This window comes from Drosophila bipectinata, chromosome 3R (genome assembly GCF_030179905.1).
Source record: "Drosophila bipectinata strain 14024-0381.07 chromosome 3R, DbipHiC1v2, whole genome shotgun sequence".
Classification (NCBI taxonomy): Eukaryota; Metazoa; Arthropoda; class Insecta; order Diptera; family Drosophilidae; genus Drosophila; species Drosophila bipectinata.
This window is the reverse complement of record NC_091739.1, coordinates 19,510,173-19,580,751: the sequence shown is the minus strand read 5'-3', so window position 1 is coordinate 19,580,751 and position 70,579 is coordinate 19,510,173. Positions and strand designations below refer to the sequence as shown.

At 41.3% G+C, this 70,579-nt stretch overlaps 7 protein-coding genes across 8 annotated transcripts; 4 read left to right on the top strand and 3 right to left on the bottom strand.

Annotated features, from left to right (window-relative positions):
* Nucleotides 1-8,254: 8,254 nt before the first annotated feature.
* sunz (sungrazer) lies at nt 8,255-9,213 on the bottom strand. The gene is made up of 3 exons (XM_017245161.3): nt 8,698-9,213; nt 8,528-8,635; nt 8,255-8,472 (listed from the first exon to the last, which is right to left on the bottom strand). Exons 1-3 carry the CDS (start codon nt 9,049-9,051, stop codon nt 8,278-8,280), a joined length of 657 nt encoding a protein of 218 aa, XP_017100650.1. The 5' UTR covers nt 9,052-9,213; the 3' UTR covers nt 8,255-8,277.
* Nucleotides 9,214-10,036: 823 nt separating this feature from the next.
* On the top strand, nt 10,037-11,040 carry LOC108127863 (calaxin-like). The gene is made up of 3 exons (XM_017245160.3): nt 10,037-10,526; nt 10,581-10,688; nt 10,756-11,040. The coding sequence occupies exons 1-3, from the start codon at nt 10,167-10,169 to the stop codon at nt 10,954-10,956; spliced, it is 669 nt and encodes a 222-aa protein (XP_017100649.1). The 5' UTR covers nt 10,037-10,166; the 3' UTR covers nt 10,957-11,040.
* An 8,768-nt stretch (nt 11,041-19,808) lies between these two features.
* Nucleotides 19,809-20,950, top strand: LOC108127861 (calaxin-like). Its single transcript, XM_017245158.3, has 3 exons — nt 19,809-20,481; nt 20,546-20,653; nt 20,707-20,950. The coding sequence occupies exons 1-3, from the start codon at nt 20,122-20,124 to the stop codon at nt 20,905-20,907; spliced, it is 669 nt and encodes a 222-aa protein (XP_017100647.2). The 5' UTR covers nt 19,809-20,121; the 3' UTR covers nt 20,908-20,950.
* Nucleotides 20,951-48,434: 27,484 nt separating this feature from the next.
* On the top strand, nt 48,435-49,583 carry LOC108127908 (uncharacterized). The gene has a single exon (XM_017245239.3). The coding sequence runs from the start codon at nt 48,549-48,551 to the stop codon at nt 49,473-49,475; it is 927 nt and encodes a 308-aa protein (XP_017100728.2). The 5' UTR covers nt 48,435-48,548; the 3' UTR covers nt 49,476-49,583.
* A 289-nt stretch (nt 49,584-49,872) lies between these two features.
* Nucleotides 49,873-50,823, top strand: LOC138926473 (uncharacterized). The gene has a single exon (XM_070280689.1). The coding sequence runs from the start codon at nt 49,873-49,875 to the stop codon at nt 50,821-50,823; it is 951 nt and encodes a 316-aa protein (XP_070136790.1).
* A 291-nt stretch (nt 50,824-51,114) lies between these two features.
* On the bottom strand, nt 51,115-52,129 carry LOC108127909 (Golgi-associated plant pathogenesis-related protein 1). The gene is made up of 3 exons (XM_070281253.1): nt 51,780-52,129; nt 51,430-51,722; nt 51,115-51,372 (listed from the first exon to the last, which is right to left on the bottom strand). Exons 1-3 carry the CDS (start codon nt 51,987-51,989, stop codon nt 51,297-51,299), a joined length of 579 nt encoding a protein of 192 aa, XP_070137354.1. The 5' UTR covers nt 51,990-52,129; the 3' UTR covers nt 51,115-51,296.
* Nucleotides 52,130-67,705: 15,576 nt separating this feature from the next.
* Nucleotides 67,706-69,223, bottom strand: LOC108127887 (uncharacterized). 2 transcript variants are annotated; one of them, XM_017245200.3, is made up of 2 exons: nt 69,074-69,223; nt 67,706-68,945 (listed from the first exon to the last, which is right to left on the bottom strand). In XM_017245200.3, the coding sequence occupies exons 1-2, from the start codon at nt 69,079-69,081 to the stop codon at nt 67,994-67,996; spliced, it is 960 nt and encodes a 319-aa protein (XP_017100689.2). In that variant the 5' UTR covers nt 69,082-69,223; the 3' UTR covers nt 67,706-67,993. The 2 variants fall into 2 exon arrangements, with proteins under 2 accessions (XP_017100689.2, XP_070137844.1); XM_070281743.1 differs by lacking the exon at nt 69,074-69,223 and adding an exon at nt 68,996-69,027.
* Nucleotides 69,224-70,579: the final 1,356 nt, after the last annotated feature.

Here is a 70,579-nt window from a genome sequence, read left to right as displayed (position 1 = left end):
ATTGTTTATCTATCGACAGAAATTGATGATGGAATCCAGTGCCGAGTAAATTCATGGGACTTTGGAGAATGGGGACACAGAAAGTGAAGTTTTTTTTGGGAACAAAAACATATTCCCTAGGAATGTCTTTCCTGCTTATTTAAGTTTCGATTAAAGGTGCCAATAATTTAATAATATTATTAAATGCCAATATTATGTTAAGTAAATGAAAAATGAAAAACTGTTATTTTATAAACTGGGATTATCTCATAAATCATAGTTATTCATATGGATAATTCCTCAATGACACACAAGCAAAACCTCAAAAGCCGCGGCAGGGGAAATCAACTTAGCCTAGTTAACTTGGCTGGTTGGCTTTTGCCCATCTATACATCCTTATAGCCATTCTGCCATCCATTCGTGCGGTGCATCTATCCATCCATCAGAAAGGACAATGTTGCCTTTGTTGCTGGTGGCACACGATCAGAATCAGACAGCGTTGACGTTTCAACTTTGTGCTAAACTACAGAAATTGCAAAAAAGGGCTTTGGCCAAAAAAATAAGCGAATGCAACCAGTTCCGAGCTCACCCCGTTCTGAAAAAGTTAAGCTCTCGGTTTTTGTGGGATTATTTTCGAGCGTTCAAAGGATGTCGTTAGTCCTTTGCGATTCGCAGGCGCAACTTTGCCCAAGTCTTCACCGCGCTCCCTTTTTATGTACTCTGGTTTTTGCGGTGTTTGTGTGTGAGTGTGTGTTGATTTTTTTGTCTCACTTTTTATTGAAGTTGATAAATTGAATCAAAGGTTAACTTTGTGAAAAGTGCGAAGTATGATTATCAAGGCAGCTGGGTAAAAGCCGCTTAAAGCCTGCATTAAATGGATGCTAATTTGAAAGTGCTTCTATATTCTGCCTGGGCAAATTGATTTAGTCGAAACAGCAAACAAAACTCGAAAGAGCTGCTACCAACACACAAGCTGCAGTGCCAGGATGATAAAATAGAATTCCTTGTAATTACAAAATACACATCCTTGCTCTGGGGCCTTCACGCCCCGTCGCCCGCTATCCTATCTGTAGACTTGGCTGAAAGCTGTCGGAGTGGGCAACAACAACCAGAAATTTATGGCCAACTGGAACTTGGAACTTGGCACCAGGAGCAAGGATCCAATGTTGCCCAGCACGCCCAATACACTTCGGCAAACATAAATTTATTTATGAGCATGTGTCCGTCGTCCTGGCACGCACACAACCACCCAGCCGTAGGGTCCTTCGCCAACGTTCACTTCCGCCAAAGCGTACAAATTGTTTGAGGGTGAATTTTAATTATTCCTCATTGTTTTGATACCAGCACCCTCCACTCCCAGGATTCAATCGTCCTGACCTATGACTCTTTAGAGTCGTGGATCTGGGTTTCAAGTTTTTCATTTTCGGGTTACAATAATGTTTGAAAACAAAGCGCTTATGGCTTCCCAGCTCCACCTTTGAATATTCAAGTTGCACCTCAGTTACCCTTTCTTATGCGTTTTTTTTTGTCTTGACTTCTTCGAATGGCTTTGATTTTAATTATCACGCAGTTTCATTCACACAGATGCGCTGTCTCTATGACTTCTGATTTCCGACACCCGACTTCTGACTCCTGACTCCTTGCACTGGAACTGCCCCCACGTTCCTTGGAGACACCCAAACTCTCCTGCAAACGGAATTTTATTATTAAAATTTGTTTGCGCGGACTTTGTTGGAGTTGTTGTAGCTGGCTCTGGCATTGGCACAGCCGTTGAATGCATTCTCATTTTGTAATTAAGTGCAGACAGAAGTTGGAATCAGGTCACTCATACGCCCCATTGGCCGACGGTGCGACGCGGCGTTGTCCGTGAGAAAACTTAATTTCTCAAATGAATTTTTCCGACCCAACAGCGACGCAATGGCTTCTCAAATTATTACACTTTGTCCGTAAAAAGGAGGGCATCTCTTCTGTTTTCGTTTTGTTTTTTGCTTGACAAAAACCAAAAACCTGCAAAAAAACAAAAATTTGCAGGTCAGAAGCGACAACAGCTGGAGTTTATGTCGAGTCAAGTCCCATGGACAAGCGAAACTAATTAATTTGTGAACATCGCAGCTGGATCTAAGGATTTTATTCACTCATTTTTTCCAGGTGCAACACTCCTGCGTGATATTGTTTTTTGCAGCTACCTTTTAGGTAAATATGCAAATCGCCCCACGAAACTTTTTCTGTGCAATTGAAATTGAGTTTTAAAGTTTCAAAATCCATTTTAATGCATTTCGCTCCCCACTTTTCCGCGCATGCAGTTCCCAAAGCGAGGGTAAGCCCAACGAGCACAAGGTAACTACAAAATACCAGATACAATTTTCCAACAGAATGTTTCCCTGCCAACGCCGCTTCGGCACGTGGAACGTGGCCAGATTATGCTGTATTATCACCTGTAAATCCTTATTGGCAATCAAAACTTTGCTAACACCACTGCCCATTCTGCCATTTCCCATTTTCCCTGCCCCCCAGCACCTTTGTCTATTTTTCGTTAGTATTTGTATTTGCTACTTTCAATGGATTCTGTAAAATCTGCGAAATCTGTGCATGGAGCCAAACTTTTAATTTTATTGGAAAACTTGTTCAGTTTTTTCCTTGTGTTTCGGCTTTGGGTTATATCCTGTTCCGTAAAATGCTGATGGTACTCACTATTAGGGATATCATAAAACAACAAAAACCTAATTCCATTTTACAATTTTTAATTTACAAGTTTGGCAATTTCATTGATGACTAGAACTAGTCTCGAAAGCAAAGCTGATAAAAATATATGTTAAAGCATTGCCTGAAATATGCATATTACTTTGAACCTTGTCTATGTCGAATATAAGCCTTTAAGGATTATTTAGTTCTACCCAATTAACCAAACCCTATGACAATGGCTGTGGTGAATGGCGGATAAAAACGTCAAACTGTTTTGAAGACAACCGCGCCTCTGATGGGCTCAGGAAAATGCCTCCACCTGGATTCTCACCTCTAAGCTAATCTGGTGCAGTGGGAAAGGGCGTCGGAGTTGGTGAAGCCGACAGGATGGCAACCGCATCACACGGGACCGCAGCATATTTCCGTCACCGATTGCCTGCCGATTGCAACGAGGCTTGCCAGGTTGCATTGGCATTAAACTGCAAATCCGCAGTCGAGCTATTCTCGCATGTAATGCTGATGTCGACATTTTACTGCCGTTGCTGCTGCTGTAGTGGCTTCTGTTGCTGCTGCAACTGCCATTGCCATTGCTGATGCGGGCTCGTGTTTTGCCACAACAGCGTGGCACTGCCAGGCAGCGACACCTTCTGTGGCAACAAGGAAGCCCTGCAGACATTTCACTTCCATTCCCATTCCCGATACCAATCCTAAAACCATTTCCACCCCACCCTCTGGAAGCTGCAGCACTTGAGCATTGCATCGGTTTCTGCTGTTGCCGTTGTTGCAGCTCCTGCGATCGGCAGCGGCTGTTGTGGATTTTTGCATCGTCCTGCCAGGCCAGAAGGCTAGTCTAGAGACAGGGTAGGATGTAGCAGTAGCAGCAGCCATAAAATCCCTTGCAATCAGTTGCATGCAACAAACACTTTGGTCCATGTCCCTGTAGCGCCTGCTTCGGTTTACGTGCAGTGAACAAAAATGTGACAATCCAATGACCAATATTTATTAATATTAATTATAAATTTTACTAAACAAAAACTTAAGAACTAACAAAAATTGTGAAAAAAAAATTAGATATGTTTCATAATTTAAACGTAAATATAAATTTATGATATGTAGCTTAAAATGCAAACTTAATAAAAACTAAAACTTAAATCTTTTAAAATTATTTTCTGTGTCCCCTTCCTAGAGAGACTCCAACCACGACTCAACATACATACTTGCTCCTTTCAGAAAAGATACATTTATGTTTGTTTGCTTGGGATTCCTTATCGAACACGCATGTGAGAGATACCAAACACAACCAGAGACTGAAGTGCAAAACAATTTCCTAATTCCGAGATTGGCTTTTGTGTAATTTATAGATTTTGAGTCCTTAATAATAATTCGAAAACCAAAGTGCTGCTGTAGTTAGTGTTGATAACTCCGAAGTGCCAAATAAATTTTTGCTAAAGAGTTGCTATTCAGAAAGAGTCTTTGCTGTGGGAGGTTATTACAAATATTGACAGGAATGTCCATTAACTAGTGAACTATTGAGTTTATAAACAAAAATATTTTGAATTTCACCTGAAATGTAGTTGGAAATTTGTACACTGGAGCCTTGGTCTTTTAATAAAAAATTCAGTACGAACACTCGGATTTTATTTCTATTTATTCATATAGAAATTAATGAAAAGAGGATTAAGAATGTGTGGGTCTAATGGGTTTTGAGGCTTTAAATGGCTGCTTTTCTAATAACCAATAGACACTTTTGAATGTTGGCCATTGCTTCCATTTGAGATTAAATTTCCATTCAAGGACTAAGCTTCGGGCTAACAAGGGTCGCATTGCCCTGGCAGCGTCGCTAAAAACTATCGAACGGGAAACAGAAAAGCCATCATCCTGATTTGTTCTCTCAAAAAGCACGGCGTGTTCGACAAACATTCGGATGTGGTATAAAAATGCACATGCTCGAAGAACTAAAAAACATTTTGGTCAGAAACCAGTGCGAGCCAAACTTTTTGAATATTTAGCAAAAATGTCAACGTACAAAAACAGAGTGTAACAACTGACCGGATCGGAACCCGAAACACGGAACAAAAAAATGAAATCTATCTGGGGCAGTGTGGCTGCCGTAGGGCCCGGGAGTTAGAGAAGGGTTTTATCCTTGTCCTGGGGTCTGTGGAAAAATGTGAAAATATTTTTGGCGCTGTCTGTATATCCGGCAGACACATGAACTCGTCCAGTGCCAGCCAACTAAAGCCGGTTAGGAGCTTAAGTTCTTTGGAGTTTCACCTAAAAGAGGTTGGAATTCTCAGCTCTTTGGGTGAACGCTCGAAAACCCCAACAATTATGAAAGCGAATTGTCTAGAGCTGCTCTGAAATGAATTGTTTGCGAGCAATTATTATTTGACAAGCATTTTAATGATTCCCGCCAGTTAGGGGCGTAATTAGAGCATCTTCGGTGGCAGACCGCAGCGGAGGAAGAGCCTTTTGCGAATCAGTTGCAGTGGCAATTATAATTTCAATTTTACGATTTTTCAAGTACGACTTTTCCACACAGACACAAGACACAGCCAGAGAAAAAGCGAGGCCGGGGTTTCGGTTTGCTTTTCCTGCCACAGACTTCGCTTTCCGATCCCCCTTTCGAGTTGCACTCCCAATTGTCTGACTTTTGTTTATGCGGGTTGTGTGCTTCGAAGTGCTTAGTTTTAATTCCGGACCTAGAACAAAGAAAACGAAACTGTATATACTCGACTATACACAGAGCACTATATATATTGTATGTCGGGAAGTGCACTAGTCATTTGAGAAAGTTGGTCATACTTAATTGGAACTTGTGTTGCGCCAAATGAGTTTTTCCTCTTGAGTGCCACGTGAGAGATTATGGAGTATATTTATACAATTTAGCTTAAGCAATACACAGGGTCCCTGTCTTGAAGAGTCTCAGATGAGTATTATTTGCACAAAAACCAGGATAATCAAACGACTTCACGTGCCTGAAATGGATTCCGTTTCCGTTCCTTTCTCAGCCAAAAACCCGATTTGATTTGATTTCTCTCCTTGTTGTGTCAAACGTGTTGAGATCCCATCCTAGGCAGCCAGCCATCCAGCCTCCCCTAGGTCTTCAGCACATTGGAAAACATTTACATTTGGCCCGATTCGTGCTCGTTAACAAAAGATACATATGTATCTGGTAGATGCTTGGCTTTTGTGTGCGCGTTTTTTATTCCCTCCTGCTTGGTTAGATTTAAATGCCGAATTTTCAATGCAGCACACATCTTCCCCGGGGAACGGGTGGGGGGTGCCAAGCCAAGGACATGTGCTCACCTGTATCTGTCCGTGAGCATCTTCCAAAAGCGAGAGTGTAATCACTTGTACTTAATATGCAGATGATGACAATGTGACAATCAAACCGATTCCAGGTCGCCAGATACCTCTGCCTTCTCCTTATTCCAGTGTCTCCCAATATGGCCCGATGTTATGCGAATCGGATTATTATTATCATTGTTATCGTTATCGTAAAAGGCAAAAGCAAAAGCAAAATGCGCATTTTCCCCCATGTCCTTTCCTCTGTTCCTTTCCCCATGCCGCAATGAAATCCGCTTCTCCCTTTGAGTGCGCTGATTCCCTTCAGGCATAAACGCATTAGACTCCGACTCTGTCGGCACTTTGAATCCTAAAAAGGCAATTTGTTTGCATTATGATTTTTATCTTTGTGTTCAAATTGTTTGTTTTCATCTCTAATGGCTAATGCAAAATCAAATACAAGCAACATTTAAAGATTTGGCACGATCTGGTGTCTTTAAAAGGACCCTTAAGTTTACAAGGAATAACATTTATACAGACTAAAATTGTTTGCCTGCCATAATATACCATAAAGAACTTTATTAAACTAAATGACTAACTACACACTCTAGACTTAATCATTTCAAGTAATGTTTAAAAAAAGAATTCCACTTTACCCATCAACATCCACAAATTCCCAGCGGTCATTTCATTTGGAAAATGCACATTTTCATTTGGCATGTGTGTTAATGCGATATGGGGCAAGAGGAATGTGGCATGCAGCTCCAGTTCAGGGTATAACTTCATAAAAATGCCAGTCGGTTGCACCGCAAGATTTACTGCAACCAGCAAAAGCAGAAAAAGAGAACCAGGAACCGTTGCCAGTCAAAAGTTGGGCTGCGATAAATGAACTGACGAACGCGAAAGGATAACAGCAGGATACATGTGTGGGCCAGCGTTCAGGAATACAAATGTGGGAAACATGTTTGTTTTTACTCAATTTGTTGCTGCCCTTTTGCGTTTTCGCTTTTTGGCTTTGTTTTTTTGGCGAGAACCCACTCGAGGCATACGGGCCAAGTAATAGGAGGTGAGGGGGAACCCCCGCTTTTTAACTGGAATGCAACAGGAGGCCGCGTGTTAATGCTGAAAAAAGGACAACAAACCAAGGACCCTTTGGAAGCAAAGTGGCAAAGTCGTGACGAACTCTGAACCCTACAAAAAGTGAAAAAACAAGGGGAATGGGCCAGAAGTGCCAGCTGGATGTCGCGGTCACTTTTCATGCTTTCTGCTGAGTCTTTTCAGATCCTTTTTCATTTTGCCGACTGGTGCTTGTTTGTGGCACTCGCTGGGCTGGGCCAGCAACAAATGTCTGGGGCTGAGAGTCACGCGCTGAATTTAATGCCCTGCCAATGCCCCCAAAAAGGGGCGTGTCAATGACTCTGGGTCACCAAATGGTTGTAGCAGGCAATCTGATTTCTGGCATTTCACTGATTGCTCAACAAAAGTCGATGGCCAAGTTTGAGATCTCATTCTCATTCGATTTCGTTACCCATACGCCCCGTTGAACGCAGAAGGGCTGATAGATAGATAGATAGATGGAAATCTGTGGCATCTCCAATGCCAAAACCAGGCAACCGCAGAATAAAACATGCCAAGGCTGTTCTTAAGCATTGCTGCCAACTGTCGGTGGAAAGTGAATTTCCACAAAATACCAGTTAACAAGAGAGAGCTTAGAAATATTCAAGGCCTAAAGGGGCAATAATCAATAATATTAAATTAAGTATTTATTAAACAATATAAAGCATGAGAAAGAGTATAGTTTGTAGTATTTTTTTGCGGTTCTTTCATTTAACCGATTAGACTTTAGTTATTAGGGCATGTAATCCATTTCCCTTTCATCTCCAGCCTCCATGAGCATAATTTTTGTGGGGACTTAATTAGAATTTAGCTGGGTCTGTATGTTTCCCCCAATTCTGGCAGCACAGCCCGCATGTGTTGCGCAAATTTAATTGCTGTACAAAGCCGCAAAATAGACAAACAAAAGATCCCGCACCGTCTGAAGGAGTTGAACATGAAGAGAAGACACAGATTTTGCCAAAAATAAAAATAACGAAACAATGCTAGAAGCCCGCAGTGGCAGTCGCAGTTTGGGAAGGCAATTTCAACTTTTCCCAGTGTGTACTTAATAGAAAATGACTTTATTGTAAGCCGGCTTGGATTTCTCCAAGCGCCAATTTTCAACACTTGTGCTATTATACGCAGTATCCTTAGGGGTGCCATAAAATATAATATGCAATGACAGAACTTAAAACACCCCGAATTTCTTCCACAAGAATATATTTTTATTCGACGTTAATCTTCTGACGGAAATAGAGACTCAATATTGTGACAGTAGGCAATCAATGCTTTATCTCGATTATCTGGATATATCTTTCCCAGAAACTCCAACAGGCCGGGCTGCCGCGAGACAACCGCAGCATACTCATCGAATGAAATTACGCCATCCTTGTCGTGGTCGAATTTACCGAATATAAACTCAACCATGTCCTAAAGACATTTATTTTTAAATTATACAATTAAAGTATTTGTTTTACAGACTCACTGCTCGCAATTCATTGACTTCGTCGTCATCGTCACCGTAAAAGAATTTTTCAATGGCAAAGCCAACCACCTCACGATTTAGAAACACAGTGCCAGCACTTGTATACACCTACCAGAGAAAGGATTTCAAATATATATTCATTAAGATCAAAAAGTAATTATTGGTCATACGTTAAAAGCGAATCGCATGCGTTCCTCCAGGTTTCCGTTGAGAAATACCCCAAAGACCTTCATCCATGCCTCTGGCGAGATGAACCGCCCATCCGAGGTGATGTTCATCGAGATGCGATCGATGATCTGCACGTCGAAGATGTCAAACATCACGAGGCATAGGTTGTACATCTGGCGAGTAGACATCTCCCGGGTACCGTTGTGGAGAGTAAACTTGTAGAAGACGGTCAGAAGGCTGACCACCTCGTTGTAGTTGAAGTCGGTCGAGGAGGCTAAGGTCTTGAAAAGGCTATTGTACAGCGTTAGGAACTTTGTATTGGCCATATCGTCCATGGTGAGGTCGATGCGATTCATTGTGGCTATCCTCTTTTGCACTGATTTAGCTATCTATTTTTTTTTGGTTTTTTTGGGTTTTTTTTGGGGTATGTGTGTTGTGGAGTGTGTGGGGAGTGTTTGTCTACATGCTGTGTTAATTTTGAGTAACCCAAAGTGTCGAAAGTGCCAAAAATGATTAACGTGTGTGCTACAGGCCTACTTAAAAAAGAATGCCTGAGCCAGCACCCGGCTCAGAACTGAGACAAATTACAAATAGATTGGGTAAGACTCTCTGTTCCGCCCAAGAATGTAACGAGCGCAATTTAAAAGCAATAAAAACAAGGCCGCGACATAAAAAATACATCAGCCACGCTACACGGACTACATCTGTCCCCCATTTCGGTCTGAGGATTTCGAATAAATATTTGAAACAATCCTCCGCATCCGAAAAAACTGGAGCGGGCGGAACAGAAGGGCTGGAACCGAAAGAATGAATGGCTCAAAGCTGTGCGCATGAGAAACGCGAATATAATAATCCAAACAAAAGCGCCGAGATGGGTGTAAAGCCTTCCATGTGGAAATTTGGCGGAAATGGCTGTGTAGCCATTTTGTTTGGGGTAACAAATGTTTGAGTGCCCCACCCTACTCCGCCCCATTCCGACCCCTGCCTGTGTTGTGTAATTGTATGCCACATACACGCATTCCACACCTACCCCCAAAAAAGACCGCTCAACATGGCATAATAACAATAAAACGAAAGGCAAGGAACCTCCGAAAAAAGAAGGCGAAAGGCCGCAAGGATTCACGCTCCTTAATGTCTCCGAAAGTTGACATTGCCAAGTGTTGGCGGATTTACAAGCGACCCGTGTAAAGGGAGCTGGGCTGGGTATTGTGTGGAGTTTTGATTGATACATTTTGTATTTGGTATTTGCAAGAGACTTAGGGAATAAATTAAGTTAAGCAAGACAAATTGTGAGGTCGAGGAATCCTCGGGAACAATTCAATTCCCATAAAGTAGGCAGTTGAAAGTATTTCAAAATTCTACAAGGTATTCATTTCAAAAACTCGGAGCGTAACAGAAATTTTTCCACAACTCTAACACTCAAGACAAATACGAACACTTCCGCCTTAGAAGACAATAGTAAACGGACATCATGGACAATCTAGACTCCACTATTGACACCATGGAGAACAGCCGTTTTGGAGCCATTTACGGCGGACTGATCAAGGATCTTGCCGCCTCTGTGAATATGACCCCGATGGAGGTCAACTGCTTGCTCATGATTTATTACAAGTTTGCGAAGGTCAACGGGCCCGGGGCCAAGCAGATGGTCAAAAAGCAGTTCTACCAGCTCTACTTGGTGCTCTTCAACGTGGCCAATGTCCAAATCATAGAACGCACTCTGTTGGCCATTACCAAGGACAATAAGTATGTGAGTCCTCAGGCCTGGATTTCGCTTTTCAATCTCTACATTACCAAGGATATTAATGTGCGCATGCGCTTTGCCTTCGAGGTAAGTCAGATTCTATTTCATCTGCTACATTTCTTATAATGCCGTTTGCTTCAGGTCTACGATACCAAGGGCACCGGCGTCATTGATAGGGAACAAGTTGGTATAGCCTGTGATAAGTTCTTTTATGGCGAAGACGAGGACGAACTCAACGAACTCAAAGCGGTGAGCCACATAACCCATATGATTAAAAAGGTACTGATATTATCAATGATACATATATTAATTTTAGGACATGACCGAGTTCATAATGAAGAAGTTCGATACCGACAAAGATGGTGTCATCTCCTATGAGGATTATTCTGGGGTGGTATCCCAGCAACCCATTCTAGTTGAATTCCTAGGATGGCTTTTCCCATCTAGAGACGATAAGGACCTTATGGCCCACTGCATCAACTTCGATACCATACTTAATGTTGTGGACAATAGTTAGATTGTCCAGATATGTTATACAGATTGTCTTATTGTAGGTAAAAAGTATAAGAGAATATATGTGAGCATTGGCTTAAAGGTTAAAGGTTTATGAATTTAATTTTGTTAAAAAAAAAATAATGTTGATTGGGTTTGTGGGGGTCGCTCGTTGGACCGAGGAATTGAACTAAATTAAATAAAAGATTAATAAAAATTTTTTTTAAAAATAGTAAACAAAAACAATAACATATGGTCTTGTTCACCTATTAGACCCCAATGCAGCTGATAATAGATATCGATAGGCTCAGCTGACCCCAACTGACATTCACCCCCCCCCTCAGCTGCACCCTTTTTGGAATTCACCCACCCGCGTATGCACCTGTCAAAAGGTGACAACCATAAAGTGGCATTTCCTGTCTGCCACCTGAGTTCACTTTTCCTCTAAATCTCGCTGCGGGCAGACCACTAAATTCGTGCAGAATAATACTAAGACCAGTGACCCAACCTCGTGGAAAAAAAAATATTTATTAGTGTGTGTTTTTTTTTTTAAATAGAGGTGAGAAAATATTAAGCTCCACGCCATTCCCTGCATTGGCTTAGTGTTTATTTTCCCGTTTAGCGGATTTTTTGCTGTTGGATGACCATCGATGCCAGTGGATTTGGAGGTACCACCTGACCTAACCCCGGCATCCATCCAACGGGAGCACCACAGTGCCACGGTAGGCTTTTCTACAGGAGATCTCCCCAAGCATCAGGGATCATATTTTTACGACCCGTCGCTAAAATCCCGCCGGTAGCATCAACCCCCTCCCCCCCTGCCTGTGGAGTCTTGGATTTTTTTATGTATTTTTTTTTATATAAAAATAAATACAAAACCACGTAAATACATTCTTAACTATTCCCAGCGAAGGGACAAAGAAACCATGAAATTCAAATACCCTAACGTAAAGTTTACCAAATGAAAAAGAAAAAAAAACTTAAAAATCCATAATTATCAATTTTTATATATATAATTTTTTTATAATTTCTGAATTATTATTTCTAAGCAAATTCAATTAAAATTAAAATTATCAATTCTTGAATCATTTAATACTGTCATTTAATATCATGTAGTTATTTAATTTTAATACTTCCTTAATTACTTCCTTAATTCTTAAGCGATTATTATTCTTATTCTTAAGCACCAAATTTGAATTATTATCTTTAAGCATCACCCTTGAATTATTATAATTTAGATACCTTTTTATTCTTATGGTTAATGAAAACCACCTTCTTGTAAAACATGAATACTTAATTATGTTAATTATTTTTATAAGAGATTTTCCAGAATTATAACGTTAACTAAAATGAGTTTGTAATAGATCTTTTGTTTGGGCACCGGAAGAATCTCGCCACCTATGTAGCCACAACATTTAGCCACCTCGAACAAATCTTTCAGCAAGGAACCTTTTTTTTGTTATCCCCCCCCTCACAATGCTATTTGGGTATCCTTCTCCCAGTCCCTTTTGCTTCGATTCGATCTACGACGATTCGCGTGACGACCATGTCCCTACTGAAGGTACAAGGACCACTCCCACTTTCCCTGAGCACGGCTGGAGCCTGTTAGTAGATCGAAGTACCTTCAGGACATGTGCCAAACCGTTACAGAATTATGGCGCCCAACGTGGGGCATGACGCGGCTTTAACTATCCTTTAAGGATATTCGAAAAATATAAAGTTGCAATGCCCGATTTCCTTTAACCTTTTCTTACCCCAAATAGTATTTTTTTTATTTCATCCAAAGTCAATTTTTTTTAATTTCTTTTGATTAGTTTTTTTTGAATAGAGATTGTTCATGCTCCTAAGCTGGGAGTGTGTCCCTCTTCAAGAAAGGTAATCAAACAAACTTCTATAGTATTTGTTTTTGGTATTTTGTTTTTTTTTAATTGAGATTGCTCAGGCTTCGCAAGTATGGAGTCTGTTCCTCTTAAAAAAAAAAAAACAAGCGAAACTCCAGTAGTAATTTTTCATTCCGGTTTTACATTTATATTTCTACTTGAATTGAGATTTTTTCTTGTTTTCGTAAGCTGGAAGCGGAGAACTCTTCAAGGAAGAACTTAATTTAAATTTTATTAGAATCTTTTGGTCATTTTTGGATTGAGATGGTACAGCTTTGGGCGAACGGAGCTTTGCCCTCTCCAAATAAGACATTTGAAATTAAATAAATAATTTTAGTTCCTTGGCTAGGAAAAATAAAATATGGCGAGAGTTCTGAAGGATAAGTCCCAATAAAAATTTATAAATAATAGTTTGATAACGAAAATTGATAATTTACCTTTACCGATCAACAATACCGATACATATATATAATTTAATTACGTAACAAAACATCCATTACCCCACTAAAATTATCAGGCAAACTTAAAGTAACAATTATAATATTCGATCAATATCATGGCGGTTAGACGAAGTCTTGAAAATATCCCCGCTTTGTCACAGCCCAGGGAATCTCTTACTTGCACCATTTGCAATGAAGCTAATGAGGAAGCAGAATGGACTATAACCACATGTAGGCATCAATTCCATTTGAGGTGTCTCACAACTTGGCTTGAAACCAACGCCACTTGTCCACTCTGCAGAAGAGCATGTAGTAGAAGCGAATTAGGGAATCCTGAAGCAGGTGAGGCCCGACAGTTGATCGATGTAGTGCCATCGACTGGCAATAGTCCTCGTACAGGCACCGTTCCGCGTACACGTCCTCAGACCAGGCAGGGCACTCGTAATAATCGAGTTGCCACCACAATTCCCAGGGTAAATCGGAATACCATGCAGAATCCCGAAAGGGCTAACCATACGCGAAGTTCTTCGGCTGGCAACGGCGTCTCAGAAGAGCGGGTACACCAAATAATAGCAGGGGCCTTAGAAAATCAGATGTCGAGCTTGGCAGCGTCGATATCTAATCAAATTAGTGCCACAATGGCAAATTTAAATTTGGGTCCAAGTCGTAGAGGATCACGGGGTGAAATTCCACTCGAATGGGATAATGAAGTACCCAGTTTTGTATCTAGGAGTAACCCACCTCGCGATAATTTCCGAGAAAATGCTCCGTCAAGAAATCGTTTAAGCAATCACTCAGCAGACAGACCAGATAGGGTATCTAGCGTAATTTCAAACTGGAACCTCAAATTTAGCGGTTCAAATGGGGAAATCCCTATCGAGGATTTTATATATCGAGTGAATATTTTAACCAATCAGTGTCTAGATGGAAATTATGATTTGTTGTTTCAATTTGCAAACTTATTATTTACGGGTCCGGCATTGAAGTTTTATTGGCGAGTACATCGGTCTCCCGATCTCACCAACTGGTTTTGTTTGTGTGACCGACTAAAGGAAAGATATCAAGATCAACGATCAGACCGCGATATCAAAGAATCTCTACGACGTCGGAAGCAGGGAAATACAGAAACCTTTGATGACTTCCTAGATTCGATGTTAGGGATTGCGGACGCATTAAGGGATCCGTTGTCTGACTCCGAAATAACGGAAGAGGTCCGACATAATCTTAGGGCGGAATTGAAACACGAGTTGTTGCATGTTCCAACACCAACCTTGGCTGCGTTACGCACTGAATGCCGCAGGCATGAAGAGTTTTTCAAAGGATTTCGTAATAGAGCCGTCCCACGAACAAATACTCGACCTTCTCTTAACGAAATTCAATTCATTAACCAGACGGAGGAGGATTTTGAAGGCGACCAGGAATCAAACGAAGTTTGTGCCATTCGTTCGATGGACAAAATCAAATGTTGGAACTGTGACGAATTAGGACATCGTTATCAAGATTGTCTTAAAACACGTCGCATATTTTGTTATGGGTGTGGGTCGATTAACACTTATAAGCCCAATTGTTCGAAATGTCATCCCGAGTCGGAAAACCGATCTCGGGATATTCGCCAAAACCATTAAGCGAATATCCTCTTCAAGTCTCGGAACCAATCAAATCAGAACTTGATGAAGACGAACTTAGCGTAAACCCTATCAAATTTACTCCCTATCATATACGTTTAGACAAGCTGCTAACTGACGGCGAAAGTAAGGACAGTTTAACAGCCTCAAGAGTTAAAAGTCGTAGCGCTGAGCGCATTCAAAATTATTTTAAAAACATTCGGGAGCTAAAGAAAGTCGTAATTTCATCACTCTTACACAAGCATAACGACATTCGACCCTTTTCACAAATACAAATATTAGGTCAACCATATTTAGCTCTGCTGGATAGCGGAGCCAACAAAAGTGTAATAGGTGGTGCTTTAGCAAAACGCATACTGGCGGAGAAAAATAATTTTAAGTCCCGAAAGGGGATGGTTAAAACCGCCGATGGGCAAATGCAGAATATCGCTGGAGTGATCACCGTATCATTGACGTTTAACACCAGGCATGACAACATAGAGTTTCTAATAGTACCGTCAATAAATCAGGATGTTATTTGCGGAATGGATTTCTGGAAGAAATTCGGAATTTCATTATCTTTAGTGGGAAATATAAGTGAGATAAACCAAACGGAAGGGGAAACAGAAAAAGACAAAATTCACCTTTCTCTTTCGGAGAAACGTCGTTTAGAATCAGTAATAAATTCGTTTCCGTCCTTTGAGGTAGACGGATTAGGGAAAACTTCTCTAGTAGAACACTCTATCGATACAGGGGAGGCCAAACCTATTAAACAGAGATTTTATCCGTTATCTCCTGCCAGGGAAAAACTTTTATGTGAAGAAATTGATAGAATGATCGCACAAGATGTAATTGAAGAAGCACCTTCATCAGCTTGGTCATCACCAGTAACGCTGCTAGTAAAACCAAACAAGGTTCGATTCTGTCTAGACGCAAGGAAACTAAATTCAGTCACCATTAAAGATGCATATCCGATGCCTATATTAGAAGGTTTGTTGAGTCGATTGCCACCCGTGCACTGTATTTCGAAAATTGATCTCAAAGATGCCTTTTGGCAAATCGAGTTAGATTCTCAATCAAAAGCGAAAACAGCATTCACAGTCCCCAATCGACCGTTGTATCAATTCAAACGTATGCCATTTGGATTGTCCAATGCGCCACAGACTCTTTGTCGACTAATGGATATAGTGATTCCATATAGTATGAAATCTCATGTTCTAGTTTATCTTGATGACTTATTAGTTCTATCTTCAACATTTGAGGATCATCTGAAACACTTGGCCGAAGTAGCTGTCCAACTTCGAAAGGCGGGGTTAACTATAAATGTTGCGAAAAGTCAATTTGGCTTGAAACAAGTACAGTACTTGGGTTTTATAGTAGGTGAAGGAACGTTGCAAACCAACTCTGAGAAGGTTAGAGCAGTAGCCGAATTTCCCGTTCCCAGTACTCAGAAACAGCTAAGGCGGTTTTTGGGAATGACTGGTTGGTACCAGCGGTTCTTATCCCAATACTCCACCGTAATATTTCCACTAACGGAGCTCTTAGGAAAGAAGGCTTTCAAATGGAATGAGCAAGCTCAATCCGCATTTGAAGAAATAAAAAAGAGACTATGTTCAGCACCTCTATTAATGCACCCCAATTATGAAAAGCCTTTCATTGTCCAATGTGATGCATCTTTTCATGGAGTGGGAGCTGTACTCGCTCAGACAGATGAGAACAACATAGAAAGACCAATTGCCTATATGTCGAAGAAATTAAACAAGGCTCAGCGTAATTATACCGTAACCGAAATAGAGTGTTTGGCTGTTGTTTTGGCAGTTTTGAAGTTTCGAATGTACATCGAAGGGCATCCTTTCAAAATTGTTACGGATCATGCCAGTTTACGGTGGTTAATGAACCAGACCGATCTTAGTGGTAGATTGGCCCGATGGGCACTCAAATTACAACGATACACCTTTCAAATTGAACATCGAAAGGGATCGCAGAATATAGTTCCCGATGCACTTTCTCGTTCTTTCGAAGAAGAGGATGTGGTAAATGCAATTGAGTTAGAGCTTTCACCAACAATTGATTTAACGTCAAGTGCCTTTCAATCCGAAGAATACACGGCACTAAAAGAAAAGTTTATCGAAGCCGGATTACCCGATTTCCAGGTTATCGACAATTTCCTTTACCATCGAAATTGCTTTTCCACAAATGGAAATAAAGATGAGGTTTGGAAATTGTACGTTCCAACCGCCCTGCGAGAGGATGTTATCCGCTCTAGTCATGATCAGCCTTCTTCGGCACATGGGGGCGTAGCCAAATGTTTGGAACGTATCCGACGAAATTTCTTTTGGCCAGGAATGGCTTCAGACGTTAGGCAATATATTGCAAAATGTGAATTGTGTAGGACGTCAAAGTATCCAAATCATAGCCAAAGACCACCTATGGGAAGCCAAATCATCAGTGAACGACCTTTTCAAAGATTTTATATAGATTTTATAGGGCCTTTTCCACGATCGAAAAAAGGCAATATAGGTATTTTCATCATTCTTGATCACTTCTCCAAGTTTACTTTTCTCAAGCCAGTTAGGAAGTTTTCGTCCCAGATTATTATCGACTTCTTAAGGGATGACATCTTTGCGTGTTTTGGAGTTCCCGAATCCATTGTAAGTGATAATGGATCGCAATTTAAAAGTCATGAGTTCGCAGCATTTCTTACTAAGTATGGTATTAAGCATATCTGCACTGCGGCGTACGCCCCGCAAGCTAATGCCGCCGAACGGGTTAATCGCTCCATTAACGCAGCGCTCCGAACCTATGTACGTCATAATCAAAGAGAGTGGGATATCATCCTGCCCAGTATAAACTGCGCGTTGAGAAACTCCATACATCAATCAGTCGGAGCTGATCCTTATCGTATTGTATTTGGTCAGTACATGATAACGCATGGAAAGGATTACACGTTGCTTAGGAAGTTAGATTTGTTAAATAGTGGAGCAGGACATATAGATAGGGAAGACGAATTTACAAACATTCGTGCTGATATCGGGAAATACTTAGAAAGGGCATTCTCGAAAAATAGAAGGACTTACGATCTGAGAGCAAGACCAAAATCGTTTGAAATAGGGGAAGAGGTTATTAAACGAAATTTTCAGCTTAGTAATTTGGCATCGAATTTTAATGCTAAATTAGGGCCAATCGGCATCAAAGCTAGGATAAAACAAAAAGTTGGCTCTGCCATTTATAGATTGGAAGATCTTAAGGGGAAGGATCTAGGCAATTTTCATGCTAAGGATATTTGGAAGGCCTAATTCCAACTCGCCGACCATTTTTCAGCTTTTATTTAGGCATGAATACCAAAATAAAACCTGTGATGTGGGGGTCGCTCGTTGGACCGAGGAATTGAACTAAATTAAATAAAAGATTAATAAAAATTTTTTTTAAAAATAGTAAACAAAAACAATAACATATGGTCTTGTTCACCTATTAGACCCCAATGCAGCTGATAATAGATATCGATAGGCTCAGCTGACCCCAACTGACATTCACCCCCCCCCTCAGCTGCACCCTTTTTGGAATTCACCCACCCGCGTATGCACCTGTCAAAAGGTGACAACCATAAAGTGGCATTTCCTGTCTGCCACCTGAGTTCACTTTTCCTCTAAATCTCGCTGCGGGCAGACCACTAAATTCGTGCAGAATAATACTAAGACCAGTGACCCAACCTCGTGGAAAAAAAAATATTTATTAGTGTGTGTTTTTTTTTTTAAATAGAGGTGAGAAAATATTAAGCTCCACGCCATTCCCTGCATTGGCTTAGTGTTTATTTTCCCGTTTAGCGGATTTTTTGCTGTTGGATGACCATCGATGCCAGTGGATTTGGAGGTACCACCTGACCTAACCCCGGCATCCATCCAACGGGAGCACCACAGTGCCACGGTAGGCTTTTCTACAGGAGATCTCCCCAAGCATCAGGGATCATATTTTTACGACCCGTCGCTAAAATCCCGCCGGTAGCATCAACCCCCTCCCCCCCTGCCTGTGGAGTCTTGGATTTTTTTATGTATTTTTTTTTATATAAAAATAAATACAAAACCACGTAAATACATTCTTAACTATTCCCAGCGAAGGGACAAAGAAACCATGAAATTCAAATACCCTAACGTAAAGTTTACCAAATGAAAAAGAAAAAAAAACTTAAAAATCCATAATTATCAATTTTTATATATATAATTTTTTTATAATTTCTGAATTATTATTTCTAAGCAAATTCAATTAAAATTAAAATTATCAATTCTTGAATCATTTAATACTGTCATTTAATATCATGTAGTTATTTAATTTTAATACTTCCTTAATTACTTCCTTAATTCTTAAGCGATTATTATTCTTATTCTTAAGCACCAAATTTGAATTATTATCTTTAAGCATCACCCTTGAATTATTATAATTTAGATACCTTTTTATTCTTATGGTTAATGAAAACCACCTTCTTGTAAAACATGAATACTTAATTATGTTAATTATTTTTATAAGAGATTTTCCAGAATTATAACGTTAACTAAAATGAGTTTGTAATAGATCTTTTGTTTGGGCACCGGAAGAATCTCGCCACCTATGTAGCCACAACATTTAGCCACCTCGAACAAATCTTTCAGCAAGGAACCTTTTTTTTGTTATCCCCCCCCTCACAATGCTATTTGGGTATCCTTCTCCCAGTCCCTTTTGCTTCGATTCGATCTACGACGATTCGCGTGACGACCATGTCCCTACTGAAGGTACAAGGACCACTCCCACTTTCCCTGAGCACGGCTGGAGCCTGTTAGTAGATCGAAGTACCTTCAGGACATGTGCCAAACCGTTACAGGTTTTGTTTTCTTAAATTTGGATAATAAAGTTTTATGCAATTTTACATATAACATAAAATGTTAAGATTTCTTTGTCAAGTAGGCCTTCAATATCATGTTTGTCATTCAAGGTTGAAACGTTCATTTATTCAGTTCAAAACTACAACTCCAGACAACCACAACCACTACACGAAACACTGTTATAAGTTACAAGTTAATATTTACAAGTTTCTAATATTTAATAAAATATACTTTACATCAAATATAAAACATAAAAACCACAAAAAAATAACAAGTCGAATCTCTAGATGATTGAAGAAGAAGCGCATATAAAAATTGCAAATAATCAAATCGAGTGACTTTCAATATAGTCCTGGAATAAAATAATTCAATATCCGTACCCGGGCCAAATCGAAGAATAAAAAAATATAAATATGTCATATTTAGATGCATCTATGGACCCTATGGAGCATAGTCGTTTCTCTGCCATCTATGGTCCGGTGATCAAGAGACTGACAGCCTCTACTGGTCTGAAAAGTTCGGAAGTTACTTGCCTGATCCTGATCTATTACAAGTTCGTTAAGGCGAACGGTCCTACGGCAAGGAAAATGACCAAGAAGCAGATGTACCAAATCTTCCTGGCGCTCTTCAACGTGGGCAATGTCAAGGTAGTTGACCGCACCATGGCGACAATGACCAAGGATATAAAATACATAAGTCCGGAGGCATGGATTTCGCTTTTTGAAATTTATACAACCAAGAATCTGGAAATGCGGATGCGTTTTGCCTTCGAGGTGAGTCTGATCACTCCGGGACCAGATCGTATTGGGCTGAGAACACAGAATCCTTTTCTTGCAGGTTTACAATACAAAGGGCACGGATGTCATTGATCGGGAACAAGTCGGCGTGGCTTGCGATGCATTCTTTCATGGAGATGACGAGGAAGAACTCAACGAGCTCAAATTGGTGAGCTATTTTATTTACTTTAAATCCTTTTTGTTTGATCTATTCTGTTAAAGGATATGACCGAGTTCCTAATGAAAAAGTTCGACCTGGACAAGGATGGTGTTATCTCGTATGAGGACTATTCGGCCGTTGTAACCCGTCAACCCGAATTGGTCGATTTCCTGGGATATTTGTTCCCAGCAAGAGACGTCAAGGACCTCATGGCCCATTGCATAAACTTTGATACAATACTATCTAGTCTTCTTGGTAGCTAGAATTCTGTCTATATATATCTATATGTATATATGTGTTTAATAAAGAGATTTTAGAAATGATATGAAATGTGGGTATTAAAAAGGACTTTAGGACATTCGCCTGGATACTATTGGTTTGCAGTTCAATATTAATTCTGTTTCCTCGACCTCATTCGTGAGGTCTTTCGATTCACCACATGTAATATCCTGGATGGGATTCCAGATGTCGGTTAAGTAGCTCATTAGCTTCAATACCCCTGATTGCATTACATTTGGTTTGATGCGGCCTTTATGGCAAATAATTTCTGAATTGTGGGTGCTGGCTGGCACATGCTTAGTCTGCTGGCACCTCATTCTGTTAATTTTACCGATTCAATTGCCATTTTCCTGTATTTGGGGTATGGCTAAGCCGATGAATACAAATACGTAATTTGCCATGATTTGGCATTTATGCAGTGGCATTATGTGAGGCGAATTGATTTACATTAGTGGTTGCCGACTACACTTTCAATAGGGCCATCCGAGAGAGCCTGCTTTAGACATCCGGGGGCCCGTTTTATGGCTTAATTTAAACTTGGCAAATAGATTGACTTTATCGGCCAGCTGCACTTGACAACCGTCGAGCTGGGAAGCCCCACATCAACAAACTCGGCCAGCATGTGGCCCAAGGACTTGGCCGGTCAGAACTAAATACGTACATAGTCCCGGCTATAATAGTTGGTCTTTTGTTGCGCTACCCGCCGGCAACTAACATGTTTGAGTCTCGCCGGCATCAACATTAATTATCCCTGATAGTAATCATGCAATTTGTACGTGAGCCCGATTCTGGGAGTCTCAGCCTTTGGAGCTCCAACTAGCGGCCCCCGGGCCATCGGAATCCATGCTGCGGTCTTTATTGTGGCATTAACAGCAGTATCCGCTTGGCCTGCAGCCCCGCCACCATCATTATGCTCATTATTGTCGTCAAAGGCATGCGAGGCAGCGAGCTAGTCCTGCTGGAAGGCAGGATCTGGGAGGCTCTGGATACCGGACCGTCCGGAGAGAATACGCGTTTGATGAATTGCATTAGGACATGTATGTAATTATAATCAATTAAACAGGGACCAGCCGAGGGGAGCTCAGCAATTTGGTCTGCATTTTAAAGGATGCCAGCGAGCGACTATGGACACAAGGATAATCCCTTTCAACGGGACATTCCACACACTTAATGAATCTGCTTGACGTTTTTTTGTATGAAAGTATTTAACCTGTCCCTTTAAATACTGGCTTTTAAATCAATGAAGTCTATTATTACTTACAGAAACAACTTGAAGTCCTTGCTTGATTTTTTATGTTCATTTAGCCGCAGGGCCGAAAAAGTGCCTGCGGAGAAAGCGGGAAGTGAATTTGAGCTATCAATGTCCCAAAGCCAGCTGAGGGGGCTAAGCAAACAGACCATTTAGCTCAGTGGACAATACAAACTTTGGACTCTAACAGGGCGGAAAAGTCGAGAACTAGCTCGGCCACCCACCAGCTGCAATTTCGATTAAAATTCCAGTTTGCAATTCAATTAAACACTAATTAAAAGACATTTTTCCGCCGAGCAGGGCGTTCCCTTTGACAACTTTCCTCAGTCTCCTACTGACGCATATCCTTCCTGCCCCTCGCTTACCCTTTTAGCTCTCAACGGACTCTTGGCAAATTTCTCTTTTTTGTCTCAGGACCTTTCCCTAGGGATCTCGGCTCGGCCTGTCAAAGTGGCAGCGGATGTTAGGCCACCCACTTGGGATAAGGCAGTCGACAAATGCGCACAAACTGTGATAAATGGAGGCGCATTGGGGAGCTTCCCAGGCCAAGTGGGAGTCGTGGCATAATGAATGAAAGGGAGTGAGGGAGGAGAGGAGATAAAACAAAACAAAAACGATAGAAAGGCAAAGGGCGTCCAAGGAATCAAAGCCAAGTATTTTTTGCTGCATTTCTGCACCGGCTTTCGGCTTTGACTTTCTCTGGGCCATCGTAAGCTAGTGAGTTAATTTCTGGCCAAGTCAAAAGCTTCACGGAATTTGAGTTCGTTAAAGTAAATTTCATCTCCTCTTCCTGGCCATTCCCAGCGTCCTCCTTTGGTGGCAACTACTTTGTGGCAAATTGAGAAGGGAAACACAAACAAAACCGTTTAAAAGCCAGAAACGTTTGTCAACTATGGCCCAGCTAGGATAAGGAGAATGTGTGTTTTGTATTTAAAGACTTGGTAGAACTAACTCTTAAATTTAGGTAGGTTCTAGAATCTAAATCCTTGAGCTTGGAATTTAAAAATTAAATACACCTTAATAACATGCAATATTAGTCATAATTTAAAATTCGCCAACCAACCATCAGCGACTTTTGCTATTAATTGTACAACTTTTCCTAATTACCAACTATTTTGGGGAAAACTTTGTAATTCCATAGAACATTTTCTGGGTAATTTGAAGCAGCTACTAAACAGTTCTGTGGGCAGCTCAAAGTCTGAGCTTTCCATTATCCGGTTGAGTGTGCTCGTCAAAGTACCCGGATCGGATGCACGGGCGGATGCATCCTGGCAGGATGAGAGACATTGAAGAAAGGGGAAGCAAAGGAGCAACTGGCCCTGTCCGGGCCAGAAAATATTTGACGGCAACTTGTCGGAAACTGCTTAATTGCATCGCAGCTCAATTATGCGCTTTTTACACAGTGCCTTTATCCTTCCATTCCTTTGGTGGCCAATTTCGGTCCATCTGACATTGGATCAGGATAAGTGTGCCCAGTATTGGTGGCCCCAAGTTGCATATCATTGTGACAAAAGCTCAAGTCATTGGAGCTGGCTTTTATTTTGTGTTGAATATTTGTGGGGCATCCCTCGACCTTCCTTTTGGTGAAAGTTTTATCATCTTTTGGTTGATGTTGCTATTACAGTTTCATACTCACTGCCTCGCAGCGAGCTAATGCCGTAATCCGATTTGGGATTGGAAATTCATAGAATTTTCATAAAAAAAATGTGTACAAGAGAAACAAGAGGGAAACCCATGGCAGCCAATAATTTTTACCAGGACGTGGTTGGAAGCGCAAACATAAAAAATAAAGCCCGGCGAGGACGTGATACTCGACGGGAAAAATGCGGAAACGGTTCCGCATAAATTGTGAACTAATTACGATTTCAGTGTCCGGCACATAGCCATGCACACTGGCACACATTTTCACAATCAATGCAAAAACCATAACAATTACGAATACAAATGCAAATATAAGCTTGAAAAAAAGTCAAAGGACCCCCTCGCACACACACTTGCACTTGCCATACATAAAGGCAAACAAGAACACCACCAGAGATTTTGGCCAAAACAAAGAAGGAATACTCTTTTTGGAATTGGCCTTGCACATCCGGTTTTGAATTAAATGATAGGTTTTAAATAATATAGGCTTATTATTTAATTTTCAGGGATATTTATGCGACCAAGGACAATGTTAAGCCTTAAACTCAAAGAGGAAATAAATGCTCAACTCCTTATTCCTTGAATTACCGCGGCTTAAACCATTGTAGCGTTGGTGCTTCCCCTTGGAGGAAGGGTATATCAGCACAGGGCGCACTGAACAGATTACAGTTTTGGGAAAGTCCGCTTAATGGTTGGGTCCCTTACCAGGCAACCCCAAATTGGGGTAGGTGGGTATGGGTATGTGGGTTTCGGCTTTGGCTTTCAGCTGTTAAACCCATTTGGAGGGCCGAATGCCGTCTGTTCGACCACAGTGAAAACTCATTAATTTATTCTTCGTTTCGTTTGTTGAACTTAAAATAACAGCGTTAATCCGCTTAGCGCTGCCTTTCAACTAAAAACAACGCGGCGGACAACAGCTGGAGGAGGCTTCTCATTCGCCTCCCCGTCACCCACTGTCTGGCTGCCTCCATCTCTTTCACGGCTTGTGGTTCTGTCTCTTTCGCTGACTGTGCCCCAACAATCAGCGAGCTGCGGTTGGGAATGACAATGACGATGACGACTACGACTGGGATGACGATGACAGTGACAATGTCGCGCCGCCTACAAACAAAATGAATTAAGGAAACCGCAATGACACAGTTACTGCGGCGAAGGCTCGCACACTCGTCCATAAATGTGTAAGCCAGTGAGTGTGTGTGTGTTTGAGCCAGTTTGTCAGACTGTGTGTGTTAGCCAGTGTCAAAGCTCTTAAGTTTTAAGCTGACTTCAAGTTGTTGGCAAACTCTGGGACAAGAAGTCAAGTAATGACCCGAAAGCCAATGGCGGAAGCACTTCGCCGAGGATCCAACTAGCTCAGGATGCAAGGATGCAAGCAAAACTTTAAGTCTGCGAAAATAAATTTCCGGAAATTCGTTAGCTTTCTAAATATTGATATGGAGTATGCCCGAAACCACAAACTACCAGTTGAGGGACTCAGTTCAAGGCTTTGTTTTTATGCCTAGCCATAAACAAATATGCCCCACCCACACTGCCCCCCACACCCAAACGTCCTTATTTATATCTGGAGGATGTGTGTATATCCGAGTGTCCCAACAGCTCAATGCGCATAATTTTGTTTTTTCATTCCCTTTTGGGAGATTTTTTCTTTGGCCGCCTAAGACAATCGAAATTCGATAATATTTGGAAGAGATCCACACAAACTCACACACACACAGTCGGTCAAAAGGAAAGCGATGGGGCTGTAACCGGAGAAAGTGCCGCAGGACACACAAATGGGTCAGCAAAAGGAGCAAGCCGGGTGCCGAGTGGAAACCCATCAAAATAAACTACAGCTCAGCTTTGAAATTTGATGACAGAAGGGGCAAGGACAAAGGGGGCGAGAGTGAAAGCCAAACCGGCAGGATAACGAGTATAAAAAACAATGAAAATGCCCCGAATGCATGCTAAATAGAGAATTTACGTAAATGGATTTCTAGGCATTTTCGCATTTTAGCCTGGGAATTGAATATAAACTTTGTCTGTCTCCGTGTCTGTGTCCCTTTTCTGTCTCTCGCAGGATAAGCCCATCCGGCATGTGGGTGCATGTGTGTTGTGGCGTGGTGTGGTGTGGTGGATCAACATTAATAGGCCAAGTTTAGGCAAAGATTTCGTTTTATTATGTGAAAATTTATGAAAGCCTTCAGGCAGAGCTAGGGCATTTTAATCGTTTCTCCCACTCGTCGGAGGCAGAGCCATTTGTGTACTTGTGCACTCGGCTTGTCCTCCTCTCGAGGGGTCAGGGGCTGTAGTAAAGGAATAATTGGATATCCTTGTTACTTATTTACAGTCCTTCTGCCACTGCTGCTACTGCCACTCGGCAGGCACTGCAACTCTCCAGTTTCACTCTCCTCTGAGAGCTCCGACTTGGACTTGGATTCTGGGGTTTGGCCTCCGACTTGGGGCTCCGAGAGCTGCGACTGACGTTGACGTTTGTTGGCTTTTGAAAATGCTTTAAGTAAGTTTAATGGGTTCCCTAAGCTGTCCCGAAAGAGCCGCAAAGTATCCATGGCAATGCCCCGGAGGGAAAAAATCGTAAATGTTTTACTAAATGGGGCTCTATATCTCGTGTAATGCAGCTATCAGATGCACTTTTGCCTTAAAACTTTAAGTGCTTAATAGCTTGCTAGTAGCTTATAAAAACGAAATTTAAAAGAAAACATTTTGTGAAGCACTATTTGGTTGTGTCTTAAAAATATAATCATAAATAAAGTATAGAATTTTCTAACAGTAATTGGTCTGGAATGTCCTATTTAATACGAAACCATGCCCTAAGCCAAACATTTTTCGACTCCATTAATTATCCAATGTTTCCTGCCTTGCCTCAGTGAAACGTGCTTCGGGCAGTTTTCACCTTTTCAATGCTCTGTGAAATTTAGTTGATTGCTTTCCATGTTTGTATCCGCATTTCCTCATCCTTCCACAGCCGTTCCAACAATCCAGAAGGACGACAAACAGAGATGGCTATTCAAGCTATTTTTTCTCCCACTCGCTTTGCTTCCTTGTTTAGCTGTTCTCGACTTCCGCTTTTGTTTCCCCATTCCCTCTAGGGAGTACCGATTCCCGATGCGCTTTTCCAGCAAAAAAAAGGGCAGGATGTGCAGGGGGTGTGGCAGCAAAGACACTGGCACTGACAGTGGCAGTGGCAATAGCAGTGGCGACAATCTCAAATGGGAATTAGCGCGGTCTGTAATAAGGATCGCCGACGCAATCGCCAGGCGCACAATCATTGGCCTGTGTAAACCTGCACTTAGCGTGGTCATCGGTCCGCCTGCACAGCAAGGTCCCTTGTCCTTCGTCCTGCAACCGTGCATCCAGCATCCAGCGTCCTGCGAATTCTCCAGTGGGCAGCCCAGCTGGGCGCAAATGGTGGCACGCTTTGTGCGGCTTCCGGCTCGTCGGCTAATACCCAAATGGATGTTTAGTGTAAGTCGTACTAGCCCGCCCTCTTCTTTATATCCGGCAATTGGGGAATTCGATTGGGGTGTACTGGGATCTTATCCAAGGATATTGGATATTTAGGATCGTAGCAGAAGCCCAAGGTATAGTTAACTCCATATACTGCGTATATTAGCGATTAGTCCCTTCTTTTGTTCTTGGTACCAGGTATACCAGGTATCTCCTAGTCGTGGCAGTTGGCCTTAGGTTCCTAGTTCGTCCTCTTCGCGCATCCTTGTCACCCAGCCCTATTGTTCGAGGCTTTGGCCGCATCCTCTTTACGGTTTGCTTAATTTCTCTTTCGTCCTGTGTGTCCAAGTGTTGGGCTTGTTTTTGTTTTTGCACCAGCTTTGGGTCCAGACTCGGGTCCAGTCCGCCGTAATTACGTTCCTTGTTATTGTTGACAAAGTCGCCATTGCCATCGCCATCGCCACAAGCCACCGACTTGGAGTCCTTCCTTCACTGAATTCCCAGTTCGAGTCTCGCATTGTTGCTTATTTCTGCTTAAAACTTAATGACACTTTTAGTTAATTATCGCGGTGGATTTGCAAAATTAAGCGATTTGGGTATAATTACAAGGGATTATGTGGCCGGCTATTTTTTCTCCTCTTTTTCTCTCTTTTATGGCCTTAACCGCACGGGGGCTGGTACTGACTGGCTGGACTGGCCCTGGGACAGGATCCTAGCTGGCAGGTTCCCTTTTTGATGGCGCATAAATTAATTCAACGTTTCCCGTTCAACACAATGCCCAATTCATTTGAGAGCTGGCGGTTTTTTAAGACTGCACTGGGCCCTAAATATTTTAGCACACCTTGGGCCTTTAACCTTTTCTTTTCTGTTGGGTTTTTTCTGTTAGCCAAAAGTGCAGCAGGGCCAACTTGGGCAAATAATTTGTGCGTTAAGCTTAACGCAAGACCCAACAAAAACACAAAACCGCAGGAGAAACTTTTTAGACAACAATTTCGCAAACTTTTCACAAGTGCTGCAAGTTGTAGCAAAAGGCAAAGGAGCAGCACGAGCCCTAGGAACAGGACCTGGAGAGGGGGCAAAAATACCAAATGTCGATGTGGATGTGGATGTGGCTGCAGATGCGGATGCGAATGGGAATGCCAAGCTGCAGTAACTTGTATTTGCCCACTTAGACAACGAACGAGTTAAAATTTATAGGTATTTCGGCTAAAATCTCGCCGAGTATAAACCACTTAGGCTGCGACCGCAAAAAAAGGAGGCGTGGCCAGCCACTTTAGCGAGCATACCTTGAAGCCAGAGCACTTTTGCCACACGCTGCACTCGCATCGCATAAATCAGCCATGAAGAGCAACCAAGTGCCAGGACCTTCCATTCGTATGAGTGTGTGTGCTTGTTAGTGTCCAAGTTCTAGCTAGTAGCTACCAGGGACAGGTGGAAAGAAGGCTCCTTAAAAAAGCAGGTATCTTTAAATCCATTCAACTCAGAGTTGAAACAGTTTTGTACCCTAAGCTTAAACTTAAATAAGTCTTACTAAATAAAAATCTCTATGATTTCTCTTTGAGGCTTAAATATTTGAAGAAATTGAAATTGACTCAATTTTCACATATGTATGTACATATTTTATGGGGTTTCTTATAAAATTCAATAGAATCTCCCAACTAGATTTTTATGAAAATATTTTTTAGGATAAATAAATATTTAGTTTTTATAAAACAAACCGTACGAAAAACTCAAATACCATTCCACTGAAATAAATACAATTAAAGGGAGTTACCCCTCCATCGGCATCGTAAACTTTTTGTTTTAAGCCGAACTTTGCTTATATTTCATTGTATTTTTCGCACCACATTGCCTTTTAAGCGGGAATATTGAAGGAAAACTATAAATAAAACAAATAACAATAAATTCAAAAATCCACAAATAAACAACCGAAACATACAAAGTACCGGGCCAGGAGAGCACTTATATGTAGGCTGGCCGGTAGCGAGAACAAAAAAGGGAAGATTCCATTTAATTTCTGTGGTCATCCACCTGGAGTGGTCTGGCTCGCCTTTTCGAGCAGACGAGTGGCGGGAAAAAATCAGCATAGAACTGCATCGAAGAGGGGTGGAGAGTGGGAGTGGCTGTAAGGACAGGAGGGTGTAGGGGCATTTGTAAGTGGATTCAGATCCAACATGAGTTGCATTTGCATACAAAGAGCTTTTACTGTTCTTCTGCTGTTGTCATTTCTTTATTGCAGCTTTGCCCCAATGAAAGGATGCCGCATATCCATACACCCACATATCCACACACGCATACACCCATCCATACACACCCACTCTCCGCCACTTATGCATACAGCTATGTCACGTGTAGCTGTGTGTGTGTGAGATGACAGGCTATTTAATAGTTACCTGTTCCCTTGGCCAGAATCCTTGCTGGCCCTTGTGTTTCGCCATAAAGTTTACATAACTTCCAAAGAATGGCTTCGAAATATGCTTGGGAAGATTTTCAGTTTGAGTGTTCTGCATGTTTGCCATCGTTACACAAGCGAAACATAAACTACATACTCGGCATTGCACTATCGATGAATTCACCCATTTTGGTAGCATACTTTTTGGGGAAACTTAATAAAAACAAAAATATATTGTGCAATATTTTGGGTGCAGTTTAAAATATTCAATCAATTGAAGAGGTAAGAAAGATTTAAGAAAAACATTAAATTTCACTTTTCCTTAAACAATTTTATAAACCTTTTCTTTAATTTGCGTACAAAAGGATAACCTGACAGTTGGCATATATGCTTAAGATGCCGCAGAAATATAATCCCGTTGCTGGTAATGGTGCCGCACCGTACAGGTGCCATCTGTGGGCAACGTAATCCGACGGAAACGATTGTCGGTCTGAGTCTTTCGCATCTGTGTTTTCTCAGCGACCTTCTCGATGAAGGATAAGGCATAAACGCATACATATATGTATATTCATCTGTGTGGGCCCTTGAGTTTCTTTGCGAAACTCTTTAGCCAGAGGTCTAAAAGCTATAAAAGAAAAGACATTTATATATTTATTAATGTTAAAGTTTTAATTTTCTTATAATTTTTAAATCATTTTTTAATTATATCCCAAGGATATGCTTAATTTTATGATATGGCCTTAATTCTTGTCTAATATTTAACAGTCATAGCATCAAAATCCGCACCGGATCTCTAGTTTATTGTTCGATCCTTATCTTTGAACCGGAAATTATGCTTGGTTTGCAATTTTGCAGCTTGTACGGATTTTCCAGCGCTTATGCTGACGAGTTGGCCACTTGAGAGGCCAGAGCTCCTCGGCCCCATCCGGCTGGACAACTTTGTTAGCAGCTGCGACAGATTCCTTTGAGATTTCTGCCTCTATACTCAATGGACATCCGGTGATGTTTTAATAATTTAATTTTTTCCACACTGTTTTTCTTTTTCTCGTTGCACGCAACTGGGAAGACTTCATGGGTCTCCCAATGGGAACAGTTGAAGAGGCAGCACTTGAAGAAATGTCTTGCTTATTGACAATAAAAACCTAATTACTTAGGAATAAAAAATTCCCAAATAAGAAATAGGCTTAAAAGGTGATACATACAACTTTAGATGAAAATAGGTTTTATTTAAAAGACTTTTTAAAAAGTTATCCAATGGCATAGTTTTGGGTCTTTTTTTCCAGTGAATAGGCTTGGCCAGCTTTTACCATTGGTGCAGCCTCTGTTTCGGATTCTGACCAAAAGCATTGAAACCCAACGAAGCAGAAACTTGGCAAACAAAACCGGATGCGCGGGTGGAGGATCTGGGAGACGTCTTCAAGTTTAAGTTGCCCGGAAATTGTCTGTTGTAGCGATATCCTGCAGCGTTTTTATATTCGCGTTATGAACTTCTGTCTTTCTTTCGCAGTGTGTGTATGGGTGTGTGTGTGTTCAGATGGATTAATGGCAGGAACGTCTGCCGCACGCGCTGACCCCAATGCCAAAGTCCCGAGTCCGGAACCCCAAGCTCCGTCTCCTCCTTATTTCCTCACCTTTAGCTTCATCATGGTCATCATAATTTTCTTCACTTTTTTCCCGTCTCTGCTCTTTTGGCTTTGTCTGTTTGTTTGTTTGTTTGCTTTGTGTTTTTTTTTCTCTTTTTCTACCGTGTGCGTGTCTTGCCAAAGTTTTAATTAATTTTCATATTTTGCGCAGAGGAAACGTCTGAGTGGGAGAGAATCGCTGTGGGGTGTTTTCCGAAAGGGAAATTTCCCTTTTGGCCAAAGGAAGAGACGGACAGGCAGGTTCATCTGAGCCCTGTTAGTTTTGCTACAAATTCCAGAAGGAACCGAACTGAATCCCGATGCTACCTCTTCTACGGACTATCTGAAAATTCAACACATTGCCAGCTACATCCAGCCATTCCAAGAGCTACCATATACATTTGGTTAGCCATTTTTATGCAACTATGTTCCCATTCAGAATTTGGTTAGCTGCCTCAGGAGCACGTGCTCGCCCCCAAAAAGCTGCTGAAATTGCTGCCAACAATGGCAAAAATCTAGCAGAGCAGAACGGATGTTCATTTGGCATTTGGCACTTGTACACACATTCGCAGGATACCACGGGCCAAGGAGCCAAGGCGTGTGCCCGAAATGTATTTATCGAAGCGTATGCAGCTGAGGTGCACATTAAGTGACAAAATTTACTAAGGAATTCCAGTCGAAATCCTGTTGTCGAGGTGTATTTTATGACGTCTAACTCACCGCATTTTGTGGAATTCCGACAGCCATGAGATGGCTTAATCCTTTGCAAGGAAATAGTTTATTTATTGAACCGAAAATTAAATTATTTATTAATCCTTAGAGCTACAGGTAAATTTGAGAGATTTAAACTAATATTTTGTTAAGATTATCCTTGATTTTAAACATCTTTTAGACCACTGTCTCTGCCTGTAATGCATTTTACAGAACAAGTTGCAAGTCGTGCTATTCAGGCTTCTCTGGCTGCGTTGATCGCAACGCTTTTGTCGTCATGAGAAGGCCACCATCATCCTTAGTCCCATCCTTGTACCCACAGCCATCGCCCCGGCCATTGTCATACGTCCTGCGTTCTTATCACTGAGACGCTCGCAAGCCGCCGCTGACTCTAAATAATCCTTTCCAAGCGACACAAAAAAATAAAGGAACACACAGAGAGAAAAGTGGCAGCCGCCGCAGATGAAACGAGTGCAAAGGGGAGGGAGAGGACCAAGGGGTAAGCTGTAAAATCCAAGTTAGTGCGCATAAATCAAGCCTTTAAAACGTGCCTCGCAACCGAAATGTCCGCCAAGGATGCACACGACCCACTCTTCCCCACACACTGGCCGCCCACTTGCCACCCACACTGCCATCACCTTCCACTCCGCAGATGCTCCACTCTTCCGCAGCCACAACGCCGTCGCAGCCATCGACGTTGGCCCAGAAGTTGCGGCGGTTCAGTTTTCCGTATGCAATTTTATGCAACTGTGGCACATCCGCCCCCGCCCATCCCTTCGCCTACGTAAATCCCCCATATCCTGCAATTGGAGCCGTGGGGAAGATTCCCACCCGGCCTGTGGTCGCATGTCTGAAATTGTTTACAACTGCATAAAATTTATAATCTTAAGAATTTATATATTTATTTATTCCATGCTCTTCATTACGGAGCAGCTGGGGAGAAGCCGCAAGGAAATCAGTGCAGAGCTAGGCGTTGGTTATCCCAGATTAAGGATGCCCTCGGGAGACGTCGATACCTCGAGAACCTGGACATACCAACACCCTGTTGATTGAATTCATTATTCGAGCAGAAATCATAAATCAAATAAAGATTTTTGATTTGATTCTTTGATGTGCTAGTAATTGTTAGTTAAGCGTTTGCCGTTTTCGGACAAAGGTCTTGTCCTCTCAGGGCTTAAAATTTAATTGAATTTCGAAGGACATCTCCATTTACAGCACAAACAATGCCGGGCAAGAGGGCATTTTGCCGAATCACAAAAATAATTACAATTATTAATGTAAAACAAATAAAATATCTAATAACACAAAGAACTCAATCACATCTTAGGTGCAAATCCAATAATAATTGCATTGCTCGGAGCAAGCTCAGGACATTTGCTAGCCTCCGCACGCACTTGAAAGTCAATTTCGTCATTCCAATTAGGAAAAACCGTATTCGATTGTTGCGTGGCTCAATGATATCAAATAGCAAATGGCAAATCACAAAACATCAATAGAGACTCAACGCCACTTCAATTTCCTAAGCTAACAGACAAACAAAGGACTCCCACTCGAGAGCTGTTTCAGCTCTGGAAGTGCAAGGAAATTGCACTAAAGTCCGGGAAAAGAAGGCGCAAATCCCTTGCAGTCCTGACCTGGAGCTTCTTGGGCTCTTCAGTCTGGATTTGAGGTGGGTGGCTGGAAATATTTTCCGCCCACTGGCAACACTTGCAACGAAAGTGAAAACAAATGAAAGTCGTGCCAGGGAATATATTAAAATGAGAGTTTCTTTGACAGGGTGTGAAGTAAAAGCTGTCTCACTGCTTTCTGTTTTATAAATATTCATGTCCCTTCCTAGTACACCCTGATAATGTTTACTGAATGTAGGTAAGTATATTACAGATGTTTGATATCCTCAGAGTGCATTTGTCATGGAATATTATTTGTTGATTCAATGCATTTTTTATTTTTAAACTCAATATATTCCCTTTAAATCGAAGCCCATTTTTTGTGCATCAAATATTAATTTCAGAATCGAATACAGCAGTGGTTTTCTTTTGCGTTTACATGCCAGAACTTTCACCTGGCTGACTTTTAACTTTTACGGATTTATCGAGCCACAATCCGTAGTACGGCTCGGCCAAATATTTGCATCTGTCATTACGGCGGCTGGGCCTGAGCTTGGGTGCTCTGTCCGACTCCGGCTCCTACTCTGACTCCGACTGGGTTTTATGGAATCATAAAAGTAATTAATTGATATATGCGTGGCGGCGTAATTGCCCGCCCCTCGGGAGGGCGGAAACAGCCGTGATGGCGAGTGCGAGCGAGACACAAAGGGCGCTGAACAAATATGCAATGGGATGCGTAATGAGAGCCATGCAATTTTTCATCTTTTTGCCGCCATATTCCTCCATAATCCGGCAAAGAGGCCAAGGCTACTGTCCGGGACATGGTCCCTGCTGCCTGGCCGGCTGCCGATCCGGGGCCCGTTACGGATATTACGTAATGAAAGTTAACAATTACGCCCCCGTGCGCGTGGGCTTCAATAAAATTTTGAGTTGTGGCCATTTTTATTGTAACTGATAATTGCATTGTAATGACACTGGGCACCACAGCCGCTTCAGCAGTCATCCAGGAGGTCTCCAGGTCGTCATACGAGGTTAAGCATACATACCCCTTTGTCCCTGTTGTTCCTTTTAACTCACTTCCCTCCCCCCTTCAATGCCACAGGCCAGCATTTTAATTATCCCATTGTGTGGCACGTGAATGTCGATGATGGGAGGCTTCTGGCCGGGCCATATTGAATCGTATGTGGCGTGAAATTGCCGAGAAATTGTGCAAACAAAAATCTCAGAATGGTTCGACGCCAGCGATAATCGGCAAAGGATTGCATTTCCGAAAAACATTCCATCCGACAATATGGGAGTTCCCTTAAAATTAGCAAAGAGGACGAAAGCACCTTAGCCACCAGGAGAGGATGGGTCGCCCAAGGGTCGACCGTCAACTCCTGGGACCATAGCCGTTATCAACAATTAATTAAATAAAAGCCCGATCATTAGGACACGATTTGTGGGGCGTATCCGCTTCCGCCTCAGGCCGCAACCAACACACTGGCACATTAGGCGTTACGTTCCATGGGGCAGGACAACAACAAGTGACAGTATTCCGCCAGACCCCGGGTCAGATAGCTTTCATAGTCCATACGCATTACACTTGGAGAAAGGACTATAGATAATTGCCATATAATATTTTATGTCTTTATGATTTTATGTCTTGGAGTGGCAACGTTTAAGGGTAAACATGTCCTGGCTGCAAATGCAAATATTTTTTCAGGGTGTACGACAATGTGTGGCAATCAGTACAGCCACACATGCATAGGGCCTCCAGTCTGCCATTGTTGCCGCTTGATGGCTGCCGGACACTCGACTGTTGTTGGTGTTGCCCTTTCTGCTGCCGCAGCTCCTCCGGCTGCAGCGCTCCTTGGTGGTCCAGCCATATCATCGTTATTGTTGTTGCCGCCGACTGTGATTTGTTGGCATCGTTACTGTTGTCGCTCTCAGCAAACTGTGCATAAATCGTGCACACCTACATTATGTTGCGATAAATCTGTAATGACCAGAACAGGCCAACCGGGCCAACCCTTCCAACCGACCAACCAACCAACCGGCCAACAAACCAGCCATCCAACCAACCGACAACAACTGAACACGCATACAGTTAGTTATACAAGTATGCGTCCGAGTTAATTTGCGTGTGTTTAAATGTGCGTAATTATTGTTTATCTACCATGCTTTACAATTTAACCGCACACAGGCTTTTTATATCAATTGCAATCTATTTAAATATATTTCAAATGGGCGCAAGTAAGGTTAAATTAAGGGATACACAGACAATAAAATCACAGGATAATCACAGATGATGGTGGAACTGCCTTGACTTTCCGTTTTAATTTCGTTCAGTAAATTAAATGCCAGCCAATGCTATTACATTGGAAGCCACAGAGAGATCCTTGCGCTTTAATCCTTGCACTCTCGAAACTTAAACTTTGCAACCAAAGCTCCAGAATTTGTTTGCAATAAAACTTGGCCATTTTCTAGAAATATTCTGCTTAAATCATTTGTATAATTTCATTCCATTTCCCCGGTGGCAAGTGCCATGTGAAACTTTTACCTTTGCGTGGGGGTGGTCTGTCTGGGGGCTGGAGGCCGTGGGAAAGGACATATTTGTCAGCCCCTCGCAGTCAGTTTGGAGTAATTAAGTTAATTTGTCTTGACTGCCGGGCCAGAGATTTCAACTTTTGCCTCGTGTTCTCGTTAGCAGGCGAGCATTGATTGCGCTTCACATTAATTTACCCATTTCAGTTTGTCATTTTATGGCGCGAGTGAGGGACACATCCCCCATCCTCTGTTCTCTATCAATTGCTACTTTAATAAACCCTCTTGCTCAAATTATATTTACGAGGGGTCACAAAAAACGGCACAGAGTGCAGAAAAATCGCCGGCAAGTGTTGCGGGTCGGGGTATGTAGGCAGCATATTTCGCGAATGTGCAAAGCAGATACCCGACCGAGTCTGTCATTGCAAGTGCGAGTGTCAGCCTGGTGGGGGCATCATTAAGCGCTTCATTTTGATACTTAAAACTTTGCGGCGCTGCAGCTTGTGGCAGCAACAGCAGCAGAAGCGGCAACTCCAACTCGCGCCCAACGAAAGGCGACGTAATTTTTAATAGTTTCGCAATTAAATCGTAAAATTTAACAACTTTGCGCACTTCTTAACGAAATTGCGCAGCCAACGAACGAAACTGACACTGATGCATTTCCGGTTAGCCAGCAGGGCCTTCCGCCCTAGATGGGTTGCAGTGGAGCGGGAGTTGGTGTGGCGGAGGCGGAGTGGCAGAGTGGCAAGCTGCATTGCGCTTAATGAGAAAATTTCACCCGAACAACTTTTTCCCCCCAAAGGCCTCCTCCACGCCCCACATTTTCGTGCTGTTTTGCGCTGATGCGTTGTTTGCCGGTTTGTTGGTGGCGCTGCTGATTCCGATGCTCAACTTTTAACTTTCTCTTTCATATCTTCATTTTTGGATTACTTTGCAACTTTACTTACATATTTTTAAACAAGCATCGCATTAATTATTGCCCTGGCATTTCCGAGAGGATGTGCATACGCGTTTCCCTGACGATGGTTGGGAAAGCAAATAAAGTTTCTGGAAAATAGTTTCCTTCTAGAACATAAGTTCCTTTCAAATTAATTCTCGAAAACATTTTTCAAGGAAGCAATATAAATAGTATGTTTTTGGTTTTAAATTAATAAAGATAAGGTTCTGCATTTTATCTTGTAAGCATCTTAAATAAAGCTATTAGCTTGTCTTTGATGCAGAAACCACATTGTGTAATCCTAATAATTCTCCCAACACGATTCTATTTCGAACCAAGCTGATGATTCTTTTTCGTTTTTACGGAAATAACCTTTTTGCCATTCATCACCCGGCAACTGAACCGAATTGGCAACTAATCTAATCTCGGCGAGGCTTCCACACGCGCTGGCATATAAATCCAGCAACCACAGACAGATTTCGCCACATTGCAGGCGGTGACCGGGCCGGCACCTCAAATTAAATTAAGCCATAATTTATTTCCCATGGAGACGGGTAGAGAGACAGCAGCCCACAGAAGCCCACAAAAGCTCAAAATTCAAATGCCCAACAAAAATATGGCACTAAGAGCTGCTGCTTCTGGTTTTGCTACTCCGATTGCCTGTGCTTTTGCTCCTTTGGCTCCTGCAGATCCTGCTGCACCACCACACACACGCACACTCTTGAGCACAAACTGGGAGCCAGCTGAGAGGAGAATTTATTGGAATTCCATCAATGGCAAGGCCCAGAGCTCCGACGTTCCCACTCCGGCATCCCACTGTGACCCGCACAAACTCCAACTGCAAGGTTCAAGTTAGGACTCAGTGCTGCCGACTAGTAGCTAAAAAAAAGGTAGCTAAATGGTAATCTGAAAATAAATTAAACAAAATATAGTATTGAGTATTGAGCCACACAGTAATCTATAGTAACTTGTGTGTGATTAAATAAATGTATCTTAAGTCAGTTCTTAAAAAGATAAGTAAACTAAGCATATAACTCGACAACACTATCGAGCATTACAAGCCAGCTCCCATCAGGACGAGATGGAGGAAACTCGGACACGACAGTGTGACCCGCAGGAGGCACGAGCTTGGCACAACGAGGACTTTGGCACGGATGGCTCATCATAAATACAAAGCAGGCCAGCGCTTTGTCAAGCAGCGTTCGACACTTTTATTGGCTCGCCCTGTCGCCCCGTGTCTTTTTGAGTCCTGCTCCTCTATTTTTGCCAAAGAAGAGGTAGCCGTCATCGATATGCCAGCAGCATCCTGCACTTGCCACAGCTCCTAGCCAGCCCATCCTGCTGCTGTTCTTTGTCCCAGGCAAATGAAATTGAAAATTTTTATGATGGCAACACCAGGAGAGTCGGACAACCTGATGGGCCCATAGAATGCTGAAAATTTAAGCTGCTGTATAAAGTTGGTTAATCTGCCAGCTGATTAAGATGAGATTGAGTGCAGCAAGTGCCGTCGACGGAAGACTTGTCTTAACCCATTAATAGACTCATCTTTAAAATTCTTTAAATTTCAAAAAATTTATCTTTTTTTTCACTTATCTAGAAATGTTACCAGAAATTATACTTTTAAAGCCTTGTCGAAAAAGCAGCAATTAAGATCTCTGTTTATTCAAGCGGCCAAAATGGGTTAAGACCAATGTTGGCCACTTTAAAACATTAATGGCCAGAGCCAAAGCCAAAGCCAAAGTCCGTATAATTTTTATGAGCGCCGATGGGCTACACGTGCTCTCCGAAAATGTTTATGACTCGCCTTAAATATTTTGTAGACCAGAACTCTTGAACTAAACGAGTTAGTTCGGAGTTGGGTTGTGGGCCAAAGTAGCTGGCAAGTAACAAGCTTAACCGCAAAAGTTTTAAATAAACTTTTGTTGCTGTTGTTCCTGTGTTCCTAGGAAAAATATATTTTCAGAATGCGTCCGCGCGAGCGGCATAACTATAACTTCCGATTCCGTTGGTTGGCTGACTGGATGGCTCTAAGTCCTGGAATGGGGTGTGGATAGGAAGGGCTGTGGGAGCTGCTGCCTTGTAATGCTGTTAAATATAAATTCAAAATATATACGAGTGTGCGGGCGAGTTGGGCGAAAGCAACTTTGTTTGTTACTATTTTCCTTGTTGGTTTTTACTTTCTGGGTTTTTAGCCTTTTTCTTCTTTTCATCTCTTGCAGCCAGGTTTTTTCTTTCGCTTTTGTTACTTATGCAATTTGCATGAGCGCCAAACACCCACGAACAACTAACAAGTCTGCAGCAGCCACAGCAACAATGCGAGCAGCCAGCAAACTTCCGCCTGATGAATAAGTGTCTACTGGCGCCCACAACATGGGGGGAGGTGTTTGCCCTCCCCAGTCCGTGTCCCTCTGTTTAGTTGGCTTGACTGTACGCAGCCAGCAGTTATTATAAAAACAACTTCCTAATTGAGAAAATAAAAATCAACAGCGAAGATAACTGCCCCAAGTGGCAACAATGGGTGCCAACTCTGGGCTTCAAGTACAGAACTTAAAGAATATTCTCCCCAGAAAACTATTAAGCTGACAAAATAAAATATTAAATTACGTTTAATTCAATGAACTTTTGTTTGAGTTTATTGCCCAGCATGCTAGACTTCACATTTTTGACATTTTTTTACATATCTCATGTATGAATTCGAAAGAATTCATAAACTTCATTATCTAGAAATTCAATTTTCAACAATTTGCGGTAACCCACTTTTCTGGCCTTAAGACTCTGTTAAAAGAAAAATACATAGATTGAGCTTTTTGACTTAAACGTGACTTTGGAGAGCGAAAGTTGAACTGGGCCTCGACTGAGTGTCCTGCCAGCTCATCTTCGTCTCCTTCGTCCGGCTCATTTAACCCATTGTACCGTTCCCAGCCAAGCAATTGCAAGTGCAGCTGCGAAACTGCAGTCTGGCATAAATTTAACGCAACACAAGTCGGACTTCCGGTCGGAGCGACCGCCATGTTGTTATGCATGCAGCCTGGAAACCAGCAGCCTGCAGGCTGAGCCTGTATGCGTGGGTAAAAATTCAACTTAACCGAAAGAATGGAAGAAGAGTTGTCCAAACAAACCAACAGCTAGCCAGCCAACCAGCAGCCAACGAGCCAGAGCCTGGTACAAATGAAGTTATGCCAATGCTGATAGGCAAACAAATATCGCGGCTTTAACAATTGCAGAGAAAACAATTTTTATTTTTTTTAAATGATAACTATATGGTAATTATGGATTTAAATTTTGAATCATGAATCAATACACTGTGTGACACTGTGAAGATTTATAATTAAAATTTTATTTATTAATATTTTTTCTGCATTCTACATGTAACTGCATTTGAACAAAGGGAGAGCCATATTAATTTTTGCTATCTGTGTGACGCGTTACATGCGTTCTGTTGTATGCGCTGTTCTGGCAATAAATTTGATTTGTTTAGCAATTTGTTGCATATCGCATTGCGCATACGCCCCGTACATTCATCTCGTCTCAGTACAGTCACGTCCTCTCTCGTCCCTTATCCTTTGCTCGCCGCCTGCCGCTGTCGTCAACGATCTAGCCTGCAGTTGCTTTAACGATGAATAACGTGTTTCGGTTGCTTTTGTTTTTGCCTCTGGCTCTTCCATTTGTTTTTTGTTTTGTTAGTGGCTGGTGTTTTCATGTTTCAGCTACATGCAACATTTTATGCACTCCCATTGACAATAATTTATATTGAAATGTGTCACTGCAAATGCTGAAGTGGAGGGGCTCAAACGGCTTCCCTGTCATCTCCGTGAGGGTGGAGCTGCATTAGTTTCTGGGACTGGTTGCCGCATTTAATTTCTGGCTGCAGCCATTAGTCATTGCGTGTAGCAAATCAACTTTTAGTAGCAGAGACCCATTTCACTTGATAGTCATATTATGCAATATGGAAAACTATAAAAATGCTTCTCTTTTACTGCTGGTGGCTATTTGTTAGTTTCGTTAATATTTAATGGAAAAAAGCTTAAAGTTGCCATTAGTTTTTAATTGATGTCTTGGCCGAAAATGAGCATTCTATAGTAATATGCATAAATTTTCCTTTGATTTCCATTCTTTGAATAGTTCACTCAGGGAAGCTCCATGTTTGAAAATGCGGATTTAATTCATGACAATGGTAGTAACTTTTTGTGACTCTTGCCATCAACTGGCTGCCCCGGAATGAACTCCTTTTTTAAGCATCTTCTTTTATGCAATCGATGGCAAGTCAGTGCCAGTGGGGTCCCCTTCGCGTACACTTTATAATTAATAACAATTTAGCATGTACTTAATTTTAATTATTACTCAATTAGGTCAGCATCGTTATAATTTAAGCACCCGGCACTGAGCAGATAATTAAGCGCGGGAAAATTTAAACAATTTTCAGAGCAACGAAATGGAGTCCTGCCAGCCAGCCATCTAGCCATACAGCCGTCCTGTCGCTCGTCTTGATTTCATCCTTTTGGTAAGTGAGCGCCTTCGCGTTGCCGTAATGTTTGTGGGCGAGGTCATTAGGGTCGGTTTGTGGAGGAATTTGATTTCAAAACATTTTGTCAGAGAGTGAGTCACCCCAACTTTCCGAGTTTACGATGCACATAAATTTTATGACCAAGTTTCGGTTATAAATATTGTAGTTGACGAACTTTACAACCCCAGCCTAATGAAGTGACGATGAAGAGGCGTGACTTCCAAAAATTTGGGCTAGAAAATAAAGCTGTTATTGGTCAGATTGGTTTTTTGTAAAGGGAAACTTTAAACTTCAAATTTTATTTATAATTTTAAAGTCATCAGTACATTAACCTCTCAGGAGTAGTATCCCTGGATGCCATGATCTATAATTCCATTAATTTTTGTTGAAGATGGTCCAATTCAAGCCAGCCGGAAGCAATTTGAATGCCATTAGGTGAGCGCCCACGCACGGCACCACCAGAAAACAAAAAACGAGCAACTCCATATCTGATTGAATAATAATGTGTGCTTAAGGATTTAATGTGCTCCCAGCTCCCAATGTCTCGCTCCCTGTCACTGGCTTCCACTGGGGAGCAGCCATGGAGCGAAGGACCCAAAAACACAACACATCGCGGTGAAATCACAGAATCTGAATCTGATGCTGGGTCTACCCCTCTACGCTGTTGACACCGGCATGGCCAATGGGGAATTTTTCTCCAATGCTGATTGCCAAAAAAAGATAAAGATAAAATAAATAGTGAAGTAAAAGCGATTGTTTCCCGAAAGGATGCCTGATATATATGGGCTTCTTTCAACATACTACTTATGTATGCATGTGTATTTGTTTTGTTGGATAGCGAGGTAAACTCTCATACCCTGTTATTGGATTTAAATACTTTTGCAAATTATAAACAAAACTTCCGATACAGATACCGAGTATAAGTAGTTCTCCAATTTATTTAAAATAAATAACATATAGCCCATACATATGTTCATATTGTTAATCCAAAATATCTTACAAGTTTAAAAGTCGATTCGGTTAATTTTTGCATACAAATCTTAACGTGTAAACAATTTTACTTGTCCATTTCCTATATAAATTTAAATTTAAGAAACCAAAAAATCCACTCTTTATATAACATTCTTAGAATCCATTTTCCATTCACCTCTTGCGCATCCGGCTCAGCCCACCATTAAAAGATTTTCATTTTTTAAGTTCACTTGGAATGGAGCAAGATTATTAATTGTGAAATGACAAGAATGTGGAAATTAACAAACAGACAAATTCCTTTGTTTCTTAGGATCCTGCAACGAAATTAATTGACTGCCAAAGATGAAAAATAAACAGGAGAAACTAACTTCTTGACTTTCCGAACATTTTCGCGAAAGTGTCCCTCCAGATTTCCGGCTGGAGTATACCTGGCAACTATATATGTTTTTCCATTACTATCATCCGCTTGTCCATACCCAAACCACTCTGAAGACTTCCAAATCATGGCTGTAAAATGGCTCGTGTGGTCACTGTAGCTTGGCATCCGAAAGTTGTAACGTTGTATTTCGTCATACCATTTCTGTATAGTTTTTAAAGGATTTCCCAAAACGGCGTCGATGTTTTCCGTGTAATTTCCATCTTCTGCCGAATGTTCCAAAGATTGGCTTTTTGCTATAACCTGGTGTTAGGATTAAATGAATACTCTACGTTTTGACCTAAAATTAACTCACGACAGCATGCGCTTGACATTCTTCGCAAAGGGACGATGACAGCTTAAGATCTGGGACACCATGCCGAGCTCTAAGCTGGTTGTGCAAGATCAGGCTGTCTTCCTCTATAGAGGCTTTCACATCGACGATCGCCTGCGATTATCGACACGGATTATTCGCAGTTCTTTTATCAAAGGGAACATTTTAAAATTATTACCAGACAAATAACAAGTAAGAAGACAAATAAGATCATCATAATTTTAGTAAATAATTGAAAATTCCGAAATTCCAAAAGAGTTCGAAGTATCTAAAATGTTTTTAAGTCATCGCCAACTATCAATTTGTGACTCGACAATTCGGTGTCTGGTACTGTTAGTTTTATAGATATGTTTATTTTAATAAGTATCTATGCAAATTAATGGAAAAAGGCTTCACAATAGTCCACAGTGTGCATAAGACCTCAAATAGTGAACGGGCCATATTTACTAAAAAGTGTCTTCAAATATTGCATTTGCATTGCAATGTTCTTACCTTGTTCAACGTTTTTCGTGATGGGATCCCTTGAAAATGGGGTTTTCCCTTATATGGCTCACAGAGATGGCTATATCTTCCCCAATATGATCCGATTCTAAAGCGGAGTACCTTAAACGATTTTTAGATCGATTTCCCACCATTCTGCATTAAAATCCTGAGACAAAATATTTTTTAGATTTTTCGTCCATTTTTCATGGTGGGATCCTTTGAAAATGGGGTTTTGCCCTATATGGACCACAGCGATGGCTATATCTTCCTCAATCCTGATCCTATTCTCAAGCGGAGTACCTTAAACGGTTTCTAGATCGATTTCCCACCATTCTGCATTAAAATCCTGAGACAAAATACTTTTTAGATTTTTTGTCCATTTTTCATGGTGGGATCCTTTGAAAATGGGGTTTTGCCCTATATGGACCACAGCGATGGCTATATCTTCCACAATACTGATCCGATTCTCAAGCGGAGTACCTTAAACGATTTCTAGATCGATTTCCCACCATTCTGCATTAAAATCCTGAGACGAAATATTTTTTAGATTTTTTGTCCATTTTTCATGGTGGGATCCTTTGAAAATGGGGTTTTGCCCTATAGGGACCACAGCGATGGCTATATCTTCCTCAATCCTGATCCGATTCTCAAGCGGAGTACCTTAAACGATTTCTAGATCGATTTCCCACCATTCTGCATTAAAATCCTGAGAAAAAATATTTTTTAGATTTTTTGTCCATTTTTCATGATGGGATCCCTTGAAAATGGGGTTTTCCCCAATATGGCCCACAGCGATGGCTATATCTTCCACAATACTGATCTGATTCTCAAGCGGAGTACCTTAAACGATTTCTAGATCGATTTCCCACCATTCTGCATTAAAATCCTGAGACAAAATATTTTTTAGATTTTTTGTCTATTTTTCGTGAAAATGGTCCTTTGAAAATGGGGTTTTCCCTATATGACCCACAGCGATGGCTATATCTTCCCCAATACTGATCCGATTCTCAAGCGGAGTACCTTAAACGGTTTCTAGATCGATTTCCCACCATTCTGCATTAAAATCCTGAGACAAAATATTTTTTAGATTTTTCGTCCATTTTTCATGGTGGGATCCTTTGAAAATGGGGTTTTGCCCTATATGACCCACAGCGATGGCTATATCTTCCACAATACTGATCTGATTCTCAAGCGGAGTACCTTAAACGATTTCTAGATCGATTTCCCACCATTCTGCATTAAAATCCTGAGACAAAATATTTTTTAGATTTTTTGTCTATTTTTCGTGAAAATGGTCCTTTGAAAATGGAGTTTTCCCTATATGACCCACAGCGATGGCTATATCTTCCCCAATACTGATCCGATTCTCAAGCGGAGTACCTTAAACGGTTTCTAGATCGATTTCCCACCATTCTGCATTAAAATCCTGAGACAAAATATTTTTTAGATTTTTCGTCCATTTTTCATGGTGGGATCCTTTGAAAATGGGGTTTTGCCCTATATGACCCACAGCGATGGCTATATCTTCCACAATATTGATCTGATTCTCAAGCGGAGTACCTTAAACGATTTCTAGATCGATTTCCCACCATTCTGCATTAAAATCCTGAGACAAAATATTTTTTAGATTTTTTGTCTATTTTTCGTGAAAATGGTCCTTTGAAAATGGGGTTTTGCCCTATATGGACCACAGCGATGGCTATATCTTCCACAATACTGATCTGATTTTCAAGCGGAGTACCTTAAACGATTTCTAGATCGATTTCCCACCATTCTGCATTAAAATCCTGAGACAAAATATTTTTTAGATTTTTTATCTATTTTTCGTGAAAATGGTCCTTTGAAAATGGGGTTTTCCCTATATGACCCACAGCGATGGCTATATCTTCCCCAATACTGATCCGATTCTCAAGCGGAGTACCTTAAACGATTTCTAGATCGATTTCCCACCATTCTGCATTAAAATCCTGAGACAAAATATTTTTTAGATTTTTTGTCTATTTTTCGTGAAAATGGTCCTTTGAAAATGGGGTTTTCCCTATATGACCCACAGCGATGGCTATATCTTCCCCAATACTGATCCGATTCTCAAGCGGAGTACCTTAAACGGTTTCTAGATCGATTTCCCACCATTCTGCATTAAAATCCTGAGACAAAATATTTTTTTGATTTTTTGTCCATTTTTCATGATGGGATCCTTTGAAAATGGGGTTTTGCCCTATATGAACCACAGCTATATCTTCCCTTCCCTTCACTGCGTTGCACACTTTTGACCAAAATATAGTACCCCCTGCGAGAGTATAAAAAGCTTTTATTTTACCCATTCTGGTCTAAACTGAGTCAAAAAGATTTAGACAAAAATCATTTATTTACTTATTTGATCGGCAAAAGTTAGAAGTTCCTGAGCTTCAATTATTACTATTTCTATCGGAGTTAGATTACCATTCGATCCCATCTCTTGAAAGATGCCTTTAAACGAGACCCCCGATTCAACTGAAATCTGGTGCTTATGGCTGGCAATTTGTGTCTAGTGTCGACAGCTGGTCGGAGCTTTAATGCTTTTGGCATTAGAAGGGAACTGGCTGACGAGTTTGGTTTTTGGAGGTGCCCATGTGCAATTATTTTGAGCGAGCAACCGCCACCAGGACAAAGGATAATGCGATGAGTTTAGATCGTCAGCGGCAGTGGGCTAACTCTATTACGGTCACGCCCCCAATCCACATGCCCTCCGACAGATATTAAATTTTTCCTACGGTCGCTCCATGGTGGTGCGGCAATAAACGTTCGGCTTCGTCGTTGGCTTTGGCATGCATGTGTCCTGGTTGCGGGTCCTGTGACGAAAGATGAGCTCCGGCCGCAACCCATGTGGCTGATGCTTTGGGCCATCATTGTTGACAACAATATCAGTGTTTGTGACAACAGCCCCAGCAACAAAAACAATAGTTCCAACAACCGCCCAGAAGCGGCGACAACTGCAAGTTACTTTGTCCTCCGTTTGGCTTCGGTTTCGGGTTTTTGGCTGTAAAATGTCAATTTGGGACCCTGACGAAGATTTATTGTGTGCGGGTGTCGGGGGCGTTTGAGTTTAATAGGCACTCTTAAATATCTCATTTACCTCACACATATTTCCTCTATCAATTTCGACCGCATGGCTTCGACAGCTTTGGTTCAGATTTGATTGCTAGATATTTTCCTTATTTTGATGTCACATTGGTTAGAGAGAAATATTTTATAAACTAGTCTTTCCTTTTGTGTTGTAATAACCAGTACAAAAAGTAATAATATCAAAAATTCCGGACATCAAGCAATTGTTCGAATATTTTTCAATAGGCTGCAATTAGAAATGCCAGTTTTTCATCAAAAAGGTGTTAACCGACATCAAAAAACTCATACGCAATAAAACTTAATTTAATGCTCGCATATGAAGCACCCAATATGGCAAGAGGAAATTATGGAAAAACTTGCATAATAAATGCAATTTATCCTTCCTTGTGGCGTCGTGACGACAGCCCCAAGGTATCCTCGTTCGCACAAGCCCAATAACTCAATTGTGAAACCGATGGGACTGTGGCATAACTAAACTAATTTCTTTTAATTCAGACAGAGCGTATTCGGTTTAGTTTTGTCTGTGGATGGAAGTCCCCATGGTGCCTCCGGACAATGCCGGCCAACTGTCCGGGTGCGAAACTTTGACGATACCCACTCCTCCCTCGACCAACCGAATGATTCGGGCCACTGCCCCCCTCGGTCTGCTTCTTTCCCGGTGGCTGCCCTGACCGACATTCGACGAATTGACCCACGCAGCTTGTTATTTTTCGTGTGCAACAGCGCGTTTCTCTCGTCCTGGAGGCTATGGGGCTCCACCCCATTCGTACCAATGCAACCCGCCCCCTTTAAATAGTGATGCCAAATATTCTAACTTGCAGATAGCCGGTACATTGCTTCAGATACTTGTAGAATATTCAAAAGACATTTTATTTATACTCAATATTGATTATTTCTTAAAATTATGCTCAGCAATTTTTTTTTTTATTCTCATATTTTAGTTTTCTAAATATTTCGATAATCTTAGTAGGTTCCATTTATTAGAATCCCAACTTAACATCACTGAATTGGATGCTCTTTCCTTGTTTCTAACCAGGGAACTAAAGCACTCTGCCGTGACAGTTCACCTTGCTTTTTTGTCTGGCCAAAGTTTGGCTCTATTTTCGCCAGATTCCGCATTCGGCGATTCGGACAGCCGACGTCTGTTTTTCACCTGCCAAGCTTTGCGTTCACCGCCACTCTCCTCCGGATTTGGATTTGGGTTCGGATTCAGGTGCTGTTTGTTTGCGTATGGGAAATCGGTTCTGTGTGTCCATCTGAGGAAGTGTGTGCCTGTGTCTGGGTTGGGCGAGCAGGTGTGCGTTTATTTTACGCTGACAATTGTAATTTTCCCAGAGGGCAAAGGTTTTTAATTAGATTCTACTTTATTTTCCGCTGTCATTCAATGCAATGCACAGCGGGTGCTCTATGTTTTCCATTTCGACCAGCAAAGCGGATAAATGATTTTAATGAGTTTTTTTTTAGCTTTTTGCATCTTGAGCCATTTTTAAAATAATACCGATGACCAAATGTTTAGTTAAATGGAAAGTAACATGGAATAAAATCATCAAGTAGTTTTTCAAAATATTTGGTATCATTTGTGGAATATTTATTAGTACATTATTTGACACAGGTATTTGTGTGTATTTCACTCTTAATTCTCATACAATTTAGTTATTAATAAACTGAGCGTGTTTATGAAGTATGAACCAGTGTGATATTCGGACTTTTGAAAATTCCCGAGTATGTTTCACACAACATGACAAAAATTATAGTTGCAAAGCGCCAGGATTATCCAAAGACATCAAAGAAACAGTCACAAGACCACAAGAAGAAATAATACCAAGCAAAAACAACTATAAACCATTTCAGCGTCTCAAGATAGTGGAGTGCAAGTCCTCTGATGTTGAGGAAACATTCCCCGAGGAAGAAGAATGTGGAAAGCCGTCCTCAGAAATGAGGATACCGTTAAAAAACATAGTAGAAGAGTTTAATAGGATAAAACGACGAGTGAGCCGATTGAATCACCTTTTGCAAACTGATGCACCAGAGTGCCCTTCTGTAAAATCATGTTTTGACGATATAGATTCAAAACTCTACGAAACTTGTCCACTCATCCTAGACCTTCAGATCAGTGGCCATAAGTTGGATATCCAACTTTGCCAGTTGCTATCTGCACATAAATCTACTGTCATGAGCATAAAAATGAGGAACAATGAACTTTGCAGTAATAAGGAAAAAGCTGACGCTTTGTCGAAACAAGTGGGACAGCTGGACTTCTTCCAAAAGGGGCTTGAAAAGGAGCAGACGCTTTGCCTCGAGCGCTATCGGCACATAGACAGTATAAAGCTGAATTGGTGTGAATTCGACAGGGATTCTGAAAAATTGGCCAGACTTGCCGCTTACCAGATGTCAAAACTAATTAAGAAAAGTAAATACCCGGATATAAAACGATACGTCTTTAAACTGATTAAACACCTCTATAAAAGCTCCAGAGAAGCTCGTGTTATGTTGATAAAAGAGCTGAATCATGTACGAGATGAATTTACTAGGCTTAGTGGAAGTTCCTATGGATCCGATGAGGGTAGAGACGTCGAAAACGAATCTCATGTAGCTAGCTTTAAGACTTAATGAGAAAAAGGCTGGAAGGTTGTCTGATAGGATGCTTTAGAGAAACTTTGAGCCTTGTTCTTGTTAAGTTTCTTAATTCGCTAATAAAACTTAAAATAATATATAATAGATACTCTTTGTATTATTATGGTAAAAGGGTTTTTCTTGAAGGTAAAGTGGCTTCAACACATGGAGCGGATACATGGTTGTTACGTCATATTACGTATACGTCACGAATACAAAATATACTAAACACTAAATAAACTACTTAAAAAAGAGTCATCTTTGACTTACCAGTTAAAACAAAATAGGACTGACTCCAAAACACAAACACAATAATTTTTGAATTTCTATAATTTTCCTATACATTTTTAAAATTTTTTCATACCTACTCAATTGGATTTACAGTTATTGAACTATGGATGCAGACTTTCCCGAGGGTTCACCACCTTGCAGAGCAGCAGGACTGCCGCCACAAGAAAACCCGGTTCCCGTCATCGAGGTAAAGGTGTCGAAATTCCTTGCAAAGAAAAAGGAAAAGCAAAAGATAAGGGTAAACAATGAAGTGTTCCACTGCGACGTAGACGAACATTCTGTTCTTGAAGAGATGACGCCGGATAAAGAAGAATCCTCAGATCGGGGAACGCCTAGATGGGTTAAGTTGGACGAAATACAGAATGAGTTGAGCGGCTTGAAGCTCCGAGTAAGCCACCTGAACGAGAAATTCCGCCTGTACGTGCCCAAATGTCCTGATATCGATCCCTGTAGTGATATTGGGTTGGAGACGATGAAACTAGATACCCATCCCGAAATCCAGGACCTGCAGCGCAACAACCAAAAGTTGATTCATCAGCAGGCCCAACTAGGACAGGTTGCAGGGGCTAGCAATCTTGGCATTACGCATCTAAAGAACGCTCTCGGCCAGAGTATGTGCTCTGCCAATAGCATACAGGGTGTGTTTGGGAAGCTCGACTGCTTCCAACGCAACTTAGAAAAGGAGCAGACTCTGTGCCTCCAACGCTTTCGGGCTATAAACCATCGGAAACTCAATAGCGACCTCAAGAATGTGAACTATTCCATCACCTTCGACATGGAGGAGCACTGCGGATTGAAATATAACATGGAAAGGCTGATCACCTTTAAACAGTTCAAGGAAAGCAAGAAGCTGGCCTGTCAGGTGGTCTTTAATCTGAAAAATGGCGCCATGAACCTTATTGATGTCATGCATACGAGAATTCATAGCCTTGACGACCGTCTCTATTATCCCGATCGGCACCAGACGCTAATGTCCTTCATAGAGCGAAATTCATCCATGGTCGAAAAAAGGAAGTCAAGCTTAATAGATAATGCGGAGCTCGACATATCATAGACAATAGTTTATAGATAATCGTCCGGGTTCCTGAATGGCAAAATTATTGTAGATAGTTGGCACATCTTTTGTTTGAATGAACGTGTTACAATTACCGAAAAAAAGAAGCTCCAAATCTAAACATCACTTATGAAATCCCATGTTGTTTAGTCAGACTACCGATTTTCATTAGAAATAAATTTACCTGGCAGCTAAATAAAACCCATAATCCTTGGTATTTATGACTTATACAAGATTTTCGTAAACTCTATGCCCACCACTTAGTTATAAAAAACTTTAATTATATATATATTAATATATATGTATTTTAATTTGCTTATAAAATAATGGGCTTAGTACAAACTCAGATAGTTTTGGATTTGGATTCAATTTTAACAAATTGTTTTTTTTTTTTACATTGCGGTCGTCCGGTTTCAGCATTTTGATTACAATATGAAAAGGATTACTGGGGGAACATGACTCTACCAGGCCTATTAAAAAATGTGCGTTAGGAAAAAAATTAAGGCCATTGCACCTATTCGCACATCAATCATGATAGCCCCAGTCTTACTACAATTAAAAAAAATTTAAAATTAAAAAAAAAAATTAATTAACTGTTGTACTTACCTCGGAACGTTCTCCTCAAACTTGCCCATCACATTTCCAGCTGGAGTATACCTTACCACCACGAAGGTAAGGCTGCCGTTTACGGCTTGACCATAACCCATTTCTTCCGAAGACTTCCAAACCAGAGCAGTAAAGTGTCCAGTTTTCGAACTAAACCCAGGATTGCTAAAATCGTAGTCTTTGATTTCATCATACCAGTCCTGAGTACATTTGTTAGGACTGTCGGATCTAACGCACAAATTTTCGCCGTAATCGCCGTCCGAGTGTTTCAATGTATTAATCTTTGCCAATTCCTATGACCAAAAACAAAATATTACCGAAAATTAAAAATTGTGCAAAATGTTTCTTACTATTGCATATGAAGCACAGCCTTCGCTAAGACTCTCAGATAATTTTAGAGCCGGGCATCCATGGATGGCCCTCAGACGGTTGTGGTCTTCCAGACTTTCTTCTGCTTCCTTGGTCGATGCTCTGCCATTTATATAATTGTGACTAACGTCATAGGCATGGGCCAATGCCAGAATAAGGATGACCGTAAAAATAACGCCCATAAAATTCATTTTAAATTTGTATACTTTTTTTACTTTCTATTTCTAGTTTTTTTTTTTAATTTTAGCAGAAAATTTTTAAGCAATTTTTTCGAACGGTTTGAAAGATTTTTTTAGAATCTAGAATGATAGAAACATTTTAAATAATGTACATTTTAAGGTAATAAATTTATCAGGGCCAACTAATCAGAAAACTCATTACTAAGTCGATTTATAATTTTAATTTTGTAGAATTTTTAAACTTCTCTTTAACTCACACGACGTAGACTGCCCTAATATTTATACATATATTAAAAATGAATTTATTATTTATAAATTTATTTATTATATTTATTTATAATCGTCAGTCTCATCCAATGCTGAGATTATTTAGGGAATTTTTTAGGAAATATAATTTTTTTAGTTTAATCTTTTTAGCAAGAAAGTTTTGTGAGTCATTAAACTTATCATAAATATTCAATCCATGAATTAATAAAGCCTCAGAGTGTGAGTAATGTTTTTTATGACTTCTTCTGACTTATTCTAGAGAATACGAATTCATATTCCATTTAATTTCCATGATTAGACAGTTGTTTCTGCATTTTTTTCTAGATTCTAAAACATTTTGAATTTTCAATCAAAACCTTTGACACGACAGAAGCCAAAACTCCTTCTAGAAACTGTACACTTCGTTATACAATTTGTTATATTTCCTAATATATTTCTATCGATTTTGCACTTTGCATATCATGAAAAGCGGCTCAACAATCAGTTGGAAATCAACGCAGGCTAATTGCCATGCTATAGGACTACCGAAGAAAGAAAAGCCTCTATTGATTTCTGAGGAACCAAAGTATATTAAAAGAGTGCCTGTTAATATAACGCAGAAGGTAGACCCATGTGAGTTGAGTGATTTGTATCTGGCGGAAGATTTGTCAGAGGAGTCTTCAGTCCAAACAACACCAAGGAAGACTAAGCTCCTTGATATTTTTGAGGAACTCAATTTTTTAAAGCGTCGTGTTAATAAACTTCAAAACCGTTTAGGAATAATTTTGCCCTCGTGCCCTGAAAATGTTTATGAGATGAAACTTGCTGAAGATTACACACAACCTGACATCCGCACTCTTCGCATCGACAGTCTTAATTTGGATCATCAGCTGGTTGAGATTGGAAATGTTCGTAGGGCAACCGAACAGAGCATACAAATTCTGAGAAATTCCATTTGTGGGGACTTGAAAGTCTGTGAAAACAATCAAAAAAACTTGGGAAACCTTGAATCCTTCCAGTATCACTTGGAACGGGAGCAGCACCTATGCCAGGAGCGCTACCGAAGCATCAAGCTCTTAAAGTTGGGCATGGAATCGTTCGCTGTTCTCGGCACCTCCGTAATGGATAATAAAATGATAATGCTGACATCACTGCACCATTTGCTAAGGTTTAAAGATCACCAGGACTATGAGCAGCGAGCCCGATTCATTATTTGTTATCTCTACAATGGCGCCGCGTTCCTACTAAATTGTATAAGATCAATGATTTTAGAGCAAACTGGTAAACCCTCTTCCGTGGATCTAAATCGGGTGGTCCAACGTTTCATGAAGCATCGGAAAGGCAGGCGGTTTTCCAGCTTGAGCTTTTAAGGAGCATCTTAAAATGGTTCAATTTTTCTGGGCTTCTCCTGGGTCTCAAATTGTTTTTTTGGCCCTTGGACGTGTCCCTAGCCTTTGGTGACAGCTGTTCTAAATGCGGCACTTTATTGTCCTTCGACCTATGAAAAACACATCTCCTGGAGCACCAAGAAGGTCTCATTACAGAAAGCCAAAATTTGTAATGTTCTAAGAATCTGTTTGGGCTAAGAGTACCACCAGATTGTCTGAAATTAAAATATGAAGTCATGTATTCCCAATAATAATAGTACACTAGTAAATAAATAATATTATTACACTAGCAAGTATACAGAATAAGGAATAACAAATACAATACGTTTTTTTTCCGAAGAACATCCCATACCAAGCCCAGAGAGTATGGCAGAGTCGTTGTTTGTGGATAAACAGACCTCGGATTTCTTGTCGCTTTCGGATTTGGTGGTTGTATTTTTTGGGGCCGACAGCAAAATGTATTTAGCATAAAAATTTACGATAATGAGAGCACAGAACAACAGCGACCACACCACCACAGACGCAAACAGCGCATCAAATTTCGCATAGGCAAATAGACAACAAATGGAGGATTTTTGGTGATGGTGTGTAGTATACGGCCTGGTATCCTGCCAGCAGTTGCCCCTGTTTGTGGCCAGTATGGCGACGCATTGTGGCTGTCACAGGTTCCCGGCAAGTGTCATTGCTCGGCAAATGCGCAAAGTTAAATTAATATTTTCCACGAGACAGTGGTTCTGCCGAACCATTCTGCTTCTCTACCAGGCATTTAAAAAATTGACGAATTTCTGTGCGGTCTAACCAACATCAATGTCAACTGTCCTGGGCTCTGTCAGGAATATTCATGACGAGGTGTGCACCCACCACACTCACTTGTATTCTCACTCAGATTAGCAAAGTTTTCTGCAGTCATTTATTTTGAAAAACTTTGTCATTTTATACGGGAGGGAGATAGGCGACTGCCGACTCGGATCCTGAATATTTTGATAGCGCGATAATCGCATTTGACACACCGAAATGGTTCGCCTTAATACGAGAATTTGGCAATGCATTCCAGAGTCTGACACTTGCCGCTCTGTTTGCCCTGGATGGGTTCTCGAAATGAATTTCTTTTTGAGGGAATTATGCTAAAGAAATGAAAATAAATGCAAAGGAACCCCGGGCACTTCAGGTTGCCATTTACATTTCGCACTGGCATTGGCATTTTATATTGTGGACTGCATTGAAATCGCACTGAAATCCATGAATGGCTCGAATGTGTCCTCTAATGCGTATTTGTACTTGTGTGCGTGCTTGTATCTCTGCAGTGGGATTTCGCGTCAGACACCCCGTCCTTCGTCCTGCGCCCTGCGTCTCCTCTGCGTCCATAAATTATTCATTTCGTTTGAGATGTTTGATGTGCCTCCAAGTAGCATGATGTCCTTGCACACTCACACAGACACAGAGTCCCATATTGCCAATCGGCTTGTTGCAGTTTTTTGCACTGCCCCCCTCTTTCTCTTCCTCACCAGAAGAGAGGTAACTTCTCCCCGCATTTCATTGATTTGATTCATTTTTTAGCTCCATACCCCCAGCCCCAGAACACTGCGGTGTGTTATTGTTGGTGTTTGCCACAGCTTTGCATAAATAAGATAAACACAAGGATGTGCTCCGTGGGTAGCCGGAACACCCCGCTTCAGTGGCCGCTCCTTGCGAGAATCCGGAATCCTGGCTACAGGATCTCCGGGCAAGGCATCCACCATCGTCTCGAGTCGATGCTGTGATTTATTTTGCACTCAATGTTTGCCAAAGTAAAATTGATTGAAGCGTTTGTTGGCGTTCCAATTGATTTTCACTACAGTACGTATCCGTGTGTTGCACCATCCACCCCCTCTCAGAGGGCGGCCCTTGTGTCTTTTGCCACCTCCACTTTCATCCCGCCCAGGACTTCTTTTTTGCACTTTCTTCAGTGGTGGCCAGATTCGAGTGCTTTCGAGTCAGGGCTGTGTGTTTACAGTGGTTAAATTAACTTTGGTCAATTTGGTTTTTGTCGAGTGTCAGGACATGGTAGGACATTAAAATAAAGTATATTACAGACCTGTGATTTTCTTTATCAGGAAAATAAATGGAAACACCTTTGAAAAGGCTTTTGACCCAAGCTGTAGGGTCCTTGGGAACTCTCTGTGTGATTGTGAGTATGGAATACCATTATTTATTGTTTTAACAGCCATTATATAACAAATTACATAAACTATAGGCTCTATCCCATCCTATTGCAATTGTCTTTCAATGTTTGCTAATAGATTGCTAAAGATTCGCTCTCGGAAGCGTCAGTTGCAAAAATCGCAACCATTCATCAAACGTCGTGCTCTGATTTTATTAACTGACGCTGATGGTGATTGAGGCACATCTGGGCCATCAACACCTGCAGCCGGCAGTCGATCATCAGCCAGCACCCACCACACCCATGTCCTGAGGCCATGTCCCACCCCGCCGCTCTTTCCTCTTACCGCACCGCCACTTAGCAATGCCACCAATCGCCACCAAACTGCAGTCGCATAAATCTTGGGCTGTCAGGAGCAAAACATCCTGGGGGCGGGGAAGCCGGACCCCCAAAGACGGAGCTAACAAATTACTGACACAGACCCAACAAAAAAGGAACAAAAAGATGAGCCATGGAGACAGTGGGGCAGTAAAATGAAAGAAATAATAATAGCAATAATAATTATGCAGAATATACCAAATATACGAAATATAAAAATAAACACGCAACGCAAATGTATGCCACTCATTTTTATGAATGGGCATTTATCATAATTAAAAATTCTGCCAACACCGGGGGAGGCGGCGGTTCTCGGCAGCCCACCAAAGCCCTCCTCCACTTTAGCCAGGCCCTCGCCCCTCCCTCATTAGCCTACTTGCGGATTCCGACGTTTCTGACCTAAGACACGCCACACATAAATACATATATCCTTGTGTCCTGGGAGCACTGAAAAGAGAGTGCGTCAGCGAAAAGCCGACAACGAGGACAGCTTTTTTGTGTGCGGAACAGCTGTTGCTGTTTGGTTTGGGACAAGTTTTGGGACCGGGCCGTAAAGTAAGGCACTGGAAGAGTCCGTTGGTGTAGGGCATTACGGCGCAGGTCCGCCGGCACTCCCACTCAACGGGCCTCTCTTAAGCGGCAGCTCTCTCTTCGCCAGGGACGGAATTTTCCGAACCGAGTGCTCGGCTTTTCCCACGGACGGACCCGTGTGAGCCGTGGAGCTGTTTTGGGGCCGTCGTGGCCGCTGCCATCACCCGTCGCCACTTCGAATGCCGTTGTCGTGGGCTTCAGTTGTGCCTGACGCTGAGTCGATGTCGTTACTGCCGCCATTGTGACTGAAACTGTGACTGTGACCCAAACTGTAACAGTGACTCTGGGCATTGTCGTGTACCGTGCTGTGAACGCTTCAATTAATCGGTGATTGAGTGCCTGCGAGCTACAGTGACCGCCAAATTGGCCCGGTTAGAACCCCGAGAGTGTCGTAGTGCATCCAGTCACTTTTTGCCGCGCCACCTCAAGGATAATATAGTGGTAAATGCAACAACAAGTACCAGCCATAACAAGCAATAATAACAACAATAACAGAAACCGCATTGAATTGTGCGTCTCCGGTGGAAAAAGTTAATCCACAGATATTCTCACAGACCCACACACGCTGGTGTGTGTCGTGCTGCCGTGTCCTTTTGTGCCCAGTGGGTGTGCGTGTGTGTCCCATTCAGTGTATGTGCGTAATGCGTATGTAATCCAAGCAAATCTGTCACGTGTTTTGGATATCTTGCCTTCCTGCGGAGCATCGGAATTTATTGAAAAATCACACAAAGGTGAGCCAATCCTCCCCCCAGTCTTCCATATGGAGATGAAGTGACTTTGCAAAAAAGGACCTCATCACGTTGAAAATTAAAAAAAGTTAAGCCGATTGCGAATCGAGTTGGTATAACTTTGCGGTCTATGCGGTTTTGATTAAATGGAAATTAATCAATTAATTTAATGAAATAGACCATGGGCATCGGAATGAATACTATGCTTACAGGTTTCTGTTTTTGATTATCATTCAATGATATGTTTGTTAAATTTATGCGACAAAAAACTGTTCATCTTGCTCATAAATTTAAAAATTCAACGACCATTTCCAACAAAACATATATTTAGGAAACATTTGCCAAGATATACGATTATTTCCGCAATTAAATTGACTCTTTTCCTCCATAAATAAAGGAGGGATCCTAATGGTCACCCCGAAAGGTTTTTGCGGCCCTTCGGCACTTCGCATTAGAAGCATTTAACCTTTATGCCCTGTAAGTTGCCCAAATTAAATGACAGAATTTGATTAGTCCCATACACGCAAGCGACTTTGGGTGCTCCGGGTGTATAATAAATGAGAGGTTGTTAGGCCCTCCGGTATCATCCCCAGTTGGAAAAGTTTCGTCAACAAACTGCCAGCCGACCCCACCTGCCGCCGGATGCCCCTGTCAACCACTCCAGCTCAATTGTTTATTTAACAGCAATGAAAAAATCATTACGCATTTCATATCCAAACTTCAAAAGGTGAAATTCCCATGAAAAATTATATAAATAAGTTTTAATGCATATCAAAATGAAAAAAAAAAAACATGAAAAGCAGAGAAGATATACGGCCAAAAACCAAATGTTCATTTAAAATGCAAAATGAAAGGACAGGAGAAACAACAAAGCGAACGGGAAAACGGTAAAGGACAAAATGGGCCACAGGACCAGCTGTCCTCTACGCAATTTGTCCACGTATTATACATTTTTTCCACACTTTGTTTGGTTACTTTAACGCCGCAGTTGCCCTTGTCCTTGCCCTACTCTCGGCCAAGTTAATGTCATTTGCATTCTCATTCGCTCATACCGACACACACATACTATATAATTTGGTATTTTTTTTTGTGCCAGCCATATTTTCTGGCTTGCCGCTTCTCCGGGCTGGAGCTCGCTTCAAGTTCATTGTGCATTAATAATTTAGTTGTCGTTTCGGTGTCGCCGCGTCCACTGGCTTGCAAATGCAAAATCGAGTCGACACCCAGGAAAACTTGTTGCCCTTTTTCCGAGCAGTTTTATTTTTTGCTTGCTTGTAATTTGATTTTGTTTCCCTGTTTTCGGTCGTCCAGTGGTTGGTCAGCAGCTTCGTTGGGAATTGCTGTTGCTTTCATCTGTTTCACAGTCAGTATCGTTTAAATTTGTTTTATTTGGGTTTCTCTTGTGTCAAAGAGTCCATGCCAGATGCTCCTTTGATTGCAGTTTGCGAAATTCCGTCCATTCAGCTCATAAGTAGGCAACATTTTTTTTATCAGCCATTCATTTCAGCCATTTTTTTATCAGCCATTCACGGCATGATTTCAGTTGATTGCAGTTTACTTACTTACCTGAAAAGAGGTCTTTTTATATAAAAAGGAATATCTCTGTAAACTGCTATTAAATTTTAATTTATCTTGAAATATATTAAATTCTTTTTTTAAGAGTTTGCAGCTTAAAAGTATGAGACAACTGAAATCCATTAGGGGTTCGCAACTTTTTGCGCTACAACACTTCATTTGCACTCCACTTTGAGCCACGAAAGTAAGGCGCCAAGAAGGTTGGGCTTGGCAAAATTTGTTGCTATGAAAAATGATATTAAATCGCATTTTTCATTATTATTTTCCCGGTGAAATCGCGTTCTTCATCTTGTCAGACAGTTGTCTCAGCCAGCCCGGTCTGCAACAAAAAAAAAACAAAATCAGAGCAGACCGAACCTCAAGGCTCTCTTGCCGCCATTCCGTTTGCCGAAGCTCGTTGCGTTTTGTCCTTTCCAGGAGGACTTTTTCAGGACTTTGGCTGCAACTGCAAAAGGCAGGGCTGGGCACAAAGGCAGGGCCAAAGGATGGCAGGATGGAGGTATATGGAGCAAGATGAAAATTCAGAATAATGAGGAAACTAACGAGCCAAGACTTTCTCATTGTTTACTGGCGCAAAAATTGCGCGATTATTAATTTTCTATGCTATTTTGTTGCCTCCTTTACAGTCCCGCCACTTCATCTTCTTTTGGTCTGGTTTCTGTTTCTGCTGCCACTGGCACAGCCCAGAATTTTCTATATTTTTCTCCCCTTTTTTTAATATTTCGTAATATTTGCCACGTTTTCTTCGCTCCTTTTATTTTGGCGCGTGCAAGTAATGGAAACGGCTTGGCGGTTGGGAAGTTGGGGGGCTGAAAAAGCGCGAGGAGCCTGCATTTGGCCCAAAAGAGTTTGGCTCAGTGAAGAGCCGAGCCAAGTTTTTGCACCGAGTTCATTGCTTTCGCCCACATGTTGTGTATACGCCACTTTAACTGACACATTTTCGCGTTGTTTTTTCCCCAACCCGAGCGAGCGTCTTTTCAGGGTTTATTTTTCTTTGCCGCTTGCCATGTTTGTTATTTTATTCATCGCTTCTACTGGGAAAACGTGGCTCGCCTTGAATGCTAATGAAAAGGCTGGGGAATTCAAGTTGGACTCGCAGTGAGTTTATCAAAACAGTGGGGGGACACAGTAGTTTGATTAGCCGAACAAGCCTTTGAGCTTCTTGTAGAAATATGGAAAGTTTCTTACAAGTTTTCATGGCGTCTTTGTAGACATTGTAATTAAAAGAAGTGTTTTGTTTGTTTTCAGACTTAAGTTGTTTTAATAAAACATAAATAAAAATTACAATTTCTTATAAAATCATTAATATCTTCCCCCAACATTATTTAATATTTAATTATTTCTTTTCAGGTAAGCATTTCAAACTCAAACTATCCAAACATGCTATGCATACCCTTCGTCCTGTAAACTCTGTTAATTGGAAATGGCAGGAGTAAAAATACATTTTTAATTTAAAATAAGCACTGTATTAAATTATGACTATGCCAGTCGGAAGGCAGGCCTGATGAGATCGAGAGGCAATATCCGCTCCGAAGGACGTACAGAAATGTGCAAACTGGCATCAAATCCAATTAGTTAATATGAATATTTGATGAAATCACTTCCGTTTCAAATGCTGTTGCAAAAAAAAGGACACTGTCCCTGATGTTCATCATTGCCATCGCCATGACGATAATGATGTGTAAGTTTTTTGCAAATGCCATGGTGGGTGGAAAAAACTTTTTTGTAAATTTAAAACTTTAACAGAGGAGTATTCCCCACTGCAAGTCATCGAGTTGGGGGCTCGCTTTATATAAAATTATTCGTCTTTTTCGGGCTTTTGTGTTGTCTCCCACAATAACCACAATTTGCAACTTTTTGCGGCACTTTGTCAGTGCGAAAAACGTCAAAATGTTTGTGGGTCTGAAACGTATTTAAATATTTCATTTGTCACACATTTAGTGCTGGGTGAGCGGTTAGCATTTGAGCCTCGACATATGTGGCGTTGATTAATATTTATATCCGAACAAATTCGAATTATGCATATCCTTTTACCAATATCCCCAGTTTTATAATTAAAGAGGCTACGAATGAGACCCTATATCAGGGGAACATTTTTTTCGGCTTAATAAAAAATAGCGTTCACCCGAAGGCTTTGCTGAATTGAATTTTTAATTCTCTCTTGAATTTGTTTTGGTTCATTTTGCTTTATTTGTCCTCCTGTGCTTTTTGCCTTGCCAGCTTGTTTAACTTTTTGGGAATGGCTTCTTGTTGGCTGTTTGTTTTGGCCACATATATGCAGCCATTTCGGCATACAATTTTAACGAGGTGCGGTTGTTTGTGCCACGTAGCCTCTGACTCTTTCCACAGATTCTGTTTCTTTTTTTTGTATGCCTTGGCTTTGTTGCAAAAAATGTCACGCATTGTTTAATATTAATTTCATTTTCTGTACGCTCCGACACCGCGATACCAAAAATTCATTTTCAAGCTGTTGCCATTGCTTTAATTGCAAATTTAATTCAAATATGCATAATTTTTTTAATTTTTTTTTTATTTTTTTCTATAAGTAGGTAAAAATTACAAAACCCCTTCATTAAATGTTTATTTTTTGTTTACCATAAATAGCATTATTTTTTCTGTCGCACTAGAAAATTAAATTTTTATATAACTCCAATAAAAAAGCATTTAAATTATGACGTTATTCACAATAAGATTGGCTATAAATTCCATTTGCAACTATGTATGTCTGGAAACTATCCAAAAAAAATATGCATAATTTAAAATTTTCCATTAATGAGGCAAACTCATTAGGTTTATGAGATGCCAACATAACAATGTTGCAACATATTCAGCTGTCGAACAAAGTGGAAATTAGTTAAGCTCATTAAGTGATTGCAAAAACTATTTTAATTAAATGTATAGGCAACCATAAAAGTGCCCGAAATATGAAACGCAAAAAAAGGAAACTTTGCCAACAACCTGAACAATAAAAAATCTCAAATAAAAAATTATCCAAACTTGCGGCAAACTAGGCGAAAGCAAGCCAATTGAAAAGTCCAGTACAAAAACGCGAGGCAAGTGAAAGGAATACCCAGCAGAAAAAGTTAGATTTATATATATATCGTTGAATGTGGGGCAAAAAGAATAATGCACATTTATCCTGGCCAGAGAAGGAAAGAAAAAGAATTTGCAAAATTTTACAATTTGTTAGACTGAGGCGCCAGCATCCAGACAATAAATCACCATTAAACAAATTATGTACTCAGCTCGACGAAAATTTTAAATGTCTTTCGCTGTCCATTGTATCTCGTAGGACACATAATACCAGAAAGTTGGAAAAAACAAGTCCAAGTGTAGGGTGAAAAAAACAATGATACAAATGTGTGCTGAAAAAAATGGGGAAAAAATAAGAAATATACAGTGGGTTAAAGCAGTAAAAGATTTGGAAAAGTTTATTTAACAATTTATGGTTCTTAGATAAACAAAAAAATATCCTTTGGAACAAAAAATATATCAAATAAACAAAAATAATCTTATAAGTGGTGCGTATGGGTATACATCCTTATGGGTGCTTATCTTGTATTGAAAAAGATTAATAAAGATTATTATATCTTCAAATTTTTATTAAAATTACACCACTTTAGCTACAAAATTAGGTCTCTTGCAAGTTAAATACCATAAATTACCAGCTTGAGTTCACCTCTTGGAGAAGGATACCCCTCACTGAGTTCATTAGCTTCTATGGACCAACACACTTCCGTTCCACTGTGCAACAGGATGCAACGTCAGCCATTATCATTATTAGAACGACGTTTATCAGCAGCGTTTTGCCACCAGCATCTCCACCTGCCCCCTCCTGGCACCTTCGTCATTGACACGTTTTATGCGTGGGCCGCTCACCCGGCACCCAACCACCTCCAGCTCCTGATTTTCTACCCAGACAAGGTGTAAACATTTATGAGGCTTTGCTTCTGCCCCGTCATCTGCTTGTTTCTGGCGTTGTTACACACTTTTATTTCCATTTCTTTTTTTGCCAACGTTGCAAGGCGACACAAATTTATTTCGTAGCATTTACACACGCAGGTTGGTGCCTCCAATTGCGATGGCTCTAATGCCGAGATGCTGAGTTCGCCACATGCCACGTTTAGTGCCCGCAAATTTGAGCTTCTCCCATGGCAGCGGGCGGTATTCGCCTGCCACATTCTTCAGCGACCACAAATTTTCATGTAGTTATTTTTCTTCGCCTCCGGGCCTCCGCCTCCCTCCTTCCATGTTCCATCCACCCACTGTCCCTACATGGATGTTTGTTTTACGGGAAGCAGGAAACAGGAAGTGATGTTCCTTAGCTAAAAGATTCCCTTCCAGAGAAAAAATAATACATTAAAATTATTTTTCTTATAAATTTGATTTGATAAAACTAGTAGGTTGTCATAGTTGGACTATTTTTTTGAGACCAACTTACCTTGTACAAGTACCGGGTATCGTTATGTCGGAACCCCTGTTGGAAATCCTCTAGGGCTTTTTTCTGTTTTGGGACTTGCAAACGTGCTATGTTTTATTTTTACAACTTCCTTTCGAGCTGCGACCAAATAAAAAAACTGTGATGAAGAGGGCGATGGTGAAAAAGTGCCAAAAAACAACAAGACCTAAAGCAACAAGGGATTGGGGTGGTGCGAAGAAAAAAAACCTGGGGAAATGGTAGATAGGAACTGTGAATCTGCTTTGACTGTTAAAGTGTTCCAATTTTTCATGTCCACATCTGCATACCGACACACACACACCGACCCTGTGAAGCATATGTAAATGCGTCTGTTCGTCCGCCTATATCTTCGTCTTTGATATACATATCCTGCGTGTTTTTTTTGAGTTTGTTTTCGTTCCTCTTCCATTTCTTCCGCCCTGGCCCCGCCCCCTCTTTTTGTTTGAGTGCGTCGTCTTCCGCTTTTCCGTTTCCTTCTTCTGGCGCAAATTACAACGCATAATTTTCACATTACGTCAGCGTATTTAGACGCGAGAGTGTGTGTGTGCAGGTCCTGTCTGAGCTTCCTTTTTTTTTGCAGCTATGGAATGCGACTTTTTGTTGCCTTCTGACGACGGTTAATGTTGCGATATGGAAATCAATATTCCTAATGGCTGTCATACGATATTCTGTACCCAACCAGAACCACCGGAGCCCCGCCAAAGGGCCTCGATACCCTCGGCACACTCGACATACTCGACATTCAACGTAAATACGTCAGCTCTGTTAATATTTAATCAGCACAAGCGGTTTTCAAATTAATTAAATCGATATTTAAGGCAGGTCGAAGAGTTCAAAGCGCTTAAAAGAAAATACTGAAGGCATTTAAAAAGAAATGCATTAGTAGAGTTTTTGCTAAGAAATAAAAGCGATTCTGCAAAGGAAAAATGTATTAAAGCTTCAGGTTTTTTTAACACATGACCCACTTTTATGTAATTTTGAATTTCTTCTTGTTTTAAATTTTTTTTCAATTACATTATTCTATCTTGTCTGTGGCCAATAACTTTAAAGTATTTTTAAAGTTTTAAGCCTTTTATTTATTTAACGTAAATTTAAAATTCACTTTGTTAGTTTAGTTTCTCTAGAGAATTTTTAAAAAATCACCCACGCAAAGCCTTCATTGATTGTTAACCCGCAGAATAGCCTTAAAACCTTGAATCTCGTGAGTGGGCCAAAACTTATACTAGCATGGCATAAAAGTCAAATCCGAAGAGTAAAGTGCTCACCACACTAGGCAACAAAAAAAGGAGAAATCACAACAGAAGGACGAAATGTACGGGACCGAAAACGAAACCGACTAAAAACTCGCGGTAATTTGAACCTTTTTCCGTTTCGGTGGCTCCAGCCATTGCAGGCCAGTACTGAAATCAAATATCAAAGCGAAAACTTTTCCTTCACTATGGGCATGGCATGGGGCAGGAAGAGGGAGGTCCTTGGTAGGGAAGCATTCAACGCACGAGTAATCCTCCGTGGCAACAGGTTGCCAGGTTTTTATTTTGACAACTGAATGGGGCAACAGCAACAAAAACTAAGTGGGAACAGGGGACAGGAGCACAAGGACCAAGGGGACAACGGACAGGATTAAGGTAGAGGCAACCTGCAGTTGATTTGAAAATCAAACTTGCATGAAACAATGCCAAACAAACGGGCCAAAAAGGGAGCAATTCGTGACGAAAACGATCCAAATAGACAATGACAAAGTTTAAAGTCGTTAAAATAAAAGGATTTTAACAATTTAACAAAAACCCAAATCGTCCAGACGGACCGGCCCGCCCAATGTTCGATTGAAATAAGCTACTTTCCCAGTTATTTGGCAGTCCTGATTTGGGAATTGACTTTTAGTTAGGGTTTCCGTTCCACATCCCTTCCAAACAGGATGTAATCTTTCAACTCAACTAAGATTTTCACTGTGCTCCTCGTTGGTTCTGTTTTGGTTTTTCGTTGTTTGCCCAGATTTTCAGTTGAATTTTTTTCCCGACCCTCACCTTTGCAATTTCCCACGCCAAGCCGAATGGAATTGAAGTCAAGTAAGCGTTTCCCAAGCCAACGCCAAGAGTTTTCCGCACGCCAGAATTTATCGCTTGTGGATTTATTTTTCGAGAGATATCCGCTTTTCATTCTGGCCAGTCAGTTATTGCTTTGCAGTGAGATACTCGCAGGAATAAAAATGGAGGGAAATAAAAACATACGTGCGGAGTATATTTCGATATTTGAACGAAGAAGCGAATCGAACCTCTTAGGAACTCATTAAGTCTCTGGTTACAGAATTTAAGGTGGTATCTTTGCCATAAAAATCCTATTCGATTCTCTCTTATAACACTTAATTAGAGCCGTTTGCATATGGCTTGCCTTTAAAACTTTAACAAGTTATCCTTTCTCAGCCCAGCCCCAGCCAAGCTTCTGCCCAGCCAGGAAAATTCATTTCCATTCATACGGTGGATATTACCCCGGGCAAGAACCTGCAATGAAATTAAATACGTTACCAAAATAAAATGCCAAATAAAAGCGTGAAAAATGAAACCCCTTATCCCATCCACCCACTCGAAGCCCATACACATCCAAATAAAAGCCCTAAATGGGGCTTCAACGCCGTGTGATGGAAGTGGCAGTCGAGCCCGGTCTGTGTTAGATGTTGATGTGGATGTGGAATCATTTATTTGCATTTGAAACCCAAACCAGCCGGCGAGGCAGCCAACGAGCCAACATGAAGAAAATGAAATCGGCACTCTGGCGAAAAATTCATAAAATAAAGGATTTCCTAATTGCCAATTTGCATGCAGCCGCGTCTAATTTTTGCCCATTCGCTGGATAAATAAACTTCATTTCGCTCTGGGGTTTTTCCTCCTTGTTTTTCTTTTTCCATATATACATTTTTTTGTGGTGTGATATGCTCTTACTTGAGGTAACTGCTAACTTATATGTTGGCCATATTAATTTGATTTTACTATGTGATACAAAAAAAACTCATTTCTAATGCATATTTTAATACAATTAGCACGTACGTTTAGAATGCAATTTATTATTCAGACAGATTGTGTAAAAATGCATACACATACATACAAATGCTCTAAGGATAGTATTATTTAATCAACATCTTTCATATATTTTATATTCCTTACACTTTCCTTATATATTTTTTATTTAAACTTTTTTTGTGAACTTTGTATAATGTGCTTGATAAAAGTTATAGACTATTATACAATGTTTTGGAGAATTGGGTATTTAATACTTAGTTTTAAGTAAAAAAAAAGTGCATGAACTCCTCTTAACTTTTTTGCCCTTACATTCAATGATTCTTTTACGTCAAATCTCTTTATCAGGGTATCAAAACTGGCTCTAAGCAAACTCCCTCATTCTGGGCTCTTGTTTGTTTATGAATTTGTTTATTTAGTGAGCCCGTCGTGCTTTTCAGGCATGCTACCACAACAGTCGGCCGCCCTTCGTTCCTGGCCGAAATACAGCCGGATTCCACGCAAATCTTATTTGCCCTTAGCCATCGGACCCACACTCCGAACTCCCCATTCCCCAATCCCCACTCCGATCTCCGGACACCGGCTGGTGGGCAAAAATTCCACGGTTTTGTTTTCGCTACCCGCGTTGCATATTTCTCCCGTTTCCCATCTACTCGGTGGTGGCATGTGGTGCTTTTTAAAATTTGCCCAATTCCAGGCATGATATGTGGGCGTGTCGGGCCGGTAGAACGGAGGACAGGGAGGGACGTGCCAGTAAAGAACCGAGCTTATTTGCCTTTCAACTGGCCGGAGATCTCCGTTGCTGCGCCTGTTATTTATGCAAATGTCAAATATTTTGATATTCCGCCGCCATGTGAATGAAAGCAAACGGAAGTACATTATAAAGTTACAATCCCCACGATCCCCGCCCTTCATTCAAGAGCCATTCTCGTATTATTTGGCCAACCAACAAGCCGAAATGTGCCACTAATATGACCGCCTTCCCACTACCAACAACCCACTTCCACGTCCATCTGCTAGTAGGCAGCAAGTAGAGTAATTATGGCATTTTCAGAATTCCACCTGAAACCACCCACGAGCCTCCACCCATCTGCCTGGCAGACTCAACATTTTGTTGCCAGCACGAACCTTCTTTGTTGCCTTTGTGCCTCCGCTCCGGTGGCAGGATGAGAGGCAAGGAAAATTTTTGAAATTATTGGCACGTTAGGTGAATTACTCCGCCAAAGGAATTTTTAATTTCAGAATACAAAGCGACACAGAACGCCGCCCACAATTTCCATTGATTATTCGCACGGAGAGAGGTCTTGAGTTTCCCCGGAAAATTATAGGCCAAGACTCCGGGGGATGGGCCGTCTTATTTTGGCAATTAAATTGCAAATTGAGTTGCCCCTGCGAAAACTCAATTAGCAGCCACCCAGATCATTGACTAATAATTTGAATTGGCAGCGACTTTGAATTGGAGCTTGGAGCTTTGAATTGCTAATATAGTTGGGGGCCAGGTCAGAAGTTGCGTTCCGCGTCCCAAGCTATTTTTCCCCAGATAGTTCCAATAGGGTGGACGACCACCTTCCATTTCTCCTTGAAGGTCAAGGACTCGTAGTGGTAGCCATCCGAGATCTTGGAGGTGCTAACGCGACAGGCAAAGGGGAGCCCAATCGGATCCAGGTTCACGTAAAAGCAGTTCAGCAAAAATATCTGGGGCTTCAGCCTTGCCACCAGCTCATAGGCAGCTCCCAGCTTCTCGTTCCAGATGCTCACCGATGTGAAGGGCACCTGCTCCTTTGCCTGCAACTCGATGGCCTCTTTCATCGTCCGAAAAGTGTGCAGGGTGATCACTCCGGTGGGTCCCTCGCCCAGGAATCGTTGGTTCAGGTCGAAGACGAACCTGGGACTGGCATCTGCGGGGACCGACCGGGGATTTCCCATTATCACCTTGGGCTGTAGCTCCTTCAGTCGCTCTAGTGTGTGAATGAAAGCCGGATGGCTGGTGATCTGCTCGTTAAGGGGCTCAAGCCGGTCCTCCAGTCGGTCAATGAACTCACTTAGTAATGATTCCTGCAAGAAGAGAACGGCTACCGAGTTGGCGGCAAAGGGATCGTGTAGTGACTCTAAGAGGTAGTAGAGCGCACAGTTGATGTCTCCATCCTCGCAGAGGATCATCAGGCGTGGCGAGTTCCAACGGTACTTCTGCTCCTCCAGCTCTGGTTCTACTTCCGATTCAGTGGAGCTGGCGGAGTAGGGAGTGTGGTAAGTCAGGCGGCTCGCAGGTTTCTTCCCGCGATCCGGCACGCTAGGCTGACTCGCTTTCTTGAGAGGGTCCACCTCCACCACCTGTGGCAAGCTCACATCCTGGGATCGTGTGCAGGCCAGATGGTAGATTAAATTGTACTTGATGAGGGGCGGCGGTAGCAGGGGATACTGGTACACAAACACATTATTGTCTGCCCCGGATCTAAAAATTAGAATTGATAACAAAGAGTAGCTAGTTTTAAAAATTCAGACTTTAATTGTGGTTCCATCCGTGAATGAGTATTAATGGCCCACCTTAAGATTAAAAGGTTCTTGGATCTATTCACTTACATGCTCATTTTAATCAAATATATAGAATACAAATATGTCTACTGAAGTGAATTTTATAGCAAGACAAACTTTTCTGTCTCTCGAATGTGTCTAGACTTTAATTTCTAGAAGAGTTGTTCGTTAAACTAAAGCCACTCCGCTGCTAAGGCAACCAAAACTGAAATAAACTTGGTCCAAAGTAAACTGAAACTCACTACTCCTCACTCCCAAGTCGAAATCAACTGGAAAAGCCTACGCACCACGGCATCTTAGTTTTCGATAAACAACTGCCTACACACGAACCTACTCGAATAGTGGTATCGTAGTGATTTATCAAATCACACTCATCGACCCACACACAGTTCACACTTGACTTGTGCAGTTGACCGCCCATCGGCCCCCCAGACTGACCTTGTTGTGGGGGGGGGAGGAGGGATTTACAGTTGATTTAACCGTTTAAGCATAGCTAATGCATAATAAACGTTTCGCCGCAAACTTTTCAACCACTTCCATGTGAAATTGCTGCCATGTGTGGGGGCGGCGGAGTGATTTTCCGGCTTGTTTTTGCCCCTTTGGCAGGCTGGTCCTTCCTAGTATTTGGTCCTTCTAGTATTTGAGATAGAAATCATGTGCAGTCATTAGATTGTTTTTCGATTGACGTGACATGATAATGAATGATTTTTCTTTTCCTGCTTTCTTTTGTTTCCCTTCGGATTCTTCGGCTCGACTTCCTTTTCCTGAGACTCTCAAGATTTCGTGTGCAATTTGTGCGAAAAGTGGGTGTGCTGAGTGGTGACGTGGCCACTGGCTTTTCTATTGCCAGGTGGCATGCGGCTTGAGGCAGGTGGTAGGTGGCGGGCCACTTTGTTTGTTGATTTGTTTATGGCCGGCCATAATGACCGATGAAGTGGCAGTTGGCCGCCTCAAGTGGTTGTTAAGCCAAGTTTCCCCGTTGAAATTAACACGAATTCCAATTAAAGTGGTCACGAAAATTCAATTCGAAAAACCACAACTGCCTATTTCGACACTCCCTTTTGCACTTGTCAAAAAAATATATATCGTATATTAACATAAAGTTAAGTTAGCAGATATTTAAGGCTATAGATTAGTTAACTATGTATGTATATAAAATGCATTATATCAGTAGATACATCTCTGACGTTTCTCAGAGATATTTTGAGTATTTAGTCTCCAAGTACTGGTTATAAACATGTTAAAAATGAGTTCACAAAGTGTCATCTTTGCAATTTGGGTTTGCAGTGCACGTGGATTTTACCTTAATTGGTTTCAAGCTCATGCAAATCTATACGCTGCTCCACTCATTCCGTCAGCATTTAAAGCAGGGATTGACATTTGCGGCAGCTCGGACCGACTGCTGCTGACAGCTGTGACAATGCCGGAAAAGTGCGGCTGCCAGCCACACGACAACTTTGAGTGCTATTCACCTGTCCAGGTGCTTTGCCAGGGGTCCGTGGAGCAGAGTGGCGAGAGGAGTGAAGTGGCCAGAGGAGTATAGAACCCCCACCA

Bases quoted from the DNA above. Each gene is read 5' to 3' on its own strand.
- LOC108127909 (XM_070281253.1), bottom strand. From the start codon at position 51,989: ATGAATTTTATGGGCGTTATTTTTACGGTCATCCTTATTCTGGCATTG. The intron at 51,723-51,779 runs GTAAGAAACATT...TTTTGGTCATAG, and splicing joins GCTGTGCTTCATATGCAATA to GAATTGGCAAAGATTAATAC. The intron at 51,373-51,429 runs GTAAGTACAACA...TTTTAATTGTAG, and splicing joins TTTGAGGAGAACGTTCCGAG to TAAGACTGGGGCTATCATGA.
- LOC108127908 (XM_017245239.3), top strand. From the start codon at position 48,549: ATGAACCAGTGTGATATTCGGACTTTTGAAAATTCCCGAGTATGTTTC.
- sunz (XM_017245161.3), bottom strand. From the start codon at position 9,051: ATGAATCGCATCGACCTCACCATGGACGATATGGCCAATACAAAGTTC. The intron at 8,636-8,697 runs GTATGACCAATA...TTTCTCTGGTAG, and splicing joins GCATGCGATTCGCTTTTAAC to GTGTATACAAGTGCTGGCAC. The intron at 8,473-8,527 runs GTGAGTCTGTAA...AAATGTCTTTAG, and splicing joins AAGTCAATGAATTGCGAGCA to GACATGGTTGAGTTTATATT.
- LOC108127861 (XM_017245158.3), top strand. From the start codon at position 20,122: ATGTCATATTTAGATGCATCTATGGACCCTATGGAGCATAGTCGTTTC. The intron at 20,482-20,545 runs GTGAGTCTGATC...CTTTTCTTGCAG, and splicing joins GGATGCGTTTTGCCTTCGAG to GTTTACAATACAAAGGGCAC. The intron at 20,654-20,706 runs GTGAGCTATTTT...ATTCTGTTAAAG, and splicing joins AACTCAACGAGCTCAAATTG to GATATGACCGAGTTCCTAAT.
- LOC108127863 (XM_017245160.3), top strand. From the start codon at position 10,167: ATGGACAATCTAGACTCCACTATTGACACCATGGAGAACAGCCGTTTT. The intron at 10,527-10,580 runs GTAAGTCAGATT...CGTTTGCTTCAG, and splicing joins GCATGCGCTTTGCCTTCGAG to GTCTACGATACCAAGGGCAC. The intron at 10,689-10,755 runs GTGAGCCACATA...TATTAATTTTAG, and splicing joins AACTCAACGAACTCAAAGCG to GACATGACCGAGTTCATAAT.
- LOC138926473 (XM_070280689.1), top strand. From the start codon at position 49,873: ATGGATGCAGACTTTCCCGAGGGTTCACCACCTTGCAGAGCAGCAGGA.